This window comes from Euprymna scolopes, chromosome 38, assembly GCF_053919585.1.
Source record: "Euprymna scolopes isolate OS-2025 chromosome 38, ASM5391958v1, whole genome shotgun sequence".
NCBI lineage: Eukaryota > Metazoa > Mollusca > Cephalopoda > Sepiida > Sepiolidae > Euprymna > Euprymna scolopes.
In genome coordinates, this window is record NC_136519.1 from 13,456,308 (window position 1) to 13,528,396 (window position 72,089).

The window sequence follows — 72,089 nt, forward strand, 5'->3', positions numbered from 1 at the left end:
TGCGTAGAGTAGAGACACTCTCTTTTTATTATTAGCTTCGCGTTATTTGTGTTTATTAGTAACGAAATTATTTTGTTCTATTTGGAAATATTATTTAAAGTTGATTTGTTTCATTTATTTTCTATTTTACATATATATATATATATATATATATATATATATATATATTACATATATCTTATATATTTTATTTTAATCATTAAACTGACAACAGTTCCTTGAAAAAACGAAAGCAAGTTTTATAGATTTAAGCTACGAGATTTGTTTCCCATTTAATTATTTCTCGTTTGATTTTTTTAGAAATAAAGAGGAGTGGGTTTTATGGTTCCATTAATCTAATATGAAATCTTACTTCTATAAAATCGTGACAAGTTAAGAGAGTCAGTGTATCGTAAGTAGTATTTAGTTAAACCCTTTATTCGGTAATATGTTTCGACCTGGCAACGCTAGGTATAGGGGCGAGTATTTATTTTAGGTACGTGTAAAATGAATAGTCGATGTTCAAAATGTATAAGCATTTTGACTTCACCCTTTTCTTACATATTCACAAAAAAATCAGTAAAAAATAGCGAATATGAATGAAATTTTCAATATTTATCAAATAATGATCACGGAGTATAATGAACACAATATTTATTTGAATCTTAGTGGGAATGTATCGTTTTCTTTAAACAATAAACACCTTTACTAAAGTTATGGCTGTCAGTAGTAAAAAAAAAATGAATGAATTTATTTTTGTTCTTTTTTATAGAAACATTAAAAAATCCCCTATACATAGTTTTAAATACACCCCTCTATCTAAACAAACATAATATAAGGAATACCCGAAAAGACTGAAACGAAAAATCACAATACTAAAATCCAAGCATCCAAAAAATAAATATCAAAATAGAATGAAAGCACCCCTACCCTTATTTCAGAAGAGCTGGTCCCCCCTTCTCACACATGCACATTAGTAACGACCTTGGACCACAGTCACCTTCCTAGGGAAGCAAATAACCTCATAATACTATAAAACAGTACACACATTCTCAAACCAATAAAAGAAAATACACACACACGCACCCTACCCTAACGGAAAAGGAAAAAGAACACAAGCAGAAAGAGAGAGTGACAACAGCCGAGGTCAGCGGCCTCGACAAGCCCATTAAAAGAGTAATAAAAATTGAACATGCCAATGAATAATAGACACTTACACGCCTCCACCTCTTGGAAACACTTCAAATGAACTACGAATATTCCATTTTTTCATCTCCAACACATTTGAAAATTATTTCTGACGAGGACGCTCCACAGAACGTCTGAAACGCGTAAAAACGATTTCAATGATTTAAAAATATTATTACCATGATCCAAACATAATTCTCAATGAAAAATCAAGACATGGAATAATAAAATAATGTTAAAAAATACACATTGTTGGTGACTACACCCTTATTTAAATATATATCTTTCTTTCGTTGGAATTTCTTAACCCATTATATATATATATATATATATATATATATATATATATATATATATATATATATATAATCTGACTTCCATGGGTAGTCTTAAGGCGAGTAATGAATTAAAAACAAATCATTTAACAATATGCAATAACCCGATACCCAATGAACAATTGGAAAAAAAAACTTGTAACGCCGTGAGCGTTTCTACATGTTCTATAGGGGAATGTGTCTCCAAAAACTATTCACACATCGTCATGACTTTGACCAGTATTTCTCGTCGGTTTACATGTCACTTGTCTTCCCTTACAGCTTCATCTACGAACACCTACTAGCACATGACATCCCCGAAATTAATTTAGAAATATATTAATAAAAATACCGCAATTGTAGTTGTCTAATATTGTAACCTGCGCCTCCCAATCATAGAATCCCTACTCATTCGCATAAACAAGGAGATCATCATCTTTTACAGGGGAATATTCTCCGTTATACCGGTGTAACGTAAAATATTTTCCCCGTGAAAATTCTATTTATATATAAGAGAAGAAAGACTATTTCCAAGATCGTCAAGCCCAAATATCAGCTGACGTGATGTTGTAAACAAACATAGAAGGTATTTGATGAACGCTATTATTTTTATTTACTTATTTATTTATTTATTTTTTTAATTTTTTTTTTTTTTGCGAATTAGTCCAGCGGACAAATTATTCCTCGTCATATATTATAATCACGAGAGGGTTTATTCTGTAATAATTCATATACAATCTGTATAAATTAAAATATCATGTTTAAGCGTATTGTACGACCGGGCAACGCCTAACGTCCGTATATACATTCAATAACACAAAAAAATAGAGATTAAGAAAGGGGAAGAAATAATTATGAATTACACCAGAAATAATAATGTGAAATAATTATTTGATAGGCAGATTATGGAGAATTATCTACACTTGGAAACACAGTTTTTAGAATTGCACTAAAACAAAATACTAGAAACATGAAAGTCTAGTGGGATTTTGAACGTCACATACTTTAGCTCTCATTTCATTGGAATTATTTATCCCCGGCCATTAATACTTATGAATATCGATAAACCAAATTCAGTGAATACGGATACTTCTCTCGGTATATAATGAAGAATAGTGTATATTCCACAACATACTGGGGACACTTTAAGGACTCAACTAGTCTTCGAATGTTTAATACAGAGTTGCATCATTAAATTTAAAGTTTGTTTCGGTTCTAGCTTCGTATTCATGAACGCGGGAATTGGCAATTGCTTCTTTCCGCCACTTGCATATGTTTGTTTTATCGTACGGAAATCCGATTTCCGGTTGACTTTAAAGGGCCAATAAAAATGTAGCGGGACTCTTGATAGCGCGTCAGTAAAATGTAGATCCGTAACAGCGAAAGGTAAAAAAAAAATCAATACGCTAATCGATAAGCTTTACTTATTTTTCTTGCTGCACTGGAAGGACGTCTTTTCGATACGTTTCTTTAAGTCTTCCTGCAAATATCTAAATTACAGATTGCATTCCGACGCGAAATTGGATTGCTGAAGTGTGCCATTTATAGAAATGAGCATGCGAGTAGAAAAGGGGGTAATACCATCGGTAGGAATAGAAATAGAGACTTTAAAGGGGAAAGAAAGGAAGAAGTATTAGATCGAACGAAAATATATTAAAATAAAGAAATGTGGAAAAGAACGAAATAGGAAGTAATGGCAGGAATAATGAATAAGTAAAGCAAAATAAGAAAGGAAAAAATCAATAACATCAGAAAGAAGAAGAAAGAGTAATATATGTTAAAATAAATAGAGAAAGAATAAATATAAAACAAAGAGAAACACCCATCGAAAGAAATGATGAGATGAAATACTCCCACTCAAAAAGAATAAAACTTTAAAACAAAAAAAGAAGAAACAGGAAATAAGCAAAGCAAATAAAAACTAAACAAAAAAAAACTAAAAAAAGAAATCAAAAACAAAAAGAAAGAACTTATGTGTGATAGTTGAAATATGAAAAGGAGACAATAACAAAATGAACACTAATAACAGACAAAACAAAAACGAAAAAGAAAAGAAGTAATGAAATATTCAAATATGGAAAGAAGTGAAAATAAATAATGAATGAGAAAGAAGGAAATAAATTAGGAGTTATGAAAGTATAAGGAAAAAATTAACCATAATAAGGAAAGAAAAATAAAGTATACTAATATTAGGGGGGAAAAGAAAGATTAAATAAATAGATCAGGGGCAATTGAAAAAAATAAAGATAGAAATAAAAAGATGCAATATACTACAGGAACAAAAAAGAAGAAAAGGGTAAAACTTTTTAAAACGTATAAAAAAGAGAAATAGGACTAAGCGAATGAAAAGTTACAACAAAAGAAAAAAATTAACGTAAATACTTCTATAAGTTGGAATAAAGGAAGAATGTAAGTAATTGCAGAATTATTAAAATAAGAAAACAAAAAAGAAAAAAATACTTCTATAAGTTGGAATAAAGGAAGAATGTAAGTAATTGCAGAATTATTAAAATAAGAAAACAAAAAAGAAAAAAATACTTCTATAAGTTGAAATAAAGGAAGAATGTAAGTAATTGCAGAATTATTAAAATAAGAAAACAAAAAAGAAAAAAAACAAAAAAATAACCAAGAATTAAGATGATGAAATGGAGTGAATGTAAGAAATTTTCAAGAAAGAAAAAGATTTTAAAAAAAATGGCGAGTAACGAGGAGAGAGGGATAGTAATATAAGACGTGAGAAACTGAATACAGATAAAAGACTAATACATGTTCAAAGAAATATAGTAAGGATAGATGAAAAAAAAAACGGAGAACTCCCTCGGAATAAATAAAGAGATACAAAAAAACAAAAATAAAAAAATTAAAAAATAAAACTTTATAACAAGTAAAAAGAAAGAGAAAGCAGACAAATCCAATACAAAGCGAAAGAAAAAAGAAAGGGAAAAAAGAAAAAAGAAAAAAGAAAGAACGAACGCTTAATAAATTAAATACGAGAAGGAGAAGGTAAAAAAAAATTGCACAATAACAAGAAAAGAAACAAAAACGAAAAAGAAAAAGGAAGAAATAAGATGTTAAAATGAGAAATTTTCAAGAAGGATAAGAGATAAAGAACCAGTAACCAGCAGATAAAGAAGGAAGAAATAATACCTAAGAAACTGAAGACAAATAAACATGTAAAAGAGGAAAATGTAAAAACCTTGCATCAACATCAACCAATCTAGCACTCTGTAATAAAAGTGTGGGTAAAAATAAATAAAACTCATAGGTAATCCAAAGGTTTTTCATTTTACTTCATATATATATATATATATATATATATATATATATATATATATATATATATATATATATATATATATATATATATATATATAGTACAAAGATTGGATTCCTTCTTGACAGAAGGTTGCCATTTCTTTTATTAGATCCTATGCAGTTTTACGCGCGTAGGTATCTTCTTTAACTCAAATACAGTCTTACGTGGACGTTCACATATATGCCACAAAAAAGGGTGCTTGCACGTAAGCTTTTTCACACACACACACACAAATATATATATATATATATATATATTGAGTATAAGGATTAACAACTGTAAATTATGGATCAGTTTCAAAAGGATTAACAAACAAAATCAAATTAAGAGTACGATCGTTTCGGAAACGACATTCGTTTTATTAAAATTGACAATAAACATTTACAATAATTGACAGATTGCATGTTTTAATATAGTCTCCTCATCAGCAGAAATGTTTATTGTACTTTTAATAAAATGAGCATCGTTTCTGAAACGATCGTACACCCAATTTGATTGTATTTTTTTCATTTTTTTAAAACTGATTCATAATTTACAATTACTAACTCACTATTACTATAGCTCTAGGATAAATATATCCATATTGAGCTTATTATATATCTACAGTATTATCAGCACTGATTTTTTAAGTATTCATACATTAAAATCAAGTTTGCTCTTTAGACTCCAGGTCTGATCCCCTCTATAATATATATATATATATATATATATATATATATGTGTGTGTGTGTGTGTGTTTGTGTGTGTGTGTAATGAAATAAAAAAACTGTAGTGTTTACCTGATATACGCAATGGTAAACGTAAATATAATATAAATACCTGTATTTTAATGTAGATAATTTAATCCCAACCGAACAAAAAGCTCAATACACAATAGAGAGTAGAGCTTATTATAGGAGACAAAAAATAAAACTGTAAGATTACAGATGTTTTCACCGTTATTATTATTATTATTATTATTATTATTATTATTATTATTATTATTATTACTATCATTATTATTACGCATGATTATTGACGTCATCATTATTATTAATATTTTTATCTATATTATTAGGGATAACATTATAATAATAATAATAATAATAATAATAATAATAATTATTATTATTATTATTATTATTATTATTATTATTATTAACATTATTATTACTATTATCAGAATTAAATTACATGACTATTTGACAGCCTTATAATTACAAATAAGCTAAAATTTTGCTACGCTTAAAACTTTCTAATCCTTACTCCCTGCATTTTTTAATATTGACATCGAATTGTTACACTTTGCAGAAAGAATTGTTTCGGTCTTTCTAGACAATTTCCGGTTAAAGTAATACAAACTTGAACGTGCTGACGTTTTTTTTTTTTAATAGTCGGAAATCGCCTTTTCTAGTTAAACGAGCGATGGAAGATGATATCTTGTTTTTCTGTCCATTTTATTTCTCGAGTCCGCTCAGCTGCAGATCAACTTTTCTTTTGACTACTGCACTGCCCGAAAAAACAATTTCCATTATTTCAGCTGCTTTTAAAACTTTCCAACCGGACGATTTATATTGCACTGGATTTAATTTTGGATTCCATTCTCTCTAGAGAAGTATTTTGCCTTTTGGATTACCTTGAGAGAATCTTCGTGCAAGCTGAAACATTATGCGCGGTTTGATTGTTTTTTATTATTATTTACTTTTCCCACATTTTTTCACTTTAAAAGACATTAGCATCTTTGCAATTTATGAATGTAATAAATTGCGGTTTCACTGTATGCCATAACTAGCAAATTCTAGCATTGCTACAAATATAATTTTCTGATTTCTTATTGTCCTTTGATGAGAAGAATGGCAATAATATCATTCTTTGAAACTCCGCGGAATAAGGAATTTGTAAATTGATTTTTGGAGTATTCAATCCAACAATAAATTTGGATTGTAAATGTCAACTTACGGTTTAAATTTTCTTTCTCTTTATATATATATATATATATATATATATATATATATATATATATATATATATATATATGTATATGTATATATATATATATATAACTACTTCATTTACTCACATAAAATTAATATACGAAAGTGTAAATTTATGTGTAAACTTTAAGTATTTACTTCAAAAGTGCTCAATACGTAGGTACAGCTAGTTAGTAAGTTATAAAATATATATGGCGGTTAAGCTACACTGAATATTCCGCGTTTCATCCATTCTAGGACTCTATAGGCTTATGCGCGATTTTTGTGGTTGTCTTTTGTTTTTATATACTTCTATTGAGATTTTAATTAGCCAATCAGATTTCTAGTATCCACCGCGCCCTTCCTATCGGCTGAAACGCGGAATATTCAGTGTAGCTTAACCGCCATATATATATATATATATATATATATATATATATATATATATATATATATATATGTATATATAATGATTTTTTCATTTGAATTCAGTCGAATTTCTCCGAAATAAAGGAGCCTTTCTCCTTTTATATGAGACACATAGATATTCAAATATTTTCCTCTCACCAATTGACCATTTAAATATGGTATAGTATATTTTTATTGTGGTCCCTTTGTCTTACTGGATTCCAGGTCAAGACTTTTTCTAGTCTGTTGGAGTATCCAGCTTCCTGATGTTACTTGAAACAACATCAGTTAGAAAACGAGTCACGAAAAACACTCGTCTAGCTGAAACCACTGTCAATAATTTCCCCCACTTTTTATCTGTGTCTGAATCAAAACGTAGATTCCATGAATAAAGCTTATTTCTTAGAAGTGAACGCTTGTGGAACTCTCTTCCGTTTGCCTGTTTCCCACCTGACTACAACTTGGATGTCTTTAAGTCCAACATACACAAATTCCTGATAAACCATCCCCCTTAAATAAGACACTTTATCAAATCTCCATTACTAACGATTACTACGATATTATCCCATTGATTACTGTACACTCAAAAACCCTCATCTACGAGTAGCCACCGGGCCTTGATAAGTGGTGACTTCCATGTAAAAAAGTACCATTCTTAGTAAAAGCAAGTTTAATGTGACTCTCGCGAGATCTTATTTGTGCTGCGAATGCTATGTTGTTTTGATTGTTTGGTTTGATTGTGGTATCCTTGTGGTAGAGTGTCTTGACAAACGTGTGTTGTGTTTGTCAACGTCAAGTAAATATCTGACGAAGAGATCTTTCTCGAAATATTATATTACACGGACATACCACCAAACCGACTTTCCCAGGTAACCACTGTGCAAATATAAATATACTGCGTATATGAAATATGAATATGTACACATGTATTTATAAGTTGTATTAATAAATTTCTCACCTGCTTCAGCCTGTGTCTTTCCGTTACTTCTGCATTATACCGCCTTCTACAATTCTATTTAACTACATAATATACAATGTTTCAAGCAAACTACACCCACCTCTTAATAATACTAGTACGGCACAATCACGTTGACACACCGGTTATCGCCAGATCACCGAAGTTAAGCAACGTTGAGCCTGACAAGTACCAGATGAGTAACCATTTCGGAAGGCTAGGCGCTGTATGTGCCTTTTGGGAAGGTTGGGCGTGGGGCCAGCACCCTCACCCCCAAATAAGAACTCAGTCGTTACAAAAGCATCTACAAAGTTGTAGATGGCCTATGTCTCTCCAGGGGCGCAAGGCTATGGATGGATGGATGGATCATAATACAAACACCACACTAAACAAAACTAATGTAGTGTATGAATTTATTTGCCCCTTTCAAAGAATAGCTCCGAGCCCACTCTAAATGCCATATAACGCATATTTAGGCTACACCACCACAACACTCTCCCGACAACTAATCTATGATTTAGCTGACAATAACGCCATAAAATAACACCTTACATCCCATAATAAAAACATACGTTAGAAATATCTTAACTAACAACACTAAAATTCAATACCATAACAATTACACACGACAACTAAAATTACTATCAGCCAAACTATGGCCAATTTTTAACCGGGTTTCAAACACTGGGACAAATATACTAACCGTATTTAATAACTAACAAGAAACTAAATAAATAAAATATAAAATAAAAAAATAAAAATTAAAAATAAAAATAATTCGCACCCAAATTTATAACCAATTAACTATAAGTACACCAAACCTCAAAGAAAAAGAAAAAGAAAGCGATAACAACAACAATTGCTCATTACGAGGATCGGATGTACCGATTAGAAAAATATGCCTGAACAACGACTTTTGGACGCCATTATATACAGCATGCCAACTGGAATAAAAAAGATCGCTCGGCGAATTGAAAAGATATCCAGAAAAATCGGAAAAAAGCATAACTCTGTTGTGTTCAATCAGACGTGCTTGTATATATATATATATATATATATATATATATATATATATATATATATATATATATATATATATATATAAAGCCAAACCAGATCTATTCAATGAACTTCTCCTAAAAAACAAATTAAACACTGTTTAATGCATTATCGTAGACTCAGCAAAATTTAATTTATTTTATTTTATGAAGAAGCCGGTAAGTAAATAATGGAGGTCCCCACCAATGGAAAAAATTATTGAAAATCACGTTAGTTAAGGCTTTACAAATGTGCATAGCATAAAAAATGTGCATGATCTCTCCAATAAAGGAAAACACCTTTAAACTAGGAACCAAGTGCAACCTCTGTTCTTGTACTACGCTTCACTTTTTCTCTCCTTGACCAATGGAGGAGAAATCCTTCTAAACTGAGGCATTTTTTTTGTTCCTATCCAGCGTATTTATCTTGGAAGAACTGGATATTCCCTAGATTAAATACATATGTAGTGTCTAACTCTGCCCTGGTTTTTTTTACTGTAGGTAGAATTGATTCTTGCGCGCATATGAGCTTTATTCAGGTACATTACTGCTATTAATGAATCCACTGCAAAACGCATAATTTAAAAACATGTCACCGTTTCAGTAGCAATAGAATCCAATCTATTCCATGACACGTACACGTTTTACAGCTTGTAATAACGATTGTAGCCGTTACGTCTTAAAACAGTGAAAAACTGTTTAACACGGTGTCTCTTTGTCGTAGAATTGAATAGTCAGTGGCATTTCAATTATATATCTTTGCGCAAGATGTAGACTCTTACATTATGGCAACATTCCGAAGCGTATGGTTCGAAACGCAGAAGTTCACATATTACTTCGAGTTTCGTACGTGGCATCGACGATAAATTCATCTGATATAGTCATCCTTCATTATAGACCTCGAGTGATTCAATTATTATTCGATTATTGGGATGATGAGGAGGATGGATAGATGAGTCGGTTAGCTCCAAGGTATCTTACCAGGGGTGTATTATTTTATTCAGTGAGACTTAGGCAAGAATATTGCCTATTCTCCCTTAGGCTTCAGAATACATAAATCACCTGGCATTCACATAGGATCACCCATTTTTGTACTAAACAGGGTCTGCGTTGCTCTGGTGATCTAACCGGAACACGTGCGTCAACGTGATAAACCGTATATTATCGTGTATTACCAAGTCCTCAAAAAAGTTTTTCAATAGAAGATATAGGTTAGCCGATATATCTGGCACGAATGCACATAATAATGCCTATTTAGTTGAAAAAAAAACAGCAAGAATATGTCGCTTTGGAAAAAAAAAAGCTATTCAAAGATTGGACGGTTTAACATGATACAATAGAACCCCTGAATCCAGCATTATAAATTTGTAACAAAATACAATAGAGTATATAACACACATGTATATACTCTAATAACATTATAAATAACATAGTAAGGTGGGGTAAATACTGTAACGAGGTGCTGGAAAACATCTTTTTTGCACATCGTAATCTGAAAAACCGTATCCTAGGGTTGCCGTATTCCGGGGTTCTACAGTATATTACCTAGACTAATAATGTAAGAAACATTGTCGCGTGTCGAACTCGGGAGTCTGTACGGAATTTTTCTTAATCCATGGGAATAGTATGCTCTCTTTCCGTTAGCAATGACTTAGTAGAAATTTTAAGTAATTCCCAGTTGTATTTTTGGTGTTGCCCGCACATTTTACCGCCAGGAAGTGTAATTAACAACTGAATAAACCAAGTACTTTATCCACTATGCCACAAATTCTTGCGAACTTCATAGAGATTACCACAGTATACATTAGAGATGGTTCACATCGACAGAAATATATTGAAAATGATATTTAAGATGAGAACATAATCCGAATAATCCAAATAATAACTTGATAAAGTTTGTTTTGTTTTTTTACACAGTGATCACCACTTATCAAGACCCGGAAGCCACTCAGGGATAAGGGTTATTGCAAGTACATTACGTTAGTGTGGATATTTGATGAAGTGTTTACTTAAGGGGGCGGTTCATTAGGAATTTGTTAACGTTGGACTTGAACACATCCAAGTTGTAGTCCGGAGGGAAGCAGGCAGACGGAACAGAGTTCCACAGGCGTGCAGTTCTAATAAAGAAGCTTTGTTCATGGAATCCGCGTTTTGATTTAGGCACAGATATAGAGTGGGGGAAAGTTTTGTTAAAACAAAAAATTCGGTTTGAAAAACTTCAAATATAATAAAAAAAATAATTCAAATATAATATAAAAAATTTCATTTATAATATAAACAAATTCAAATATAATATCAAAAAATTCAAATGTAATATCAAAAATGTCAAACATAATATAAAAAAAATCAAATATATTATCAAATATTTCAAATATAATATCAAAAATGTCAAATATATTATCAAAAATGTCAAATATAATATCAAAAAATTACATATATTATACAATATTTCAAATATACTATAAAAAATGTCAAATATATTATCAAAAATTTCAAATATAACATCCAAAATTCAAATATATTATCAAATATTTCAAATATAATATCAAATATGTCTAATATATTATCAAAAATGTCAAATATAATATCCAAAAATTCAAATATATTATCAAATATTTCAAATATAATATCAAAAATGTCAAATATATTATCAAAAATTTCAAATATAATATCAAAGAATTTCTGAGAAAGAGGATAGATGAAGAAATATCGGAGAGAATTAGTCTTATGAAATACATTTTTACTGAAGTTTTTTATTGTCTCTGTTTTTCGATCCTTTTAACAAGAATGATTTTTTTCAGTTTTATTTTAGACATTTACATAGATGACCATTTATTGACGTTCTGTCGTTTGAAGCGATTAGACTTTTGGAACGCATTTTATTTTACTTTAAGAATCATTTATCTTGCTCAGATTTATTCTTTATTTTGTTGAGTTTTTATGTGTTTATCGTCAGTGTGCTTTTCAGCGTTGACTTTGCTTCAGTAAACAAAACCGGGTCGCATTTTTGAGCATTTTTTTTATGGAAATCGCTCGAGGCAAAATATGAAGCCAATTAATGTGAGACATAAATCCTAAATAATTCTCAATTTTGAGCGTCGCTCGTACTGAGGATTGAAACTTCCACCTTCAGAGGAGTATAACTCTAAAACTGAATTTTATCAAGTATTTTATCGAATGCTTAAACTAAAATTGTCCATTCCTTAGAATTTTAACCAGTCATGGCGACCCTTGTTGAGTAAATAAAAATCGTTGTTCAAAATTACGTGCATATTTCCGAGTTCAGATTGGAACGTGGTGAAAATAATACTCATGAGGATAAGCGTAGTCTGAGAAATCCAAATAATATAAATAATTTATTATGCTAAATTAATCATTTTTATATGTAATGGATACGTTACATATGCAGTTTATAGCTTTTAACGAAATAATACGAATTGCAGTATTATTCGAAGAAATATTTTGTATTATTTGAATTATTCGAGCTACTTTTTCCCATCTTGGATGTTATTGGCGCAACCATACAACCATACAAATTCAGGACGTTATAACTTACAGTGGATCGAAACCATTAACTTAAATTATATTTTCATGAAAATTCCTCCAAACAAAACATAAAGGTACCTTTTTTTACAAAGAAATCACCACTTATCAAGACCCAGAGGCTACTAGAAGATAAGGATTAAGGAGTGTACAATGGTCAAAAGGACAATATCATAGTAATCATTATAAGTGTAAATGTAGTAAATTTGATTACTTAAGGGTAACGGCTAATCAAGAACTTGTTTACATTGGACTTGAAGGCGGTCATATTGTAGTCAGGTGAAAGCAGTTAAACGAAAGCGAGTTCCACCGGTTTGCAGTTCTAAGAAAGAAGATTTGTTCATGGAATCTACGTTTAGGTTTAGGCACAGATAAAGAGTGGAGGAAATTATTGATAGTGTTTACAGCTAAACGAGTGTTTGGCGAGGGGGATCATAGATTGGAGCTCAGGCGACAACTTTCCATGAAAATAACGATAAAACAGAAACAGACTCACAATGTCTCTTCTGTGAGAAAAAGGTTGCAGGGAAAAGAAAAGGGTATCCTCCACTAGGCTACGAAGTCTATTCTGAACCCTATCAAGGCAGAATAAGATCTTCCTAGCAGTTCCTGCTCAGATGTGACAGCAATACCCAATCCTTAGATATACCTGGCTCTTTTATAGGTAGAGCATTGCATCAGCAGGTGGATATCTACTAGATCGAGAGAAGGGTCCTTTAATTTTTCCAGCGACCTTGGCAACAGATTTGATGTACGTGTTCCATTTTAGATCAAGTGTACGTATGTAAAAAGCTAACAAGAACGAAATATGATTATCGAAAAACTGAAGATGAATATACACTTCAGTCTTAAAAAGTAGGCTAGATGGAGAAGAAAAAGAGTACGATGTCTGCAAGTTTTGGGAAGAAGCTACTAGAATAGAAAGATGTATTAAAATAAGGAACAAAAACAGCAAACGGAGACAAATCACTAAACTTACGAATCAAACGAGCTGCAACAAAGGAAGCAGCAAATAGAGCATACTACTCTGAAGAACATACGATATTCCTTCAATACTTCCAGACTTCGATATAATTTCCTCGGGTTGCCATACACTTCTTGTACTGTTCCAACAACTTCTGGAAGGCTCCATGAATGCTCTGATGTATAGGCGTGCCAATGATCCTCGGCATAGCCTCTTTCATCTCCTAAGTTGTTTCATAACGACAACCTTTAAGGTTTTCCTTGAGCTTATGGAATAACCGAAAATTCACAGGGAGAAAGGTCTGGACTATAGGGCGGGTACCCATCTTGGTCAAATAGTCTGTGTCAAGGATGGAGCGCGCGCGGAACAAACCTTGCGCAAACCTTCCGTATCTTCAGTTCCTCGCGAATAATTGTGTGCACAGTTCCCACACTGACATCAAAGTGTGCACTTCTTAATTTACTTCATCAACTCTGGTGTTTTGACTTCCTTACTGCTTCCATATATCTCATCACCTCTCACAGACTCCCTATCTTCTTTGAATCTCTTATCTAATTAAACCCCCGATGCTCAGTTCATTCAAGAGAGTCTAAAAGAAGCATTCCATAGGTTTTGTGGTATATTTCCGAGGTTTCAAACAGAATGTTATTGCATACTGTTCTTCTTACGTGTCCGCACATACAGATTGCATTTTTGAAATTCACCAGCCGTTTCAATCAGGCTTTAATAATGTGTATTGCAATAGTTGCTGTAGTTGTTCATTTAAACCTGAACTCATAAAAATTGGGCAGTCATCGCATGAGATGGATAGCAATAACATATTGAATATTAAAGACTCTACTTCAATTTTAAATGCCTGTACAAAAAATGTTTGCAAACTTATTAAAGGCGCATTTTATGCCATAATAGTATTTATGGAAAAGACTAAGACGAGCAGCATAACATATGTGCAAGAGAAAGAGGGAGAGAGAGAGAGGGAAAGAGAGAGAGAGGGAGGTACAAATGAGAAATGGTCAAGCCAGTCAAATTACAGAACGATTTAATTCATTTCCTATGTTTATTTTCTTATTAGTTTCTTTTGTGTCTTCGTTTTTTCAACCTATTTTTATCTCCGATGTTACGCAATGACCAATTTGTTCTGCAACATAAATAAAAAAAAGAATCTTCTTTAGTTTGAGACAAACAATTTCGGTCCACAATTTCCACTATAGTGTAACTTGTTTTACTTTCAGCAATGTTGTAACTCTCGCTTCCATTACTTTCTCCTTTAGTCCTCCACATTCAATAAGCGATGTTTCTGACAAGGAGGGAAGAATTGCTGTTTTCTGTGTAAAGATCTGTCTATCTTACATATTCACATTATTTTTTTTTACCTTGAACTTGTAGTGTTTTTAGATCTTTTCTTTGAATCAAGTAGTTTCATGTCTTGTCAGGAGCGCCTTCTATAAAAAATACTTAACGTCAGTGTACGGAAATTTATCAAAGTTTGATATTTTTTTTATACGGTTTCGTTAATTATATTTCGTTAGGCTTATCACTCACAAAATGAAAATCATACGTTTCATAGAATAAGATTATCTCCCTTGAGTCCATTTGGTTAAACATCTCCGCATATACAATGGAAATCATTATTATATGATCGTCAATCTTGTAATCAGATAATCTGAATACAAAGAGATTATCATTTCAGTATTTTTAATCTATTCATATAAACTTATACGTATAAAAGGCACTTTGTCTGTGTATGTGTGTTAGTTCGTTCTCTGCGGACTCCGAAACGGCTGAGATGATTTTTATGAAATGTCACACAAATATACTTTGTGTGTCTGTGAGTAGTATTAGATTCTGTGCCGATCTTTATGACATTTCACAAAAGATATTCTTTATATATCTGGGGTGTTATTAGATTCTTTTATGCTTCTAATAAGTATTAAAAACTGAAAATCGATAATCGAAAAATCCGAATATAAAAGAACAGTCGGATTTGAAACAAAGTAACCACCTTATAAAGCCTAGCATCACGAGTGCATTTAAGAAGTTTATCACCGCACAAGCAGAAGGGTATGGCGTATAAAATCAACAAGAGCTATCTTTTATTAAGCTAAGGGGTGTTTGAAATGAATGTCTCTGTTTAAAACACAACTGAATTATGACACATAACGTTTGCATTTTAGACTTTACTTCAGTTGGTTCTTTGATAAGACAGGGGCGCGTTCGAAACGAATCTTTCTGTTTGGGAACAATTGAAATAATATACTTGACATTTGAATTTTAAACTTTAATCTCAGTCATTATATAAAACGAATTAAAAAACAACAACCGTAGGTTTTCGACAATAGAATGTAGACTAAAATGCATTATGGACGAAGTCATTGAAGAAATACATGCGAAGTGATATTCCCAGTGCACCACGGTGGGTCCCAAACTAGAGCAACCAATCAATCGATTTGATTTGAAAATGGGATATTTAACCGTTTACAATGACAATAAAAAGGAAAGGAAGTGTGAAAATTCTTTGATCCTCGTTTGATCCCGGGCAACGTCCGGTTTGCCTATATATATATATATATATATATATATATATATATATATATATATATATATATATATATATAGTAAGTTATAAAATGTATATGACGATTAAGCTACACTTAATCGTCATATACATTTTATTACTTACTAACTAGCTCTACTTACGTATTGATCACTTTTGAAATAAATACTTAAAGTTTACGCATAAATCTATACTTTCGTATATTAATTTTATGTGAGTAAATTAAGTAGTTATATATATATATATATATATATATATATATATATATATATATATATATATATAGGGTGGGGCAGAGCAATTTTCATTTTTGTTTTAAGGCAGTGAACTTAATAGTGAAAGAAAAACGAACTTTATTTTTTCTTCTGATTGTATTGCAAATTTAAACGTTACAGACTAACTAATTCTATTTAAAATGTGATGGAGTAAAATACAATATTCTCTACTTATATATATATATATATATATATATATATATATATATATATATATATATATATGTATATATATAATGTTTGGCCGTGTGTGTCTGTGTGTATGTGAATTTTCAAATCTCACAAAAATATATTTTATGTGTCTGAGAGGGTTCTTTGTATTTGAATGCATGCGATTAGTATCATAAATCGATAAATCGGATTTAAGAAGAAACAGTTCGACTTTGACCAAAGATAACACACTTATACAGCCTAACATCGCAAGTGAATTTAAGAAGTTTAACAACGCACTAGCAGAAAATAAAATCAATAGTAGATTCATTGATAAGACAAGGGCCTGTTCGAAATGAATGTTTCTTCGTATAATTGTGATTTTCAGGCTACTGTTCTCATTTAAATGTAATTTCTTCAACGTGTCGGTCGATATAATCTCCGAACTTTTTGGTGTATTTTTTTTAACAAAGAAATCTTTCTGTAGGACTTTGGAATCTGCATATTATTTTTTACAGCGAAATTTGTCCAAATACTCTAACCACTGCGATATAGGTATTTTCGGTGTTGACGAACGAAAATACTATTACAAATTACTCTATCTGGTTTACGAAACGACAGCGTGCTTCTTCTGTGGATTAAATAAAGAGTTCTATTCGAAAGTCTGTTCGGATTGTCGAGTTTGACAAGATATCAGTGAAAGAAGGCCGGATGTTACATCAACCGAAACGTTGTAAAAATGACTCAAGATGAGAACAGTAGTTAAAAAAATCAAAATAATAGGAACAATCGATCCTCATCGCAAAAATTCAAAACGAAATTAATGTTTCTATTTAGATCCCAATTGAACTATGATACTAATTATGCATTTTAAACTTTAACTCAAACACTTATCTAAGTATACGTTTATAAAATCAGCAGTAAGTTCTCTGCAATGCAATGTAGACTAAATTGTATTATAAATAGAATTACTACGGAAAGGCATGATGTGTCATTTCCTCTCGGTGCACTCCGGTGAATCCACGACTAGAACAATCAATTGATCAATTCGATTGAAAAATGAAGGATTTAGATCACGTTGATGAAAATAAACGTATTGGGAGAGTGAAACTTTGTTCATCATTCAATATCGGGCAACGTCGGGTCTCCCTACTTGTATATTATCGGCCATAGCAAAGAAAATGATATTAAAAACTTAGATATCAGAGACTGAAAGACTTTTTCAAACTTAAGCATAAAAGAATAAGAGAACATTCTATATAAAGCTTAAGCAAACTTAACCGACTTAACCACAGAGCATCCGATTCACATGGTTGGACACATCGAAAAAGATTTTTTTAAATGATTCAAAACAGAAAAGATGAAAGAACAAAATGGAGTTTATCGTAAATAAACTTAAAGGGCTGGAAAGGAAGTCGGAAAAAAAAAGAAAAATGATAAAGACAAAGAAAAAAAAAGAAAAAAAAGAAAAATGCGAAAGACAAAGAAAAAAATAACGATTTGCACACAAATGACAAGGAAAAGAAAAGAAATGTAAATATAAAAACGAAGAAAAATCAATATCGATATAAAAAAAAGGAAATAATTTCGAAAAATGAAAATGGCAACTAACCAAAAGGCGGGAAAACTAGATTGGTTATCTTTACGAGACATTTCTTAATGTAAAACTCTTCCTGGCTCATTTTCCGCCATTTCGTTTTTATTTTTTTTGTTTTATTTTTTTATTTTTATTTTTTTTTTTGGTTTTTCTTATTATTCGAGTTTTTGCTCCTAATGTCTGCTTCTAATAAAAGAAAGTTTGGTCATGCATAAAGGAACCTAGAAAGTTTTCAAACAAGTCAGTACAAGAACAAAAAAGGACAATAACTATAATAATAATAATAATAAAATAATAAAAAGAATAACAGCAACAACAAAAATAACAATAAGAATAATTATTACAATAACAAAAATATTTCTACTACTACTACTAATAATAATAATAATATTATTAATAAGAAGAAGAAGAAGAAGTAGAAGAAGAAAACATCAATAATAATAATAATAATAATAATAATAATAATAATAATAATAATAATAACAATACTACTACTAATAAAAACACTCTATCCAAATAATTCTATGAGGATTAGAAACAGTTCTGAACAAAAGAAACTTTACAAAAAAACTATGGGAAATTGTAACTAAATGGTAGGACGCTTCGAATTTTTTTAGATGTAGACATATAGTTATTCGTATTGTTTGTATTCTTCAAACTACTGTTCTCATCTTAACTGTAATTCTCTGAACGTTCCCGTCGATGTATGTAACCCCTGGCCTTTATCAGATGTATCTTGTCGCGCTCGATAATGTTTCTGTCAAGAATTAAGACACGAATTTCGAACAACATCTATTATTTACTTCACCAGGTTAGCGTCTGTCAATCACGACTGGATCTAAGTAATTCACAATAATAATTTTCAGTCGCCCTCGCCGAGAATTGAACCTTCAACTTTCAAAATGATATTGCTTTTACAATAATTTTTCCAAATACTCTAATCACTACGGTACAGGTCCTTGCTGATGAATTTTGGGATTCTTAAATCTAATTTATTTCCAGTTATAAATGTCACTATTTATAACTAATTATTATTATATATTGCTATATATATATAACTGTATACATATTACTGTTATTATTTACTTATTACTATTGTTTTATATTATTATATTATCTATTATTTATAATTAACTGTTCCCATATCGTGTTAGATTCTATACTATATCTACTTTGTAATTAATTGTCGCACACAATATGTGCTGCTTCTCCAAGTCGTCTTACTCTCCACAATTCTTTTATGTCTATAATTTTTACTTCGTTTCATCGTGGAAGATATCCGGCTTTTTCATCTCACCACGTATTACGGCTTTTCGATGTTCTTTGTATTAAGTTGGTGCAAAAATAATGTCGTATATATATCTTCTATAATATAAAGCTGAATGTCTGTGTGTGTATGTGTGTGTGTGTCTGGTCACGAATAGGCTCCTATATGGCTGACTATTTTAAAAAACTGATTACATATAATGATATAAGATGTATCAAGACACAAGTATGGGTATGTTTGACCTGGCAGAACGGTGGTTCATTAAAATTGTGGGGTGTGCGTTCGCGCCTGGTCCACAAAGTATGGAAATCAAAGATTTAAAAAAATTTAAAAAAAAAAACGTTTACAAGTATTTTTTATATAGATGTACGCAAGAATACTTTGATAAGTATGTGTTAACTTAAATAGGAATGGTATAATAAAATTGTGGGGTCTGCGTTCGCGCCTGGCCTCTATAGAATGGAAATAGGCACAAACTTTAATAAAAACTTTTTCATATCTATCTGCGTAAGTATACTTTGATAATTATGTTTCAGTTTGTAGAAATATGGTATAATAAAATTATGGAGTGTTCGTTCACGCCTGACCTTCATAGAATGGAAATATGTCACAAAGTTTAAAAAGGTGTTTTTATATAGATCCACAGAATATTGTGATAAGTGTTTCAGTGTGAACAGGTATGTTATAATAAATTATGGGGTTTATCTATTTCATTTTTACTTTCATCATATTTTGCTTTAGTTTTGATACCCCCAATTTCGAAGCTATCTCTTTACAACCCTTCCTTTTCATAACCTATCATACTTTAATAAATCAGAGTCCATTTTCTGTAGGCTGCTTTTGAACCCAGTCAACGATGGGTACTTTTGCTAGTATATATATATATAGTTGGGCGTCAAAAAAACGACATTATTTTTGCACCAAACTAATAATTTTTAGTAAACTGCCACTGACGTTTGGTTTGTCAAGGATCTGTATATTATATTGACAAATATAGAGTTAGTTCCCTTTGTTAGTTTTTATTTTATAGTTAATTAATGAGTGTTATATTCTGATTAAGAAAGATGGCGTCTATTTGTTGACTCAAATAATTTCTGTATGTAAATAGTAGTAACACTGTTAAAACGCAGACAAGAATACTAAATTAAAAAAAAAAAACAGATAAAAAAATAAAATGTATTACATTTGCTACATATAATGTGAGTCCATTTGCAGATATATATTAAATATTTACTGTATTATATAGATATATATTAAATATTTATTGTATTATATAGATATATATTAAATATTTATTGTATCATCAAACAGAAATTATTTGTGTCCTTTAAAAATGCTTATTCCCTGGAAAAAGATTAAAGAAATATAGAATGAATATTTTTTTAAAAAATGAAAAATATGTCAGCACAAAATAAATGAACGAAAAAATCGCAATACTCATGTCAGCAATTAACTAATACGGGTGTAAGATGCCACTGTAGATATTTTAACAACGTTCGATGTAATCTACGCACACACACACACACACATACACGTACTCATACACACACGTTTGTATGTGCACGTGTATGAAATGGTCTCTACTAAACTACTTTGTTGATTTTTTTTGTCTACACACATGAGACATGATAGAGAGTAATCGAACCCGTGGAACAAATTAAATTTGCCTTTTAGCAGGTAAAAATAGCTGCTAAGGGATCCAAATTAAAAAAATAGAACTTTAAAGGTGTTCCTCTACGCATGCGAAAATATGCATTCGTACGTTAAACTGTGTTATTTTTGGAACGTTTGGTGTTTATCTGTCCTTGGGTCATATGGTAGCGAATAATGTTAGAATACAAAATGTTTTGGCTTCGATTCTAGTTGATGGTACCAAGTCATATTTTTGTTTAACTTTCGAAACTACAACTATATATTGGGTACAAATAATAATCTATTGATGCTTGACTTTTTATTATAGAATAAATACGAAATCTGCATAATTATAAACATCATATTTAAGCGTATTTTATGACCGGGCAATGCCGGGCAGTCTGCTAGTCTTCCATAGAAGTGAAGAACATTCAACTAAGAACAAGATTGCCATTAGATTACTCAAATGTGTTTTTATTCCACGTCAAAGCAATTCATAAACATCCCGATATCAGATACGAACACGTTTGATCTCAACTAAAATATATATTGCATAAATGTTAACCGCTATATTAGTCATGACTATTAACTTCTCAGGCAGAGGCCAAAACCATAATGACAAAAAATCCACCAACCATATCTGACAACAACAAAGACTATAATTTAGTTAATCACAAACTTGATAATACACTTGATAAGCAAAGATGCAAAACAACCAACAGCTACTATCTTCGAATAAATCGAAATTCTAAAGTTTTCGCGTATATGAAGTAAACACAGCAAATATTTCACTAGTATAAAAAACTTTCGTATAAATGCATTCAAAATTTACCGACTTGATGCATTTGACGCAGTCAAATATTAAGTTTACACGTAATAAAATATTAACGAATTACACGTATTCAAATATTAACGTATTACACGTATTCAAATGCTAATATATTACACGTAATCATATATTAACGTATTAAACATATTAAAAGATTAACGTATTAAACGTATTCAAATATTAACGTATTACACGTATTCAAATATTAACGTATCACACGTATTCAAATGCTAATGTATTACATGTAATTATATATTAACGTATTAAACGTATTCAAATATTAACATATTACAAATAATCAAAGATTAACGTATTATACGTATTCAAAGATTAACGTATTACCCTTATTCAAAGATTAACGTATTATAAGTATTCAAATACTAACATATTACACACGTTAAGATATTAACATATCACACGTATTACAAAAGTAACGTAAGAAATATATTCAAATAGTAACGTATTACAAACATTCAGATAGTAACGTATTACATGGATACAAATATTAACATATTCCCCGTATTCAAATACTAACGTATTTCATGAATTAAGATATTTACGTATTACACGCATTCAGATTTAACGTGTTATACCTATTCAAATATCAACGTATTACACACATTAAAATATTGACTTATTAGACACACCCAAATATAAACGTATACACATTCAAATATTAACGTAATACATGTATCCAAAGATTAATATATTCGAATATTAACATATTACAGCTATTACAATATTAATTTATTACACACGTTCAAATATTAACCTATTGTACACATTCAAATATCAACGTATTACAAATATTTAAATATTAACGCATTAAACCTATTAAGGTATTAATGTATTACATGTATTCAAAGATTAATGTATTAACTGTATTTTGATATTAGTTTATTACATGTATTCAAATATTAACGTATTACACGCATTCAACTGTTTACATACTACACACATTCAACTATTAACATACTACACACATTTAACTCTCAACATACTACACACATTCAACATTAACATACTACACACATTCAACTATTAACCTACAAAAGTTTAACTGTTAACATACTACACACATTCAACTATTAACATGCTACACACATTTAACTATTAACATACTACAAACGTTTAACTATTAACATACTACACACATTCAACTATTGACATACTACACACATTTAAATATGATAATATTAGACACATTCAAATATTATCATGTTACACTTATTCGAATTTTAACGCATTTCACGCATTAAAATGTAGTCGCATTGAACTCATTTATTTATTTTGACGCAGTCACGCATTCAAATATACACGCACTACACATCTGCAATTATTAACACATTACATCCATTACATATTATCGCATGACACAAATTAAAAAATTAAGGCGTTACATGCATTAGTCAAAAGAAAATAATACTCGTATTATGTTATGTGAAAGATATTTGGGGGTATGGCCGAGTAATTAAATATAATGCTTTTTGTTTTGATAGTTTCGTAATTTGTAAAATGGATTTTATCGCATTATTGCATTCAGGCTTTTAACATGTTGTTACTTTTTAACGAGTGTAATGTAGTTATTTATCTGGTAGCTTGATTATTTGTACTTTAGCATTTCTTTGTGTGTATTTATCGTATAAATCAGGAAGACACATTGCATGTATTTTCAATTATTAACGTCTAGAAAATCTATGAGAAAATACAAGACGTTTAGTTCGACATCAAATCCAAATAGTCAAATACGTCCAAAAATTGGATACTGTTGCGACATCTGGGTAGGAGCTGCTCGACGCGTTGTATCTTGCCTTGATATCGTTCAAAATCTGCTTCGAAACATGATAGGCGATACCCTCCTTTATCCCTGCAACCCTTTCCCACTGAGGAGATGTTTCGAGCCAGTCTCTACTCTCTTGTAATTTTCATGTCAAGTGCTCGTTTTAGCTCCACTTTATGCCCCCCATGCAAAACTTTCACAAAAACACTCGACTAGCTACAACCACTATAAACGATTTCCCTCACTCTCTATCTGTGCCTAAATCTAAACACAGATTCCATGAACAAAGTTTATTTCCTAGAACTGCCCACGTGTGGAATACTGTTCTATTTGCCGGCTTCCCGGCTGATTATGATATGGTAGCATTCAAGTCCAATGTAAACAAGTTCTTGTTTAACCATCCATTTAAATAATCCAAATTCTACCCAATCTACACCATTAGCGATTACTAAACTACCACCTTACATTCATTGACCCTTATCTTCGAGTGACCTTCGGGCCTTGATAAGTGGTGACTAACGTATAAAAAATCTCACTTATGATAAGACAATGTATATTGTTTAAATTTATGTCGATCGCCTTTATCCTTTCATAAGCGAAGTAGGTTCCATCTTGTGGCAGGCTGAAAGCTCCCCCGGGTGTACTAGAGGAGATTTACTAGTAAACTTAATGGGTGTAACTGGTGTCTACCGAAGATAACAAGCGGTCTTGTTACTTCACTTTTGTTATTGTCCGGTCGGTAAATACGTTAGCCAGCGGGAAAGACGCTATTTATTGTCGGCATATCGTCATTCGGTCTTCAGGGACTGAATGTTTTCGTATTGTCTGCATACAGACAATCAACGATGGAGATATGAGTTGAATCGTCTTTGAACGTAGTCATTCCTCACTCCGATTGTCATACACCTTCATCACAGACACAATACTTAAACTTTATTAATAACTCAAATTTATTCTTCTGTTTGTAGATTTCCATTATTTATTCCTCCCTATCGTTCCCTCTATCACACACACACACACACACATCATACACAAACAAATATGTCGCATCGCTTATGCACGTAGCCACCCTATTATAATATAAAACTTCGCATTTTAATGTATATGTGTGTATTACTATTTGCATGTGTCTGTGTGTAACAGAACGCGTATAGGTGCGTGCAAAAATATCATATGGCATTGTAATGGAGGCGAGAGACATTTAAGCTGGTGCCGAGGCGAAAGGGTTTGTTAACCTCATGACAGAGGAAATGAGCAGGAAGAAAACAGGCATGATTTGTAAGGTAACGCTAGTAAAGTACTTTGTTAAAAAAAAGGAGCCGCGTCGGATTTTTGTTTCTTTCTTGTTTTTGTTTTTTGTTGGGTTTTTTTTTGCCTACGACGAGTACTACGTTACATGTGTGTGTGTGTGTGTGTGTGTGTGTGTCTGTGTTTGTGTGTGTGTGTGTGTGTGTGTGTGTGTGTGTGTGTGTGTGTGTGTGTGTGTGTGTGTGTGTGTAAGAGGAGCGTTTCAAAAGTAATGGTTCTTATTTTCATTCCGCCGTAATGGATCAGAGAGGGATTGCAAATTGCATTATTATAATTAATGAACTTATGCATTCAAGGTTTGAAAGTTTCACCTACATGTTGCAAATATTGACGGTGCTAAACTCAAAGGAAGCAACCTCTATCATGGACGTTAGTCAAAAGCGGAAGTGTATGATTGAATTCATGGCAAAATTCCTTTGAGAATGGCGCAACTAAGTAGAAGATAAATACTGGTGCACAAAAGCTTGCTCGTTTTTATAGTATGACTCTCGTCTTTGTAGCTCTTTTTTGAGTTTATAAAAATAGGGGCTTTATTTTTGGAACAACCATCCAGTGAAAAAGCGCAATTCGGACCCTTATGCACAGCTATTGTTCATCTGTGCCTTGAGAATGGTAGTGACTACGTAGAAAAAAATAAATTATGAATCATAAAAGATCGTTTGTTTTAATAGTACTACTTCCGTTTTCTTAGCTATTCAAATTTTTGTTAAAAAATAGGAGGCTTTTCTATTGTAACGACCCTCATATACATCTGTTATGACTACATGTTTTATTTGTATGCATATTTGATTAAACAACAGTGACAATTCCAATTTGGTTTGTTCTTTTATCTGTCCTTTTGAGTGTGAAGGTCAATGATTAAATATTCTGCTTAATGTGAACAGGGATATCTGCAATAGTTTTCCACTGTCAGAGTTTATTTCGGGCACATGGTTAGCTATAAAAATTAAAATCGGTAAATGTATTGAGGAAGTCCATTGAAGAAGATCCAAAGATGTTTAAAGATACCCTCTCTGCCTCCTTCGTCATGATGGATGACGTTTTCGCTTGAATGAGTAAAGTTTGATGATGATGGTGAGGTGCAGAAAGCAATTTGAGTCAGTGAAGATGACAGTGTTTTTGCTAATGTTTCTGAAATCATTTTGTCGGAGGTCATGCGCTATTTTATACATACATATATATATATATATATATATATATATATATATATATATTTATACTAGCATGGTTGCCCGGCGTTGCCCGGGTGTTTGGAGGTGTATGCTGAGCAAAAAAAAAAAAGGTCAATTATTTTAACTTTTGGCCCTTAACATTTATTGTTTTGGGCTCAAACCAAGTTATAAAGTAAGATCCATGTCCAAGGAACTTATATCTAAAATTTCAAGTGTTTAGACCCAAAATTATCGGAGGAGTTTGGTAGTGAGGTCAAATCGTTTAACTTTGACCCCTTAATCTGCAATTCTGGCCGAAAACCGATCACATCGATTTTCCAAAATCTCAGTACTCAGTATATCAAATTTCGAGCCTGTAGACTAAAAATTGACAGAGTTATTTCATAGGGAAATTTACACAGACAGACACACAGACAGACACACAGACACGTTCACTTTTATATATATATATATATATATATATATATATATATATATATATATATATATATATATGTATAAAACTCGATCGAATCGTCTTGCATGGGCGTTGAAACCTAGTTTCCAGTTCATCTTTATGATGCGCATGCGTAAAGAAATAAAAAAAACCATGACAAAATTTTTTAATCGACTTTTTTTAGTTTAAAATATGCAAATAAATAAAACTGGTAATCCCTTTTGCTTTTTTTACATCGGCATTTTACGAATTTTATTTGTATTTTCCATGGCATTTTCAAACAAAAATAAAACAAACATCCAATTGACAGTTTAAAGACGACAAAGTTACTCAAATCAGCTTGCCGAGCCGTTGAAACCGTGCTACTAAAAAGAAAATACTTAACTGTCAACACAAGTTAACATTCTGGAGCGAGGAATCACTTTCCATTATAAATTTAATGTAAAACAAGATCCACTTCTGGTTCACATAGCAGTAAAAGAGACATGTAATCATTAGTATTTGTCAAGTTTGGTAGCGGGGGACAAAAAGAGAACGGGGTGAGGGGTTCATAAGTTCGAAACATTTTAAGATACTCATTTTTATTATTAAACATACTAACATACACGCATACACACACACACATATATATATATACATAGGTACGTATGTGTATGTATGTATATATGTATCTAGGTAGGTATGTGTTACAGATCAGAAAAAGTTCGTCTGCTAAAAATCAAAACCAAGTGAACTGGTAATAAAACCCCTTTCAATCTTTATTTAGAAGAGAGTTCAGTAAAAGAGGACGATTATACTGCTCCTTGGATTTTATTTGAAACCGAGGGTACCGATATTGTTCCGATAGTCTTTGATACATACATAAATATATAGTAAGCTTTTAATTTTGAATTTCCTAAGTAATCAAATACTCTGATGAGATTCTCTCCCACCAAACTTATATATATATATATATATATATATATATATATATATATATATTAAATTTATTGTATTACTAAAATTTTAAATATATATATATATATATGTATATTAAGTTATAAAATATATATGCCGATTAAGCTACACTGAATATTCCGCGTTTCATCCATTCTAGGACTCTTCAGGCTTTTTTATAACTTACTAATTAGCTCTACCTACGTATTGAGCACTTTTGAAGTAAATACTTAAAGTTTACGCATAAAATTATACTTTTTTATATCAATTTTATGTGAGTAAATGAAGTATATATATATATATATATAAAATTTTAATAATTCAATGAATTTAAAATTTATGACGTAAAATGGTTAAATATATATATATATATATATATATATATATATATATATATAGTCCAAAATCAACGGTTTTATTCATCTTACTAAACGTTGTCTTCTAAATGACAACTATCCTTACATTTTACAGATCTGTTTCGTTCACGGGACACAATCAATATTTTTTATGTTAACATTAGATACTTTGTTCGGCAGGTTCGTCATGAAAGCAGAAAGTTATTTAAAGGAAAATACATAACTATCTAAAGATGAAAGATTGAGGATGAGGCTGAGAAAAATGACTACGCAGATATGCTTGTGGGCGGCCATATTTGTTTTATGACGAAAATCTCTCACATCGTATCCAGTTCAGTTATGTAAGTCTTTATGTTATTATTACAAAAATGATATATAATATAGCAATATATTGTTATCTATAATATGTTACTTGTAATTAAAGTTGGGTATGAAACTAATCTTATCTCCAGAATACACTTTTCGTAGTCTATAGACAGCGCAATATTATTTTTCTTTTATTTATTCATTTATTTATGTTTTTGAGTGAAACGTTTGGGAGTAAAAAAAAAATCATTTTGACCGTGTCGACTTAAGTTTTTCAGATTAGTTTTTGCTTTGAGTTTTTGGTTTAAGTTTACAATATATATACTTCATTTACTCACATAAAATTTATAGACGAAAGTATAAATTTTGTCGAAGAGGTGAAAGTCAGAGGGTGCAAGGTCAGGAGAGTAGGGAGGATGGAGAAGGATTTCATGACCATACGCCCGTGCTTCTGATCTAACAACATGCGAGTTGTGGACCGGAGCGTTGTCCTGCAGGAGGAGGATACCTTTGCTGATATTGCCCCGCCTCTTGATTTTCATAGCTTCCCTTAATTTCCTCAAATGTAAAGCATGATAGACTCCTGTAATTGTGGTAACCTTTGCCAAGAAATCTGTGATCACTACTCCATCCTGGTCCCAGAAGACTGCGAGCATAACCTTGCCAGCGGAGGGCTGCACCCTTGCCTTCTTTGGCGGTGGTGAGTCCAAGTGCTTCCACTGCATTGACTGGGCTTTGATCTCTGGATCATAGTGATGGGCCCAGGTTTGATCCTGTGCAATCAGTCTTTTGAAAAATTTTGACTCATCTTCTTGGCACATCTCCAAATTCATCCTCGAGTACTCGACTCGTTCTCACTTCTGGAATGGTGTGAGCAACCTGGGAATCCATCTGGCAGACACCTTATGCATATGCAAATGGTCATGAATGCTAGTTTCCACAGACCCTGTACTAATCTTGACATTTTGGGCTTTTTGGCGAATAGTAATGCGCCGATCTTCTAAAATGGCAGCCTAAACGTGACGGACAGATGCCTCATCAATGGTAGAAGGGTTAAGCTGTTTCCACAGACTTCTGGCCATGTTTTAATTCACGATGCCAGCGTTTTACAAGGTCATATGATGGGGCATTATCGCCATAAGTTCTTTCATTTCATCAAAAGTCTCCTGTGGTGTGCATCCTTTCAAATACAAAAACCGGATCACCGCTCGACATTCAACAGGCTCCATTTCACATCTGATTCAGTTCAAACACCTGTAAAACAGAAACCACAATTAGTTCAGAGCTGTAATTTGCCACATAATCCGTAAAGATATAAATCACTGCACAGACAAAACTTCAGCTGGATCACACAACTGGAAGTGGGTCAGGGGCAGTACTTATTGCACGCCCCTCTTATTTTTAATCATTCAAGAAGAATGACAAAAAAAGTATGTACAAAGTTTACGAAATCCACATGCAAATGTGTTAACTATTCACATATATGTATCTAAATGGGAAGTTAAAATGAAAATATGATTCAAATGACCTGGCAAAATTTCAGCAACCCGCCTGCCTGTACAACACCTTCCTTGACAATGTCAAGGTCATACAATTTAACATCATCTGGGATGCGGATGTATGCCAGAGTGTTGAAACATTTGTCACCACGAAATGCGGAACTCTCTGGCATCTGAAAAAAAAGAAGAAAAAGAATTTAAAAATGGAACAACAAATTGAAGCAACATTATCACCAACCATGATGTTTCAATAATCCACCGGACTACAACTTGGATGTCTTCAAGTACAATGTTAACAAATTCCTAATGAACCGCCCCCTTAAGTAAACACTTCATCAAATCTCCACACTAACGTAATGTACTTGCAATAACCCTTATCCCTGAGTGGCTTCCGGGCCTTGATAAGTGGTGATCACTGTGTAAAAAAAAAATAATAATAATACCTCATAATTGGGAGAATTATAAATTTTAAAAATATATGATACTCTGTAGTGTTTCTAGTATATCAGAAGGAGCTCACTTTTTCGGAAGCAGCTTTACCGTTAACAAAGCAATGGTGTTTTTTTTATTGAATCAATTTTAAAATAAGATTGGTAGTTTTGCGAGTAGTGTGCTATGTGTAATTATATAAGTATATAGATATAATAGCAAATCTCTTTTTTTAACATTGGTTTGCATTGAAACTTAAAAGAACAAGTGATTCCATTTGTAGAATTCCTATATTTATTCTGACAGAACAAATCAACAATATATTCGTTTAAAAAGACTCGTGATATTGCGTACATTATTTCCTATGCGTGTAAAGCTTTTCCTAAAAAAGTTAAATCCTGTAAATCTCTCTGCTTAAATACCTGTCTTCCTCAATTTTATCTGTTTTGCTTTTCAGAAAAAAATAAAAACGCCAAAAACTATTCTTTTTCTTTTTAAAATTTATCGCTAAAACGTTTTGTTAGCGTGAAACGTTTGAACATTAACTAGTGGCATAGCGGTCGTAAAACTGCAAAAGCTAAGTTAGATAAAATAAAAACTTGAAATGCCGAGCATTTTTACAGGTTTTTGTAGAATGAGTGTCCGTGATTAGTCTCTTAGTTAATTTTTATTTTCTATTTTTTGTTTCTGTATTTTTCCCGGTCGTTTGCCATTATGTATTAAAAAAGTATAAATCTTGGTAGCTGTTCCTCCTTTTAAGCGATTCACAGCGAGAACTCGTCTCTCTATCGCAACAAAAACGTATGTGTTTTCTTTATTTATTCATCTTTAGTGGATATTTCTATAGACACAGGTTCCTTGCAAGACTTCCCGATATACGTTACTGCTTGACTATTGCCCTGCTGAGTACAACTTAGAGGTTTTCAAATTCAATATCAATAAATTCTAGAAACATCCTTCACCAAGGTGTACTAGAATCTGAAAATAAGACTTATTGTAAAACAAATTTCAGAAAACGCCCATGATTATTACCACTAAGAAATAAATGGTACACGCCTGTGTCGATAAACTAAAGTGATTTGCAATCGTTCTCGAAAAAAAAAATAGTAAGAACTTAACTTTTTCAGCTCTTGGTTCAAACGTAAAGAATAAGTGATGGCTAGAATAAAATAAATCTTTGCACCCTAGAACCACAATAGTATCTAAAGATAACCTACTAAACAAAAGGCAGGAAAGTATCTAAAATTGTTTGCATAGAGCACATATGTAGTCTTCTGTCTAATGCTAGATTATAAATAGTCTGATATATATATATATATAATATATATATAAAAAAGAACATTTTTCTATGGTATATATATATTTATATATATATATATATATATATATATATATATATATATATATATACCATAGAAAAATGAGATAAGGTATAGGTGGTTCGAATCCTTAATAACGTATTTAAAAAGATATAACTTGACAGGTCTTAGAGCTTGTTTTATTACAGTTAAGAGTGGTAGAAATGTGAAAATATAGAATTAAATAACTGAATAAATAGAAAATAAAATATAAATAAATAAATATTGATAGAAACATGTTGTAGTCGATATTATTCAATTTTTAAAAAGGAAAATGTTATTTATAATAAAATGAACCATAGAAGAAATGTGTAAATATGTTATAAAATAATATGGATAATTAAAGCCAACCCCTTTAATAAAATGGGGATAATTAACTGAAAGTTTTAAACAAGGTTATTTTCCTTAGGTTGTGTATAATGATACAAGAACAATTGCTATTGATTGAATAAGATTTTTTCGCACTCGTACAAATTCGAGATGTCTCCCACAGGGTTAACTCCAATTAGCACAAAATATATAATGAGTATTAGTTTATATATATATATATATATATATATATATATATATATATATATATTTGTCTTTACATGGGCAGTAGTTTGTTGCTACACAGTCATGAGCATGTTTCGGTCTACCAGTATTTACCAACTAGAGACCTCATCAGGCAAAAACCCTTATTTCCGAAAACGGAATTAAAAAAAAAAAAAAAAGCTTTGAATCCCATTTTTGGAAATAAGGGTTGTTGTCTGATGAGGTCTCTAGTTATTAAATACTGGTAGACCGAAACATGCTCATGACTGTGTAGCAACAAACTACTGTTTATATCAAGACAAATGTAACTTGCTCTAATTCTGTATTGCGCACTCTCGTATGAACCTCGTTATATTTCACTGGTTAACCTACACTTGGAAAATAGCAACCTCAAATTATATATATATATATATATATATATATATACATATATATATATGTATATATATATATATATATAGAGAGAGAGAGAGTGATAGAGAGAAAAGAGAGAGAGAGTAAGTTGTAAAATATATATGGCGATTAAGCTTCTGAATATTCCGTGTTTTATCCACTCTAGGATTCTTCAGGCTTATGGATGACAATGCAGCTCTATTCAAAATTTCAAGATTTTATTCATCATAGTCTGACGTAGAAAGAATTAAAAATTGGATAGATCCCGTACCATCAGATAAGGGATGGCATGCAATTTATAACACTGGGAACCGCTTATACCCATAACCCTAACCCTAACATAGTCCTAAACTCCAACGACGCAATGCTGTATCCCTCTGGCTTTTTTGTCAAGTACTTAAATTGAATGTACTCGGAATAAGTTATAGTACGTGTGCTTTCACGATATACATACTCCAAAGTTACCTTACAAGCAGAAAAATCTCACCATATACTTCTGAGGTCACTAAATGCCGGAAATCCGTCTACTCTAATAATTTCTTTCCTCGGACAGCCAGACTATAGACTTTTCTCCTTGTTGTTAGCTTACCTGACTGTACTAACTCGCTGAGGTTTAAATATAACGTAGACAGACATCTCGCTGCTCAACTTAATCAATATCAATATAAAATGCGATCTCAATTATTAGCCCACTTGCGCTCCAAATAGCAATGTGACCCTTGTTTGGCTTGAAAAAGAGTAAATAAGAATCTTTGAAAGAAATATCATTTCTTTATTTATAAGATAAATGTCTTTCGATATATATTACAATAGAAAAATACAAAGAAAAGTAATATGGTTAAGCCTAAACATGGAAAAGTAAAGGACTAGTTGTAAAAATTGGAAAAGAAAAGGACAAGATATTCTAGCAAAAATATTATAAATTTATTAATTGCATATTTCAGCATTAAGAATTGATTATATAATGTTATAAATTGAATTTTTAAAAAGAAGTCTTATAACTGCAATATTTTAAATTATAAATTTCTCATATTTTTACTAGAATATCTTGTCCTTTTTTTTCAAGTTTCAGCTTAACCATATTACTTTTCATGCTTGCATTTTCTATTGTAATCCATGATATTTCCAGGTTTCCAGTAAATTCATTTGTTCTTTATTTAATTTCAAATTTATTTTTTGTCCTCATAAACATAACATACACATATGTAATAACAATTATTTGCTTTCAGTAAAATCCCGCAATTTCGTTTTTTTTTGTTTTTTGTTTTTTTTTGCTTTCATTCTTTCTTTTTTACATTTTAGTTCTCTTTTCGCGAGAGCGGTGAATTGGTGACAACAGTAGTCACTAAAGCGACGTGGTTGCTGTGGAAACAAGTCATAAAAAACGTCGCTCACCTCCTTGCGTTTCTTTACGATTTTTAACATCAGTAAATTCATCATAACTTTTGTTTTACAAGACAAAAATTAATTTTCTTTTCATAATATAGCTGAGAAGAGGATTTATAAACAGTAATAATTGTTTGAAATTTGATCGAATAAAGAGTGAGCGGTGAAACTTTAAAGCAGTTCTAAATGACAAAAACTGTCACTTAACCACATATTAAAGCACTTTCGTATATCGTTTTTAATTGACTTTCATTTTTTTATTAGAGGTTCATTTTATATTTGAGGTTCATTTTTTGGATCTAAGGTTAATATTTTTAGTTGGGGTGCATCTTTTTTTATTTGAGGTTCATTTTTTTTTATTTGGGCTCAGTTTTTTTATTTGAAGTCCATTTTTTGGATTTGAAGTTCATTGTTTTTTATTTGATGTTCATTTTTTTTATTTATGGTTTTATTTTTTATTTTGAGGTTCATTTGTATTTGTGTCAACTTTTTTTTTTTTTGGAGATTCATTTTTTTGTTGATTTGAGGTTCATTTTTTGTATTTGAGTTTCATTGTCTTATATTTGGGAATAAAACGGCGTATACTGGTTTATGTCACATCCGCTTGTGTTTCTTTTCCTCTATCAATATGTGATGATAAAACGATAACTTTTGTTATTACAGAAACATTTTGTAAGTTTGTTTGGTTATTTTAGTGTTACTTCTCACTTTGGCCATCAACGCCTAAGCTACCCACGTCCGTTTAATAAACTCAGTTTTATGTACTCTTTTTTATATCTTCTCTTGTCTTCATACTAACACTCTTTACCAGAAAGGAAAGGAAATAAACGTCCCGATATACGAATGTATGTTATTTTCTGCTTCGTTTCTTCTTTTTAATGCGACACCTTCAGGAACCAATAGACTCGACCAGATTAATCATATCCCCAAGCTTAAATTATTCATTTCAGAATTATTCACTAATTATACTTTTTATAAATCTGAGCACTATCATAGTGGCTTCTTCTGTATTAGTGGCAATATGTCTTGTTTTAAGCAGACAAAAGTCAGAAGAAATACGTGGACCGCGTTATAAATTTAGTTGGGCATATCTAAAATTACTTGATCCTCTTTAATATACGTGTGTAGCGATGCAAAGTCTATTTTAACATTAATTGTGACAAACACCGAAGTTCAGCAATATTGGGTCCGGGCAGTACTTAAATGTGTGACCATTTGGGAATTCCAGGTGCTGCATGTTCTCTGCGCTTACCTCGGATTTGTTTCCACGTGTCTAGTACTTTTTTGCCACTGGATTCAAGCAATGCCAATTCAGGAGAGGTGTAATTGTGAATTGCGCAACTCTTGCCTCACAATTACACACACATCTACCCTCAAAGAGGGTATCCATTGTCTATTGAGACTGAACGGAGGTACCGTGACAGATAGCTCGACATACAGAGTCTCTTTAATAAATATTTGGACATTGCGAAAATAAGGTACGTGCGTTAAATCTGTGGGCATTGCGACGTAAATTCTATTAAAAGTAAATTGTGACATACCAACTAACAATACAATGGTCACAATTTAGTGTGACAGACCGACGGAAATCCGATTATCAGACAAAGCATCGAAGATTTGTCGACAAAATTTAGCACTACAAGAACCGATTTTTGACATCCTGCAGATAATCCAGATTAAGCTTTCGGCATGTTGGAATCTGGTTCTGTAGATAATCAGCGGTAGAAATTCATTTCGTCCACTCCTCATCATCATCCTTCTCCTTCTTTTCCTTCTCCTTCCCCTCCTCCTTCTCTGTTTCTCTTTCTTTCGATGATGTTTTTTTTTGTTTATTTTTTAAATTAATTATGCAGAATAGAGACTGCGTAATCGTCGGAATATTCCAGGCAGTTCACGTAAACTATGGAAAAGTTTTCAAAATAGATAATCTATGAAAATTACAGCAGCCGGCAATAGAAATATTGTAGAAAATGTAATAAAGTTATGAAAACTGGTCAAAGTCGTCACTATGAATCTTGCAGAGTTGGTGCAGACGCTGTAGTCTACGAAAGTAAATAATAAATTTTTACAGAAATAGAAAATTAACCGCAAACAAAACACCCACCCCTAACTCTTACTTTTACCCAAACCCTAACCATAACCCTTACCCTAATTCCTAACCCCAACAGAAACATAATACAACCATAACAATTTTACCTAAGCTATATGAGATATGGTTAAAAAGGAGGAGGCAAAAGGCAAATAAATTAATACGTTACACACTGGAAGTTGCCAAAGAAACGTTGTCAAATGCATACAAAATAAAATGTAGAAAAGGGAGAGAAAGATAGAAAAAAATGAGAGAAACGGGCGAGTAGTCATGTTTTCGGATAGTTGCTCCCTCATCCTAATTAAATAAATAAGTACAGGGATGCCATTATTTGTTTGCTATGAATAAAATGAATACTTATTAATCAAACTAGCATCAGTCGTTTCCCTTTATTTATTGAGATTGTCGGACTGACTTCCTCATCTTGGTTGTTATAGTCACAACGTTTCGGCCGTTTTGCCCTCCGGCCTTCATCAGGTGTTTTGTATCAAACTGGAGAACTGTTTGTTAGGAGTCTCGAACCCAACCCTTTATTATTATTACGGGGGTACCGTGTTCGGACTCCAGCTAGGCTCTGGGACATAGTTGCTGATTCTCTGTTTTGAATGTTACTTTTCACTGCCTTCGTTCAGGATTGAACTCATCACCTTTGGGTAACTGTAAACTTGGATACAACGTCTAGGACCACTCGGCCATATGTCCTAGTGACATATGGCCGAATGGTCCTAGTTTTCTTTTACAGTAGGCATATATGCACAACCTATCCTCGACAGGATGAGAAGGCAGCTACCAAAGACATGACTGATCACCTCCCCTCCCTCCCTCTCTCTCTCTCTCCCTCTCTCTCTCTCTTTCTCTTCCTCTCTCTTTCTTTATCTCCTTGGCCACATCTCATTAGCAACATCCTGTATGTAACGTAACTGCATAGATACGTAAATATAACACGCTACATTTTCTCATTTTCTTATCAACCTCTATCCAAATATTCTACTAAAGCATCTGCGTGTTTAACGATAAAATTTATGCTTCAAATCAAAACTTGGCAGAATGATTAATCAACTGACTGACGTACCCGTCTTAGACTATACGACGACCTTTCTACATTACAACTTTACATATAATTAAGTATAGTCAATGGCTGTTAAATATTGCATAATGAGTGTTATGTCGTATGTACTGGTATTCCTTTCTACTAAAAAAATACGTTTTTTTTTGTGTGGCAGAATTCGCCGCCATTAAGGCACTCAAGACCAAAGAATACTTATCGACATTCTGTCACATTTTAAACTGACACAACCGAAGCAAATAAATTAATTCCTTTCCCTTTTCCTACTTAATAAAAAAATAACTCGATGATAAGGGTTTAATGCGATGGATCGATTTATAGTTGAAGGATGAAGAATACTATGGGAGTCACTATTTCTTTAAACCATGTTTCACTATTCTATGTCAATTCCAGAAAACAACTTTCTGTGCGCTACATCACTACGTGTTTCTCAATTATGTGACTCCCATTCGCTAACCTTTTTTTGCGTTTCTTACTTACTATCATGGTAAGAATAATTAGATCTTAGATAATTGTTGATTTTTGTATACTCACAATAGTGTAAAAAAAAATGCGCTTTATTATTGTTGTTATTTATTTATTTATTTATTTTTTTACTAACGTGTCACCATTTATCTAGGCTCATACACTCGAGGATAAAAGTTTATGATATGAACAGGGTGACACTTAAGAATAGAATTCTTCCCACTTTGTCAAAAACATTGTTCAAGATATGTGAGGCTAATTACTAGGTCAGTTGTTGCTTTACATGGTGATATAAGGAGATTTGAATGTTCTGGTTGTATTAAAAACTAGCGAGGGGTACCCGGCGTTGCCCGGGTGTTTGGAGGTGTGGGGAGGGGGTAAAAAAGTAAGTATAAGGATCGAACCCGAACCGTTGAGGCAAAGTTGTGAAAAAAAAACGTGCGACGTTAACAATTGCCCCACCGCGAGATGCTAACGGAAACACGTTTGAATTTATTTAATTACTTGGATTTAGCAGGTGCCCGTTTTAATGAGTTAATTAGGTCAAGTTTGACTACGGGGTGGTATTCATTTACTGCTGAACGCTTTTTCCCCACCCCCAAGATGTTATAGGAAAAAGACTAAACCACATGCGGCGAGCGACATATATTGAATATTTATCTTCCCGAAATCGAGCAAATTAAATAGATAGGCGAGCTTCGTTGTTAACTGTGAGATATTACGATTTATATGTGATATAAAAAGTTTTAAAAAGTTGTGAACCGACCGACCGCTTCTCTGAAAGAAGCCTTTTGTAGACACACAGAAAAAGCGAACACACATACATACATACATACATTATCGCTTTTATATTTATAGATTATGTAGCATTTCCTGGAATGTTCCGTGCTGTGCGTAGTAGCAGTTAACGTCTCCGGCGCATGGTGGTGGTGGTGGTGGTGGTGGTGGTTGTTGTTGTTGTTGTTGTTGTTGTTGTTGTTGTTGTTGTTGATGATGATGATGATGATGATGATGATGATGATGATGATGATGATGATGACGACGACGACGACAATGCCGACGACGACGACGACGACGACGACGATGGCGGCGGCGGCAACTTTCTTTTTCGTGAGACAATGGCGTGCTGCATCTGTTGTATTGCAACGTCTGCTTTGGCTATACAGCTGAAGCTGAAGTTGCCTCTCCAGATGCAGGCCTGGACGGGTGATAAGGAGGCCTACGTTCGCCTATTTATTAGGGTCCTAATCGGTGTAGCAAAAACGTCCGACGAAATTGCAAGCCAATCAAATTAAACCACCCTCTGTCACAAACAATCAGAAACCGAAATTACTCCAAAAATATATTGAATCTATTAAGAATTTCTACGCATAACTTTCCGTCTTCCCGCGATAAGGAACTCCGCTCTTCGTCTCAAAACTTCTTCGGATTGGCTGCCAAGCAGAAACTTTATTCTTCGTCTGCAATTTTGTACAATTCAAAGCTTCACTGGATTTATACTGCCATTACAACATTTCTATTCTCTTCTGAAACTAAAATGTCTTTCACTTCACAAGTGTAATTTATTTGTCACGATAAAAGCCGTTACATTTCTGCTGATTTCTATAATGACAATGGTGTCAAGAAAAAGTGTTCTATTATTACCGTACTTTGGGGTAATTGTACCAAGTAACGGGTAATTGCGCCAACTAGCTAAAAGTGCTCTTTTGGCAACCATACATATAAAGAGCACTTTTTTAGTTGGCGCAATTACGTCCGGATTTGGCGCAATTATCCCAAAGTACGGTATGTTTTATTTTACTAGCGCGGAGCGGTATTTTATTCTTTGCCTGGGTGTAAGATACGCTTAAATATATTTTAAATCGTCAAGATTGCAGTAATACATAGGGTCGTTATTTCCAAAGAAAAACAAAATTATTCGGGTGCCATCAGCTAGAATCGAAACCGAAAGAAAAACTGTAGCATTCAAAGCTGGTGACGTTACCTCTGTAGTAATGTTAACAACTTATGAACTGATTAAAAAGTAAAAATTAAAAATCAACTAAGATAAATATACAAAATGTACAATGATTTTGTTCAATTTTGACCCATTCTTGATCCATTAAAAACTATTAAATGCGTCTAAAGACCCACAAATGAACGGTCTGTAAAAAAATCCAATCATTTCAGGCCCTACCGCTGCTCTACGACTTTTAGTTTCGGGGGAGATAGAGTTTGAAAATATGGAGACAGACAGACAGATATGTAACCTTTTTATATATCAATTATTTTATTTTTTACTAGTGAATAATCTCTTTTCAAAGCTAAAACCTTCGATGATAAATTGTTAATGAGATGGATAGATTGTATGATGACAACTACTATGAGAGGACAAGAAATCGTTGTATACATCCAACCCAAAGCAAATGACGATTTAGAAAACAGCAACCTTTTCTCTTGTCAGAAATATCGCACATGAAATGGGAGACCTAAAGGACAAAATAGTTTTTTTGTTTGTTTTTTTACATAGGAATCACCATTTATTAAGGCCCGGAGGCCACTCGAGGATAATGGTTAATCAGTATACAAGGTCAATTGGATTATTACGTAGGAAACATAAGTAGTGGAAATTTTGTAAATTGGGCTACTTAGTGGGGCGGTTCATCAAGAACTTGTTTAGGTTGGACTTGAAGACAATCAGATTGTAGTCAGCTGGAAAGCAGGCAAACAGAAGAGAGTTCCACAGGCGTGCAGTTCTAAGAAAGAAGCTTTGTTCATGGAATCTACGTTTAGGTTTAGTCACAGATAAAGAGTGTGGGAAATTATTGATAGTGGTTGAGCTAGACGAGTGTTTTTCGTGAAAGTTTGACGAGAGGGCTGTCAAAAGTAGATCCAAACTATGTTTTCTAAACGTTGTATTCACCGTTTTTATACTAACAGGTCACCACTTATCAAGGCTAAAATACTCGAGGATAAAATCATAGAGATTATGAAGAATATGAGACGATTTTGTAATTTTATCTTCAAGTTTTTAAATAACAGTAAAGGAAAAAGCATTCTATTAAACCTCGATAACACGCATGGGAGAAGATATTGAATTAAGAAGTTTGAAAGGTTAAAATTTCAAAAAGAGCAAAACGTTTTCTATTATTTTCCGATAGAAGGTTCGGCTTGAAATTTCAAAGTTCCAGGAAGTTCAATGCGTTCTCTATAAAGGGTTAATCCGAATAAGTGTTAATCTTTTGGCGGGGATCTTTATTTTGGCAAACAAAAGACGTAAACATAAATCCTTGGCTTTGTTCGAGAGTGTCAAAATTTTGTCTAATCCCAAATCTGAAGTGTTTGCATTTGCGATGTTTCCACTGCTCGGCTTCGCTACAAATCACATTTCCGCACGAGTTAAGATCAAGCACATCCTTGCGATGAATAGTAAATTAGATTAAGTGTTCACCGGTTTTTACAAGTCACTAATTTTATTTCTTTGTGTGGAAATTGATCTAAGTTTGCTTCATAAGTCTAAGATATTTATCGCTTCTTCGCCACGGCTTAGTTTAGACTTCCTGTCTGTAACGTCATCTCCTGTCACTTTCTCCTATATTGATCTTTAATGGACTTTTTTTTTTAAAATGTCTTCCCTAATTTTAATCCTATAAAAAAAATCATACGAAGATGAAGCGAGCAAGATCGGGAAGCCATGCATTCTGCTTAAAATTTAATCGTATAATCACAGTTCTATACCCATCCGCAAATCTACTGAGCAGAAAAATTGAACTTCCACACTTATTTACCTGCCGTCTTTCTTTTGTTACTGAAAAAAAATATTTGCTGTCTAAGTATTCATAAAATACATCAAACTAGTGTTTAAGCGTAATATTTATTTATTGTAAAAGTGTTAATATTTCAGAAGGTAAATATTATCTTTATTAATGTAAAAATAATACTAATATATATATATATATATATATATATATATATATATATATATATTGTTAATATATATACTAGTATGGGTGTCCGGTGTTGCCCGACTGTTCGGAGGTGTGTGTTAAGCAAAAAAAAAAAAGTGGTAGTAGGAAAGCAGGCTCAAACCCGTACCGTGAATGACAAAAAAGAACGAGAAAAACGTGTCGTGTTTGCTGTTACGACCACTGTCAAACCGGAAGGAAGTAGGCTTAAATAAAGTCTAGACAATAGAAAAGAGTGGATGACTTTCGAAAATATCGGCGCCACTCCCTGTAGAAAAGTGCCCAGTAAAAGGTGAAGAAATTAATGTTTATAGCCAAATTTCCGGTATTTTTCGTCTGAAGGGCGAGCTTTAAACGATACTGATCTTGTGAAAATCCGTCGCGTCTGTCGAAAGCTTTAGACAGACATGCAAACATACATACATTTATATATTGGTAGCTCACATTTTCGACCTAAACCGATTAAAAAGCTTGCTCTATCTCTGAATACACCTTTTGTAAAATTTCAAATGTTTAGACTAGAAATTGTCCGAGTAATTTGGTAGAAACCGCAAAGGTCCACTTTTTTAAAACTTTGACCCCTATTATAACCCCTTAACATCTATTGTTTTGAGCTCAAATCAAGTTATTAAGTTAGATTCATTTCCAAGGAACCTATATCCAAAATTTCAATTGCTTATACCCAAAATTGACGGAGGAGTTTGATAGAGTTCGCAAATGTCAAATCGTTGAACTTTGACCCTTAACAGCCAAATGTCTGGCTTAAACCCGATTACAAAGATTTTCCCAAATCTCAGTACTCTGTATATCAAATTTCGAGTCTGTAGACTGAAAATCGACAGGATTATTGTGCAGGAAAATGTACATAGACAGACACATACACACAGATAGACACACAGATAGATAAATAGACTCTTTCACTTTTATGTATATATATACATATATATATATATAAGCATCCACAAAATTTACACACGAATCCGAGCAAGACAACTCCCTCGCTTTTCTAGATATACTCATCATCAGATCAGAAACCGATCTGAGTTTCAAAGTACATTGAAAGACCACAAACAAAAACGATTACTCTACTACTCGCACCACAATGATAAAATAAAGACCGCCATGATCATTGGTTTTTTTCCTGCGTGCCTTTAGAATATGCAGCCTCCAATATCTTAATGATGAAATTCAACACATTACGAAGTATCCGTCCTATTTGATTTCTTTCGCAAAGAAAAAAAGCTATGAAAATACACTATTATATAAACAAACAGAAAAATAAAGCAAATTACTTCTTACTAAACGGACATCTTTTCATTCCCACCCACACTAAAAATACAAAAATCTATGACACTCTTAACAGATTTGGTTATCACTTGATACAAACAACTTCCACAACAATAAAACAGACATTAAAAACTATCAAGCACTCTCCAAACCCCTCACATCCAACGCCGGTATATATTCCATCCCATGCAACGATTACCAACAAGCATACATAGGCGAGACAAAGCGTAAATTGAAACTAAGACTTTACGAACATAGAGGAGATGTAAGGAATGGTAATGCTCTTAATGCAGTCTTTTGCCATTGTGCGGAACACGACCATTAATTTAACTTAGATTATGCGAAAATTATAAAATTCGGGATAGATAGAGACAAAAGAAGACTTTTACAGTCAGCACTGATATTAAACACTAAGACTATTACGCAAAAGAAGGGCTTCTACCATTTAGCCCCTAGTATAGGGAAAATAATAATCAATGAACAAAATATAAAGACAGATCCTGTTTAATTCATATTATCTTCCCAACCCGTTTTTCCTTAAATAATTTAAACAAAATGGATAAGATTAGGGGAAAAAAACTTGTACATAAGTATTTAAATAACGGATTTTTAAAAGTGTATATATATAGAGACATTGAATAACACAACCTTCCCATACACACAAAGTTATAGTTTCCTTCCCGGTATGGATAGGATTCTAACACTGTTTCCGTTTCACTTAAGTATGGTCTATGATCGTTTTCTTCTGCATTTTTCCTTTTAATTGTATTTTTTTTACACTTTTGGAGTGAATTGCTGTACTAACAATATAAGAAACATGCATTTTCTCTTATTAGATTTTTCCATTACACCAAATTGGGCCACAGCAACGCGTGGCAAGGCACAGTTAGTATATATATATATATATATATATATATATATATATATATATATATATATATAGTTCATATATATTTTTTATAACAGTTATATTTTTATGTTTGATGTGAAAAAAACCCAATACCCCTGATGCTTGATAAAAAAGATATTTTTATTATAAAGGTTATAATTTTGTTATAAAATTTCAAATAAAGACTATCTGAATAAAACTTCTATTTTTATATTAGATTTTTTTTATTTTTAAAAACTACATTACACACACACACACAATAGGGACGAAACGTTGATTACCATTTTATAAATTCATTCGGTTTTTCTTTTTACAAAACAACATATATATATATATATGTGTGTGTGTGTGTGTGTGTGTGTGTGTGTGTGTGTGTGTGTGTGTGTGTGTGTGTGTGTATAAAATGCGAATGAGACATGTTTGAAAGCCAAATTATAACGCAATATGAAAAATAAGCAAATATTTATTTGTTTAAAATTAATATTTCGGAGTTTCCTCAGAATAGTATGCATTTTTTTCTTTCCCGCCATGATGTAAAGTTGAAGGAAAAAAGCACTAAGTAAAATGTCCGCGTTTTGTATGTCGGCGGTGTTATTTTTAAATGCCGAAAGAATGCGTTGGTTAACGCGATATTAAAGTCATGATTTTTAATTATGTAATAGAAACGATGAGTGGATTTTAAAATAAAATACGTATGAGATACGTTTCAAACTATCTCATACGTATTTTATTTTAAAATTAAATCAACGCAATTCAATTTGTTGTTACCTAACCTTCTGCCTCCTTTTGTTAAGAACGGCTGTCATAATTGACACCCCTAACCTCCCTATGTTTAAACAGCTTTCGAAATAGGCACCCCATCTGAGTGGGGTTGTAAAAAATTTTCCCGAAATGTAACTTTCATTAATCACTGTTAGGAACCCAAGGCGAAAATACTGTGAACCAACAAAAAAATCTGATGGTTGAAGTCTTGGTCGGCCCGTGCGTATTAATCTGGTGGGAAGGTTATGGTTTCGCATATGGTATGTTGTTGACAATACTGGAGTTTATGTGGCCAAATCCTATCGAACCATCTACCAATTAAAAGGAAATAAATTTCTATAATCACCTGTACGTTACCATGTAAACATATAAGTGGTATTTACAAAAGTGACATTTTGTAATAAATCTAAAGAAAAAACAATATGGAAACCTTTTTAATTTTAATTTTAGACAACAGAAACAGAATTTTTTCATAATTTGTAAATAAATTTGGATCGCAAACCTTTTTCAATATATATATATATATATATATATATATATATATAAAAGAAAGTAAAATTGAGGAAAATCAGGCAAAAATCAATTTATTTTTTGTGACCTATTTGCGTTTATAAATAAAGGTAAACATTTAATAACAGTTATTACTAAGGCGATCCCTAAGAAAGAAAATCATGAATCCCTCTAAAAATAATGAAAATAGAAGCGAGTACCCGTGCGAGCGCAAAAAAAATCCCAAAAAATTAGCCGCAGTAGTTAGGCTCGAACATGTAACGCTAAGATGAAAAGTTCGTGTAAAAAAACGAAATGCTTAAGTCAACTGACCCACCGTAAACTAACGACGTTACAAACCTTCGAAATAACGCCTATAAACGTACGTATTGCGAGGCATCTATTAAAAATTAAAAAAAAATAATTGGTTTATTTGTTTTGTGTTTTACTTTAGTACGGCTACAATGTTGACGAACCTCCCTCTTACTCTCTATTTATCTCTCTCTCACGCTCTATCTATCTCCCTATCTCTCTTTCTCTCTATCGCTATATCCGTGTATATTAGTTTCCATGGTGTCGCGGTTGCTTGTTCTTCTCAAAAATTTCTAATTTCATTTGTACATTTGAAGAAAGCATAAACATTAAATTAACTAAATGAAACATTGCATTCAGATAAATAAAAAATAAAAATAAACTATTGGTTTGTTGTGTTTACTTTAGCACGGTTATGATGGTGACGATGCTCTTCTCTCTCCCCCTATTTCTCTCTTTCTCTCTCTCTCTCTCTCTCTCTATCTCTATCTATCTCTATCTCTCTCTGATTTCTTCTCTTTTTCCTGTTTTTTACTCTTTCTCTCTTTCTGTCTCTCTCTCTCCCTATCTATCTCTCTATCTCTATCTTTCGGTCTCTTTCCCTCTCTCCATCTCTAACTCCCTATAGCTATGTCCGTGCATATTATTGTCCATACTGTCGCGCTCACTTGCTCTTGTAGTAAAAAGTAAAATAAGAAAAAAATTGGTTTGTTTTGGGCTATTACGTTTGTAGCGCATAGAAAGAGTGACCACGTTAAGGCCTTGCGTGTTCATTTATTTAACAAGAATATGTGATTCCGAATAAGCGATTTATGAGAATGGCCGAAACTTATAGAGGGAGAAATTATTATTTTCAAACCGTAGAAATGGAAAGGTAATGGTTTTCTACAAGTTCCTGATCCAGTTAGGAAGAAAGACAGGACAGTATAAGTATAATGTGTATTTTTATACCTGGTGTAGACTGGTGGCGATGAGAGGACTTTTAAATTAAATTTAAATTAGAGGGGAAAATATTAACTACTTCCTCTAAAGATGAGGTGATTGTGATTATAGTTCTCCTAGGATAAGAATATAGGCTTGTAATGTAACGATTAAATATGCCTAAAATGTCGTTTTAAAGTTAAATAAGGATTGGGCTAATAGCGTAGACATAATACATTTGTATGATGCATCTGCGGTTTCAAACAAACGGAACTTTTGTTCAGAGGGGAATTTCTGCAATCAAAATATTCTATATGGAGATAATTGTATTTATTCATATTTGACTTTTAATTTAAGTATCCTAGTGCTCACGTCAATTTAAAAAATTAATTTCAAATCGAGAAAGCAAAAAGAAACTCCGCGGCAACAAATGAGCTTAAAACCAGCTTAAAGGCAACAAAGCATCTACAATCGTAATTGTTGTTCCAGGTTATACAATTTAACATTTAGTCCATATGCCTCGATTTTCCTAGTAGTGATCGTCAGGAGCTTATCAATCTCAAACCTTTCTGGTTTATCCTATCGAGAAATCGGCCGCCGATTAATATATGATGAGAAAACGGTACGAATGACTGGGTCAAAGCATCAAAACACCGAGAGTGTGCCTAATGCTCCTAAATATGGTCGTCCTAGAGTTACTTCTTACGGAAAATACAATGCTATTAAGACCCGCAGCCTCAGAAACAGGTTTAAAACAGCCCCACAAATCCAACAATAGTGTAATCTTGTTAAAAAGTGCTCTGTTTCTAAAGTTAAAAACAGATTGAAGGAATTTAATTTGCGAGGCTATGTTTCAAGACGCTAGCCAACCATATTAGTAGAAAGTTATTTTAGCGACCAAAGCAAGTTCAATAGGCTAAGCAGCAGTGGTAGGCAGTACGTCCGTCGGGGAAGGGCGAAGAATTTAATACTAGAGTCTCAGTTGTAACGCTGCAAGGTAGTTGAGGTTCAGTTTTGGTGTGGGGCGTTATTACTGCCAAGTGTCCAAGGCTATAGTTCGCTTGCAAGGTTGTATCAATTTGACTAAGTACAATAGAATGTTAACTGCGAATTTTCTACTCTACTTTGGTCGGAATCTGGGTGATAAGACCATCTTCATGCAAGATAATGCTCCCATTAACACAGCTGGCAATATCAAGAGGTTTCTTAAAGAGCAAGATATTGCATGTTTGGATTGATCTCCACCCCTAATACTATCGGAAACGTATGCCATTACACTAAGCAACAGCTACAGAATGATAAAATTTCAAATCGGGAAGAATTAAAGAGAAGTAAGGTGTCATTCACTGGACTATTACTGTAGACTGATTCAAGAAATGCCCAAAAGATTGCTGGCTGTCAAATTGCAGAAGGGCTATGCTACTAAATAGTAATTTGTTCATTGTGTTCCTGTTGTATTTGTGTTGTATTTATGTTCGAATGTTACATTTAAATAAAAATTTTCCATTGACTTTCTTTTGCCTGCTCGATTTGAAGTTAATTTTTTTTTAAATTGGCGTAGACACTAGGCTATTTCAATTAAAAGTCAAATGTGAACAGGTAAAATTATAGAGGAATAAAAGGCGAATTAAAGAAGGTTGTTTAAACAGTTAGATTCAATTTAGCTTAAATTTGAGGTTACAGTTATTCGTCAAAGTCCCAGTTCCTTATATATAAAGTCTAAAATGTGTAGACCAAAAATTGTGTGATAAATTTTGTAGAAACCCTTCCGCACACACTGAGACATGGTCATTGTATACATATATATATATATATATATATATATATATATATATATATACATATATAAAGCCTCACTTATTTTTTCAACAACCGCAAATTTACGCTGCATTGTTCCCGTTTTCTGATTCATCTGTGGATACCTCAAACGGTAGCAACTTAGGCTGGAGCGATAAATATTTTGGGTTCGATTCTTACTGATGTCACCCAAGTATGTTTTATATATATTTTAAACTATTACCATATATTGGGTAAAATATAATAATTAATAGAGGATTCGCTCTATAAAGATAAATACAAAACCGGCATAAATTAAAATACATTTAAGCTTATATACTTATCCAGCGGCTTGCCAGATAGGTATATAGGATGAAAAATATTATATAGTCAAAGTTTGTTGTTGGTGTAAATCTGGCCGCTAGTTGAACCAGTGAAACTGAATGACGGGAGAGATCATAGGTTTCCAAGTGATATTTCCTGTGACTGTCTTCGTTTTAAATGTCAATAATGATGGTAAAGAGCACATTCACAGTCTACAGGTATCGGACGGCATTCCATTCTTGTGATGAAAAATTAGATTAAATGTTCCTCAGTTCTTTCAAATCACTGGTTTCCTTCTTTTGACTTGCAATCTTAGAGTCCATGAATAGTAGGTGAATATATGTGAAATATCAATCGATGATTCGACGAAATACTTGTTAACTAATGTCTGATTCGCGAGGATATTTTCTATATACACATTTGTAATCACTGTAAAACATAATTAACAAATAATGTCAAAGATAAAAAAAAATATTCTATAATAATATATAACAACAGCCCGTTATATCATAACCGATTGACTTACAATCAATGTTTATGTTAACTTAATGGTTGAATTTGGTTAAATCCACGCTCACTGTTATATTATATACTAGCGGGGGTACCCGGCGTTGCCCGAGTGTTTGTTTCCGGGACGGGGGGGGAGTTTTAAAAAATGTTATGGTAGGTAAGTAGGAAGGATCAAACCCGGAGTCATGAGTAAAAGTAGGAAAATAAAGTGTGAAAAAAAAATATATATATCTGCAACGTTAACAGTTCGGCCACCAAGAAAAGTCCATTCCAGTTGTTTAGGAAAAAAAAAAAAAAAAACGACTACGGTAGGTCGGCGCGAACGTGAAAATATAATGTGAATTGTTCAGCACGCTAACCACTACGCCACAGAGCACTGCAGCTTAGTTTAGTGATTTTAAATAACTTCACATGAAAGAACTACGAAGCAAAACTGGTGTTCTCTTCTCAACTGTTCCTTGTGAACGATCCCCAAACAGTGTTAAGTGGTGGCAGGGGGAGGAGGAATTTATTAGAGAGAAAATATTTTACCACTTCCATTGATCTTAACCGATTTTGGCCGTGACTTCTCAGCAGAAAAAGTATAGAAATCTTAGATTATCGAGGAATTTGAGAAATAATAAGCCTATAACACACCTCAGATATTGTTCTGCCGTTTGTGCATATTATATTTGCATGAAATATCTTGATTTTTAATCCTATTAAGGTCAAAATCCGACGCGAAAAATGAGTTCATTTTATTTATATAGAATAGAAAAAGAAGAGAAGAGATTATTTAATTTTTTGATCATATTAAACTGTAACAGTGCATAAATCAAATACCATAATATTTACTTCGCTTTACCGTATAAAAACAAAGGTTCATGTCAAATTTCAGCCAGATCGGATTGATAGTTTCCGAGAAAACCTCTAGAGTCAATGTGGTATTGTGGTGGCTAATACCTATTGATCCCTATTTATCGCTAGTTGTGCATAATACGCATACCATAGTACTTACTTCGCTGCACCTTGTTCTAACAAAGATTCATGCAGAATTTTAGCCAAATCGATCCAGTAGTTTCCCAGCAAACTTCTTAAGTAACTGTCTACTGTAGGTACTAATGTCTACTAACCCATTACCGTGCATCAAACGAATACCATAATATTTAGTTCCCTGCACCTTCTCATGTCCAGACAACATTTCTACTAGATCGAAGCATTAATTTCCGAAGAACTGGTGAACAAACAGAGTGATAGTCTGTTTTGTTTGGTTGTTTTGTTTTACGGCATATCAACCCGTTGCGTGTTATTTAATGCCGAATCCAGTTATTTTGGAAACAGTTTTACGCTTAGAGTTCTTTATATCTTCAAATATTTATTTGTAGAGTTTGGTTTGGTTTATTTACGGCATATGAACCTTTTTCGTGTTATTTAATGACGAATCCAGTTATTTTGAAAACAGTATTAATGTTACGTCCAGTAATTTGGTAGAAAGTGTTTATTCTTCAAGTACGGTGTATCTTCAACCACTCGTTTGTAGTGGTGTTTGGTTGTTTTATAGTGAATTTCATCGGGGGTTTTTCTACCTGTCGTGCATAATATGAATGGGTTTTCAATGGGAGAGAGAAAAGGGCTACAGTATTAATGTTTGGTACATTTTAAGTTAGGAAACCAGTCAGGACAGTGGGCGAGATAGAAAGAGAAAAGGGAAACCAGAGTAAGGAAAAGGGGGAAAATTGTGGTTGTTGCTTTTGTTTTTGCTTTTGCAGAACATGATTGAGTTTTGCGAACGGATGTAGAAAAACAGAAGGTATCAATGTTAAATGCACTTCATCTCAGGAAGCCAATATTTTCAAACAGTCTGATCTGTTACCACCAGGAGATAATCAGACGTAAATATAATATAGATTACTTATCCATGTTCTATATATGGTTGAGTATAAGATCAAATGTACCCGATTTAAATAGTGGAGTAGACCAAAAGTCAAGATATTTAAATTTGCTAATTTATGAGAGCTAATCAAAGGAATAAACATATGACAAATATTGACAGAAAGAGAACGAAATAAATCAATAACTTTCGGTGAAAATGCCCTTCTGTTGTTTATTTATTTTTTTTCTTTTTTTCAATATGAACACATGAAAGAGAAGACGGACTTTTCGCCTGAAGAGATCTTCGTTATTAATAACTACAGACCGAAACGTTGTCATGCCAATGTAGCTATGCCTGTTATATACACGTCAGTATAAATAAAGCTATAGCTTAGTTATTGAGTTGGTAAAAGAGTAGCTTACGTACGGCGTAATCACGTTGACATACCGGTTCCCGTTGGATGACCGAAGTTAAGCAACGTTGAACCTGGTCAGTACTAAATGAGTGACCATTTGGGACTTCCGGGTGCTGTATGTGCTTTCCGCTTATCTCGGCATTGTTTCCAGTCATCCTGAACTTCTCCTTGCCACTGGACTCAAATAGTTCCGATTCAGGGGAGGTGTGGTAGGTGATTGCGCAACCCTTGCCTCACAATTACACGCGTTACAGCCCCTAAGAGGTATCCTTTATATTTCAAGACTGAACGGAAGCATGGGAGAGATTGCGTACACAAATAAGATCGTCCTCAGCAGTTAATAGACATTATATAATATATATTCCATGAATGTAGGTTTCTTTGGAATACTTTAAAGAGTTTTAATGTTGGATTATATTAACCCGGCCTCTCATTTGAAAATTCAAGTATATTTTAGAACTGCAAATATTTGATCCACAGCCAGTCGATACGAATATCAAATCCTTGTTTTGCTGGTTAAAGCAAGTGAAAAATACAAGACGAAGGGCACCACCTGGCTAAAAAAGGCTAATTTGGTATTCAAGATTCCCTTAATTTTAATTCCCTCTTAAATCGATATATATTTAACCCATCAGTTACAGATATTTTCTAGAATTAAAATAATGTCATACATTTTAGTCAACCCTGTAATATACTTGTCATTATCATTATATTTCGATTTTAATCTGTATAAATAAAGCATAGATTATGCATTTTTGTATAACTGTATTTAACCGATAAACACTTAAACTACTGGTCTAATAGATCTGAAAAAAAAAACAGGAAATAGTAGCCATACACTAAGGATGGCTTTTAACAAATGAAATCTTTATTTGGATGGATGAATAACGCGTACAGAAATATGTCGGCGAGTTGAAATGCAAAATGTTCATTTCAATTTTTCGACATATTTCAATTACTTTTGCGCATGCGCAGATTCATTCATATCTTGAAGTGGTTTAATTTTACATATTTCTAATCTATTCATCGATAGCTGAAACGGTGGGAATGCGACTAAAGTGTTAAATGTTTTGGTTTCGATGGCACTCAAGTTATTTTTTAAACTTTTGAAATCAGTACTATATAATAAGTGTAATATAAAATTCGGCGCTTCTACAGAATTGGGACGAGATTTTCGGAAATCGTCATGCTGAATTTTACATAAAAACAATGGTATATACGTATTCCTCGTATTTTTAAGATGATTATCTCAAAAAATTACGAAAATTGATCAGGTAGAATTTTTTTATCAAAGAAAATAAAAATAGAATTTGATGAAAACGATCGTAAAACACAGGAGAGTTCAACAGGGCGGTAATTTCCCGTTCGAACTAAAAAAAGATGGCGACATTTTTTTCACATGCTAACACGATAAAAGATTGGGTATTTTTTAGGGGTTTTTTAATAATTCACTAATATGCAGGTAATTTCGACTGCATAATTTGAAAGCTACCTTTGTAGCTTATTAGAATTGACAAAAATAATCAGTTGAAACCATTGTTTTTATATGAAAACTCTATTATTCGACTAAAAAATATCGTCCCAATAATGTAGAAGCAACTAATATTCAATAGGGACTTGGCTGTGCAAATTAAATACGAAATTTGCATGAATTAAAATATACATTTAAGGTCATTTTACGACCCGAAAAGGCTCGCTAGTCTCAGAAAAAGAAACGCATTTTTCTATTGTAGAATTAATCTTACCTGATGTCGTTCTTTTACATTATTACAAGTAAGTGCATAGGTAGATTAAGCAAACACATAGACCTTTCTTGTAGAACCGGAAAATGCCAAGGCTGTCTGCCAAATTGATTAAGTCTCTGATTTATATTCAGTCGTTTTCTGACAGCTGAGTAATAATTCCATCGTTCCGTGACCTTTTCCCATCTCTGGCCCAATGGTGGACTGTACGCGAACAGTGTAAAACAAGTTGTAGGAATTATTATTTAGAAGTGTAAATCTGGCAGGCAGCACGGGAAACAAGGATTCTTAAAATAAAGTTGGAATGTTTACACAATTATTTGTCGGTTTGCCGGAAAGGCAGACGCACACACAAACACACACACACACACACACACACACAACACACACACACACACACACACACATATATATATATATATATATATATATATATATATGAGAGAGAGAGAGAGAGCGATTTAACCTTTTTACAAAAAGGTATCATGGCCAGGAGGCCACTCGAGGATAAAGGTTATTAAGTGTACTGTAGTAAATGGGATAATTTTTTACAAAAAGGTATCATGGCTCGGAGGCCACTCGAGGATAAAGGTTATTGAGTGTACTGTAGTAAATGGGATAATTTTTTAGTAATCATTAGTAGTAGAAATTTGGTAAATTGGATTATTTAATGAGACGGTGCATCAAGAATTTGTTTACGTTGGACTTGAAGACAGCCATATTGTAGTCAGCTGGAAAACAGACTAACGGAAGAAAGTTCCACGGACGTGCAGTTCTGAGAAAGAAGCTTCGTTCATGGAATAAAGAGTGTGGGAAATTATTGATAGTGGTTTTAGCTAGACGGGTGTCTTCGTGAAAGATTGGCTAGGAGGGGCATAGATTGGAGCTCAGATAGATTGTATAAATATTTATATAATAATCCAAACACGATGTAAAAGTTGAATAAATACAATAAAGAGAAAGTAATATAATATAATATATTCTAAAATAAAAAATCTTGATGTTGAAAAATTATTCAAATTAAAAAAAAAAACTTATAATCCTGTAACGAAGGTATCATTTTTTTTTTAATTATTGGACAAGGAATACAAATGAAATAAGAAAAATCTCATGAAGTGTCGAATAATTCCAATTTTGTATACTTTCCTTATAAGTTTATAAATTTTCTTTTTAAATTTGAATAAATTTTCAACCTCAGGATTTTTATTATATATATATATATATATATATATATATATATATATATATATATATATATATATATAATTATATGTATATTTATTATATATATATAATGGCAGTAGAGTTTAGTTTCCTAGAAGTACATCCAATGAAACAACATGTATCTACCAAAAAGTTCTCAATCAGTAAACAGAGCAGGTATATCAAATTTATTTATACAAGCATTGATGGCTACATATGTGCATACACGTTTCTGTAATCAGCCATTATTGGGGAGATTACGTCTTCAGGCCAAGAAGTTCAGTTTTCAAGGGTAATTCTTGGCCTGAGGACGTAATCTCCACAATAACAGAAACATGTATGCACATATGTAGCCATCAATATTTGTATAAATTAATTTCATATATATATATATATATATATATATATATATATATATATATATATATATATATATCAAAGGACTTTGCAAGGATGAGATATATGTAACATATTTTCGTTTGTTTTCTTTTCCTTATAAGGGAAATTGTTTCCATAATGTTTTATTGCAAAAGTATTTTATTTTTAAAGTGTTTCAATACGTCTGAAGAAATGCTGTTCTTGTGAAAATTTTCTAACGACATAATGTTTGAATTTGTCCGAATAGTCCTGAAACAATTATAACTAACGATGAAATACACTATTTGTTACTATCAGTATATTCTTTGATGTCTTGGTTTTTGTTAACACAATATATGAATGCTCAGTAATGAAATATGATAATTTTGTAGCTTACACTTTAAGTTATCTTTTTTGGCTTAAAATTTATTGGTAAAATTCGGAAGACTATAAATAAGACTATATATATATATATATATATATATATATATATATATATATGCATAAAATTTCCTATATTAATTTACAGTATTTACTATCTTACTAAAGCTAAGTATAATGTTTGGAAAATTTCTATAAAAAAATAAACTACACAGCATTTTATGTTTCACTCGCTTATAAATTCGTCAGGCTATGAGCACGCAGTAACATCAATTTCATACAAGATTTTGATAATTCTTCCCGAAGATGAAAAGTAAAAAATTTGTGTAACTTACTTTCCATAAATCTTTTCAAAATATGGGAAGTGATTTACAAATTACCATTGAAAATGCTTGCTTTCTTGCTACCCAATCAAACCATCTAATATAGTTAGTCTTACTTTCAATTATATTTGAAACTAAAATACAGTGACATTAGCTACGTCGCTATGACTATTACTGAATAGATACACAATGCTTTGTGGTTGACAAAACCGACTGCATTTAATTAATCCCGAGGCGCTATATACTAATTGTTTTTTGTTTTTTTTGTGTGTGTGTGTTTTTTCTCATTACGGTACAAGCACCCTTGCTGGATTGCTACGTATATCCAATATGTACTTTGCCTCCAAGACGACTGCCTATGTTTGATCTGCATGCTAAGCTCAAAAAAAAATTCTGTTTTTCTTCTCTTCTCAAACTAAACGTTACTTGGCACTCAAAATTCTTATAATTAATCCTAACTGTATTCTGTAAGTTAAATCCTCTCCTGAAAACTAACAATATGCTCTACTCCCCAAGCTGCCACTAACACGCATACAATACACCCGACTTAGATGGGGACATTTAGCTTTCAGCACTTAACCTTCGCATGCTGACCGATTGGAAGTCATGATCACTAAACATCTGTTACATTTCTACCCCTTAGGCATGCATTAGTTTATTCTTATCCAGATCGATACTCACTAACAACAGTCTGTATTGAGATATAAAACTATCTATATTACATAGCAACAGCTGCCCCCTTCCTTAGCTTAGCAATGTTAAATACAAAAACTGAACCGATACTCTAAAATGCAAAATACAACTTCCTGATTTTTAAACGAAAGCTGGAGATATCTTCATTAGAAATGGTAACCTACTTATAATCTCCATATAAAATTTCCGGGTAAAAACCTCTCGGTGCTGATGGACTCGTAGATCTTCCCAGGTCATCCGTCTAGGAGAAGGAAAACTCTGAAGCTTTTTTTTTACAAGGTGGTCACCACTTATCAAGGCCCGGAAGCCACTCAGGGATAAGGGTTATTGTAAGTAGAGTACGTTAGTGTGGAGATTTAAAGTGTCTACTTAAGGGGGCGGTTCATCAGGAATTTGTTTACGTTGGACTTGAAGACATCCAAGTTGTAGTCAGGAGGGAAGCAGGCAGACGGAACAGAGTTCCACAGGCGTGCAGTTCTAAGAAAGAAGCTTTATTCATGGAATGTACGTTTTGATTTAAGCATAGATAAAGAGTGGGGAAAGTTTTTGACAGTGGATTCAGCTAGACGAGTGTTTTTTGTAAAAGATTGGCGAGGAGGGACCAGAGATTGGAGTTCAAACGAGCACCTGCATATAAAATAACAATAAAACAAAGATAGGGTTGCAATGTCTCTTCTGTGGGAGAGAGGTTACAGGGAAGAGAAAAGGCCATCCCCCACTAAGCCACGAAGTCTATTTTGTACTCTGTCTAGGCAGGATAAGCTGCTTTTAGCAGCTCCTGTCCCGATATGGCAGCAGTATTCCATCCTTGGACGTACTTGGTTTTTATATAGATAGAGAATTACATTAGTAGTGAGATATCTTCTGGAGCGGTAGAAGGATCCCACCATCTTTCCAGCGACATTGACAACAAACTTGATGTACGTGTTTCATTTCAGATCAGGAGTGAAGGTCAAGCCCAGAAGTTTGTCAAAACATGGGGCTTCTCCTAGACGAGAGCCATTGATTCCAATTGATGCCAGATGGGGATCAGAGCGTTGATGATGTAAAGATAGGAGTTTGGTTTTAGATGCATTAAAGGTAACCATCCACATCTTCCCCCACTGAAGCACTCGTTCGAGATCAGAGGAGAGAGAATCAGAGAGAGCTTTGTCATTTACAGCCTTTGATGTGTTGCTGTAGATGGTCGTGTCATCAGCATAGATGTCAACGAATGATTTAAGTATGTGTTTAGGGAGATCATTGATGTAGATTACGAAGAGAGTTGAGGGACTCCAGCATACTTACTGCATGCCTCTGATTTTTGTCCATCAACCACTACTCTTATGAGCCTATCAGAGAGAAATGATTTAATGATTGAGAGAATATTTCCAGTTATACCGTAGCTGGAGATCTTATAAAGAATGTCTTTATGCCATACCTTGTCGAAGGCCTTTGATATGTCAAGAGCAATTGCACTGGACAGGAAGCCTTTGTCAAGAGATTCACTAATCCTATGAGATATAACCGTTAGCACATCTGCGGTAGATCTTGCAGAACGGAAACCATATTGCGTGTCACTAAGAAGGTGTCACTGCTGAGGTGGTTGACTATTTTTCTATTTAATATGCATTCCAGCAACTTAATCATGACACACAGTAGACGTATTGGTCTGTACTGAGAGGGAGATGACTTATCACCTGAGTTCTTAAATACAGGGCATACTGATGAGGTTTTACAGGGTGTTGGAAAACATTTCTCCTTAAGGCAACGTTTAAACAGTTTCGTAAGTATGGGAGCAAGTTCTGGTTGAAGCTTTTTTAACACTATAAGTGGGATGCCGTCAGGGCCAGTTGCTTTACTGGAATCAAAGTTCTTGATAAGCTTGGTGACCTCATGCACAGATATTTGTATGTTACCTAGCATGTTCTGTGTTATAGGAGGAAATATGGGGACTTAATGGCCTTCGTCGCATAAGGTAGAATTAGCTGCAAAGTTCCTGGCAAATAGTTTGGCCTTGTCTGAAGCTGAGGAGATGACCTCTGGTCCGTTTATAATGGTTGGGATAGAACGCACACTTCTATTCAGGATCTTATCTGTTATTTGCCAAAACTGGTGGGAACCAAGCCGCTGCTCAGCTACTTTGGATTTAGCAGAGTGGGCATATAGCTCTCTTGCATGTTTTATTAGTCTTTTACAGTGGTTGCTGGCGTTCCTGAAAACAGCTTAAGTCCCAGTGCATCTATTACGTTCGTAGCTATGGAAAAAGTGATTTTTGTGCGCGATGGCAGCATCACATTCTGGGGAGAACCATGGCATGGCTGTTGGAATTTTTTAGATGGTATGAATCGGTCTATGCCTAGAATTAACCATTCGGTCAGGTCTGATACTATAGAGGACACCTCCTTTTTAAACATGGAATGCAGAGGTAGATGAGATATAAATGTACGGAAGCTATCCCAGTCAGTCATGGAGTATCGGTATACAGTACGGTGGAGGGGTACGTCTGGGGACTTATTACATTTCATTTTTATCTCAACTGATACGACGGAGTTGTCAGAGGATCTTAAAGGAGATTGAACGGAACATGAACATAGCTCAGGGGAAGTTGAGAGAAAAAGGTCTAGGAGGCTACAGGTCAATAGACCTGTAGTATAGGCCACACGGGTGGGTTCGCGAACAATCTGAGTGAGGTCATAAGCAATGCCAAAATCATGACAGAACCTCCCCTCATCGTCCGTATTATTTGAGTGGGTCAGGCATTCCACGTTATGAACGTTGAAGTCACCACAGATGTTGATGTTAGCCGAGGAGGGTGCAGACAGGATGTGGTCTATTTTCTCAGATATGCTCTTTAAGATAGTAACTCCGCTGTTTTGGGGCCGATAGAGGGCAAATATAAATGCAGTGGTGTTAGCAAGTGCAACCCGGAAGCACATATAAGGTAAATTAGGATCTTCTCTAGAGATATCCTTGCCACATGGGAAGCAATCTTTAATGTAGGCACATATTCTATGCCCATGGCAATCTTGGGGGTCAGATTCAGATGTTAAGTTAGAGTATCCGTTAATTATGAACTCATCTAGGGAAGTGGTCGGCCCTATTCCAGTTTCGCTTAGAAAGAATATGTCTTGTGTCGAGGGGATCTCTGGCGAACGTCTGATGGACTGGCCACCTCAGAGCCCGGATTTGAATCCGATAGAGAACCTCTACGAAAATGGGCATAAATTCCATAGTAAAAAATATATTTGGGAGAGAATCAAGAAGGTATCTTCTGAAATCACATCTCAGCAAGTGCATACATTAACATCCTCTGTTGATAGGAGGCTGATTGATTTGATTAAAAATGGAGGAAAGCGAATAAAGGGTTAAATAGTTTCATAAATTCGTATTGTTCTGTTCATTGTTATTTGAGTAATAACTGTTGTTTTCTTGTAATATGTAATATATGGTACTATAATCATGATGACACACTTTTTCGAATTATATCAGGTTTAAAAATGATATTTATTGCGGATAAATGAGTGCTTGCAAACTCTTTTGGCCCATATCCCTTCCTGAAATCATTTAAAGATCCATACCCCCCAGAATGTGATTATTTGGTTTCCGTTTCTATGAATTTACTTCATATATTTGCATATCAAACAGTGACTAAAAAGGTTATTATATTGGAAAATATTGAAGCATAAATTTATCAATTTATACAATTTGCAAACACTTATGACCCCCACTGTGTATATATATTGCGTCTTTTCTTTTTCTTTTTTTCCTCTTAATATATTTACTAATGTACGAAGTGATGATAGTGGTAGGAAGGGTATGTGCAGAGAGCAACGTTGTACACTTTCTGACTATATATAAAATCCTATTCAAATTAAAAGCATTTTTATAACTGAATAACTCCGGTTTAATCTGAAATCACTTTTAGCATAGATATGTCAAATCAACATTCCCTGCTGATTGAACCTATACACACTAGTATGTTTAAGATTTAGAACAGCCATCACACACTCATACCGATACTATTTTTCTTGTCTTCTATTATCTCTATCTCAATCTGTGACTCCCATTCTTTCCTCTTCACTCCTATATCTCAACACAGACTAAAAATCCGCACCCCTATTCGGTCTTATTTACATACAATCAAATCTTATTTTTGACAACATTTCACAGAACATCCTAATATGTGCTTCCTGTGACGAAGAAGACCTAATATTTCCATTGCAAACTTTGCTTTCGTATAAGCTGTAACGCCTGAAGATTTCTCTAGTTGCCGGTAACTAGCTGGCCGCAACATGTTCATGATTGTGTAGCAACATATTACTGCTTTTGTGAAAACAAATAAAGAATATACCTTGCTTTTCATCGGTATTGAGCACTTGTGTCAACTACGCTCAACTTCATTTGTTACTTAACCTGTGGAAAATAATAACCTTTGATTATGAATATATATGTATGTATGTATATATGCATGTGTGTATGCATGTGTGTATGTATGTATGTGTGTATGTATATATGTACGTATGTGTGTATGTATATATGTATATATGTATATTTGCATGAATGTGTGTGTATGTATGTGTTTATGTATGTATGTGTATGTATGTGTATGCATTATGTGTGTGCTTGTGTGTGCATGTGTTTATGTGTGTGCATGTATGTGTGTATGCATGTGTGCATGTATATATGTATGTGTGTATGTATGTGTTTATGTATGTGTGTAGGTATTATGTGTGTATGTATGTGAGTATGTGTGTATGTACGTATGTGTGTATGTATGTGTGTATGTATGTGTGTATGTATCTGTGTATGTATATCTGTATGTATGTATGTATGTATGTACGTGTGTATGTATGTGTGTATATATGTGTGTATGTATGTATGTATGTGTGTATTTATGTGTGTATGTATATATGTAGGTGTGTATGTGTGTATGTTTGTATGTATGTATGTGTGGATGTATGTATGCATGTATATATGTATGTATGTGTGTATTTATGTATATGTGTATGTATGTGTGCATGTATGTTTCTATGTATGCATGTGTGTATGTATGTGTGTATGTATGTGTGTATGTATGTACGTATGTGTGCATGTATGTATATGTGTATGTATGTGTGTATGTATGTGTATATGTATGTGTGTATGTATGTTTGTATGTGTGTATGTATGTTTGTATGTGTGCGTGTATGTATGTGTTTGTGTGTGTATATGTGTATTGAGGTAGAGAGGGCTCCCGTAAGCCGTGGTGAAGGCAACCTTTCTAGGAGATCTCTGATTTAAAAAACCATAAAGCGGAAGACCAGTACCCGCATTAAGCTGGTCTGCAGTTTAATTTGTTGCTGGCTATCTTGCTCTTGCTTGTTGCTGGATCTCAACATCACCGCGGATTAAGGACTATCCATTATTTAGTGTTTTTCTCTCAAATTAAATATGTTTTTAACTCTTTTGCAAAGTGCTTTTTAACATGTTTTATTAACTATTTGCTCTCACAGATATATATATATATGTACATGTACATGTGTGTGTGTTTATTTTTTAGTACGGACAACTCGTGAGCACGAAGAATATCCGTAAAAACCTAACAACTATATGTCACATCAACATCTGAATATATTTCGTTGCAGACAGTTCAGAAATTTATAATTGGAAGGCTATCAGTGAGGCGATATTATATTAAATATTTATATCTAAGTGTTGCACTATTGACCTAGGATAAATAACATTTGTGTTGTTAATAATTATATTTGAATATAGAATTGAGAAATGATTCTATATATGTATATATATGTATATATATATATATATATATATATATATAGTATTTGAATAATACTAAGCGCAATGTCATTATTATTAATTGTTAAGGTATGTTGTTATAGTTTCAACATATATTATGAAAGAAATAAAATTGGTAAATTTACCAAATGAATGCATCAGCGATGATACGTACGACTTTTAGGAGACAAACCATTAAAAGATACATCTGCCTTACTTAAAAAATGCTAGGTTTATTTTTGTTGTCTTTAAAAGCATACCCAATATTTTGCTGATGAGGAGACTTTGTTTCAAAAAACCATACCAAAAAATTATTGTCCAAGACTCACTGTCTATCATAATAAAAACATCGTTTCCGAAACGATCGTACAATTTATTGATTTTGTTTATTCTTCCTTATGAAACAGATTTAAAATTTTTAATTTTAATAATAAATTATCAATCATCTTACTCAATATTAAAATACCTCTAGTATATATTTATGCTTATCGAGCTTATTATATATTACAGATTACAACGAGTACTGTTTTCTTTCCTTTTATTTTAATTGTATTAATGAATTTACTAAAACATTAAAACATAGTCTGCTCTTTAGACTCTTGTTATAATCCCCTATATATATATATATATATATATATATATATATATGTATATATATATATATATATATACTAGCAAAAGTACCCGTCGTTGACTGGATTCAAAAACAGCCTACAGAACATGAACTCTAATTTATGAAAGTATGATAGGTTATGAAAAGGAAGGGTTGTAAAGAGATAGCTTCGAATTTGGGGGTATCAAAACCGAAGCCAAATATGAGGAAAGTAAAAATAAAATAGATAGACCCCATAATTTATTATACCATACCTGTTCACGCTGAAGCACTTATCACAATATTCTGTGGATCTATATTAAAAAAACCTTGTTAAACTTTGTGACATATTTCGTAGACCCCACAATTTTATTATACCGCCCCTATTTAAGTTAAAACATACTTATCAAAGTATTCGTATGTACATCTATATCAAAAACACTTGTAAACGTTTTTTTAATTTTTATATTTTTTGTTTCTATACTATGTGGACCAGGCGCGAACGCAGACCCCATGATTTTAATGAACCAGCGATATATCTTCTATCATTATATGTGATCAGTTTTCTATAATAGTCAACTATACAGGAGCCTATTCGTGACCAGACACACACATACACACACACACGCGCGCGCACGCGCACGCGCACACACACACACATAGATATTCAGCTTTAGAAAAGAGGCTTGCCTTTTTTCTGTTGTGCTTGGCCGTCGGGTCGGGATCAAAGTGTAGCATCTGTCGGAACAGATACTGCAAGCAAAGACCATATGTGGGGTTCCCCCCACATATAAGACCTTGGTCAATGTAGGGGCCACCCTTCATACCAATTGTAACTATCCAGCTCACCATTTCCCCTTCACTCCTCACTTTAAAAATCGGCCTTTTGCCTAATTTGCTCAGTGGGGAGCAAATAAATACCTCAAAGTGTAGTATCTGTCGGAACAGATACTGCAACAAAAAACCAATATCTTATATGTGGGGTGTCCCCCAGATATAAGATATTGGTCAATGAAGGGGCAACCCTTCATACTAATTGTCACTATCCAGCTCCCCTACTCCCCGGGGAGTTGGTCCCCATTTCCCCTTCACTCCTCACATTAAAAATCGGCCTTGTGCCTAATTTGCTCAGTGGGGGAGCAAATAAATACCTCGAAGTGTAGTATCTGTTTTGCAGATTTTCTTTTTTTTTTTTTTTACATTTTCACCCCAAACAAGGCAAATTGCCACTTTGGTGTAGGGGGCTACTATCATGGGCAACAACTACTGGGGTACTATGTAAGGATTTGGGCAGCAAGATGTCGGTTCACGTTACACTTGAACTTCTGCACGTCGGTACTGTTGGGGAAGCAGGGACCTGGAATGGAATTCAAAAGTCTTGCGGTTCTGGTGAAGAAACTAGAGTAGAAAGTAGAAAGTAGAGAAACTGGAGTAGAAAGATCTTTTACATCTAGCGATCTCTACAGTGTGGGGGTGGGATTTAGCAGCTTGTCGGGTTTGTCGAGGGTGCTCACGTCGTGGGGCACAAGTGATTGCAGTTCGTCAGAGCATTCACCACTAAAATACTTGTAGAATAGGCAGAGGGATGCAACATTTCGTTGATGGGACAGAGGCTGAAGCGTAGATGCCAGTTCAGGGCCTATCAGGTTTGCTACTCTCTTTTGAACCTTGTCAAGGAGCGAGAGACTAGTAGCAGATGCACCAGCCCAAATGTGACAGCAGTACTCCATACATGGGTGAATGGTGGCCTTATAGAGGTACAGGATACTTTCGGGTGTTAGTAGTTGTCTACCACGGTAGAGAGAGCCAACTTTTCTAGCAGCGGCCCTGGCAATGCCTTCAATGTAATTGTTCCAACTCATGTTTTCTGTGAACGTTAGGACAAGGAGTTTTAAAGATGAACTGGACTTATGTCGGTTAAATCTGCGGTATGCATACTGCTTTTGAGCAATGAGAGTTGCGCAAGTCGAAGTAAACCATTGGGGAGAGTTGGGCTTACTATAAAATTTCCGCATGGGAACATGCGCTTCGATTGCAGTTTTGAACCAGACAGTGGTCTCGTTTGCATACTGTTCAGGGGGAGAGAAAAATTATTTCCCCATTGGGGCATCTCTGATTAGCTCCCTGATGGCTTCCCAGTCAGCCTTTTTATAATATCTCGTTGTTTTGAGCACCTGCTCTTCAGTTTTGGCTCTAGAGTTTAGGGTGATTTCAACCATTATCACTGCATGATCAGCGTTCCCGAGTAGGCTGTCGGACTTCGTTATGCAATCATCGGGAACTGTGGTCAGAAACAGATCTAGAAGTGATGCGTATTGCTCTTTCTGGTCAGGGAAACGGGTTGGAAACGTAACAATTTGTGATAGGGAGTGAGATATAGTGAAGCTATGAGTTGTGCTGCCTGCTGCATCTGTGTAAGTAGAGAATCCAAGCCAGTTTTTGTGGGTGACATTAAAGTCACCAAATACATGTATTTGTCCGCTAGTGTCGAGGGAGAGTGCTGTGTCTATGCTGTCAGAGACTTTGTTTATTATGGTGCAGACATGTGTCGAGGGAGAGCAGTAGAGAAAGTAAAAGTAGCTAATGTTGTGTTGCATGTTTAGTCTAAAGCATATAAAGGCTTGATCATCCGATTCTAGGTTTGGTTCTGTAGTCAAGGGAAGGGTATTACGAATGTAAACTCCAAGTCCATGCATGTGTCTGCTAGAGTCCTTACGGCAGAGTGGGAGACATCCAGGCATGTTAAAGTAGTTAGAGGGGATGAGGAGTGTAGGTTAGTCTCACTTAGTGCTAAGATATCCGGGGTATTTGTTAAGAGAAATGCTTCAACATCAGCTAAGTTAGTTCTAAGCCCACGGATATTTGTGAATGCAAGCCTCAAGGGAGGAAGCAAGTTGAATTTGTTTGTTCCTAAGCCTGGTTTAAGCTTATTTTTAGATTGTACTGTCGTCATATTTTTTAAAGTGTTTCGGTTAAGGTAAGGGGGGGGCTAAACAAGACGTTATGCAGAGCACCAGACATGCATCACAAGTAGACCATCAGCTGACCTTTCTCCAATTAGGATTGTGCACTTAAGATAATTTGTACCAGTCAATGGAGGGGAAACCCTCTATACCGGGACAGTTATTATTTTTGTTAACCAGAGTGCCCCCTTTTTGCCTACTTTTAGGGGAGCTGGTTTTTACCCCACATTAAAAACGGCCTTGTGCCTAATTTGCTTTTGTGGGGAAACAAATAAATACAATAAATATATATATATATATATATATATATATATATATATATATATATATATATATATATAGTATTTGAATAATACTTATTATTAAAGAAGAAAACGTGCGATGTCGAACAAAAACTAGATTTCCTTCTTCATAACTTGTTTGGGATATCCATTATTTATTTAATCTTTGTTAAAATATTGTTTAATTCATCTTCCAAAATAGTTGTGGGAGAGGAGATTAGCACGGGATTAAAGCCGTTTTATTACTGAAAAAGAGCACTCACTAAAATAATTCGGTGTAGAGAGATTTATTGTTGCTCGTTTTTTTTTAAATGTATCGATGTAGAGAATTTGTTGTTATTGACATCTTTTAACACATCTAGAAATGAGCATTATATTTATCTTGTGTAATTCAATAGGCTAATAAAGAACGAAGCTATTTTAGAAGTCTAATTGTAAGGTGTTAATATCGTTTTCAATTTTAGTATGTATTAAAATATCGTCAACATAGCATACGTAAGTTGGTGTTTTTATTAGGCTAAATATCTTATTTCATAATTTACACACACACACACAAACACACACACACACACATATATATATATATATATTTAGTAATGTGATAGAGAATTTAAAATACAAAGTAGAATTAAAAATAAAAAATCTGTTTCATAAGAAGGAACTTTTGTCTTTCAAATTTAAAGAATATAATATCACCGATATTAGTACAGTTTAACCCATTACGTCGTTATTTAAATAATTAATAATCAGAAAATTATAAAAATTCTGTTGAATATTTTTCTGTTTACCTCTTCGCGTGTTTAATCATATTTTACTATCAAATTGCTTTGTCATAGTTTTCAAACACAATTCTGTATACACTACGCACAATGCTTCATACACACTACAACATTCGCACGCTCTCTTCCCCCCCCCCTCTCTCTCTCTCTCTCTCTCTCTCTCTCTGTATATAGTCTTTGAAGTTTTTAACCTTTAAAACTATACAAAAAAAAAAAAATTATCATTCGTTAGAAAACCATCTAATCAGTAAGTCATTTAATCACCTGCAATCACTGCATCAACTCGCTCTCGAATTTACTATAATACCAATAATTTATTTTTCAAGGGATCATCAGTTATTTACCATGAAACACTGTTTCGATGATTTAAAAACAAAACAGTATATTACATCATGGCTCCCCAGCAGTGTTGATCAAACACCACCAACCTTAATTTAAGGAAGAAGACATGTTACAAACATTTGATCCAATTTCCTATTCTTAATTGCAATTACTAACCTTTTCATATTATAAAAATGAATTTCTTACCTGTGCGATTCATCAATTTCCACATTTAAAATGGATACATTTTTTAATTTTTTTAATTTATCAGTCTTGTATTTATAAGATTAGGATTAATCCATTTAACTACTTATCACCCCCACTATGATTAGTATTTATTATATTTACCTTATATGTATATATATATATATGTATATATATACATATATATATATATATATATATATATATATATATATATATATATATATTCCCAAATCATATTTAGGTAAAAATGCACTTCCGTAAATAACTGAATTCATTCAAAAACGTATCGCAAATAAAAAAAACAAATAACATCTAAATAAATCGCGCGATATATCCTAAACAATTGGCGAGATGGACCAGCGGATAAACAGATCAGGATCGTTACTAAGATCCCGATTTCGAATCTCGCTAGATTCAGCCACTCTGATGACTCGTCGACGAGGAAACATGTGTCAGTGGATAATTATATTTTAATAAACTATATATATATATAATTTTTTACCTATGGTTCACCACATATTAAGTTTAAATACCTTCGATGAGAACATTTAATTAGATTGTTAGCTAGAGAACAATTAATAAAAATGGTCAAAGTTTTAATAATTTGAAACGTATCTCGGACTACTGTTCTCATTCTGAATGTTATGTTCACAAATTTTCCGTCGATAAAACCTCAGATTTTCTTAAAATGTATCTTGCCAAACTCGGGAGTCTTTCTGTCAGACTTTGTAATCTGCACAGAACTTCGAACGGAATCATTTATTTAAATCCACGTGGATAGCATAGTCTCGTCTCAACAGGCCTAAGTAATTCGCAATTGTATCTTTGGCCACTCACACTAAAGATTTAACCTTCAATGGAATGCCCGTTTTACACCTGGAGTTTTTCAAATATTCTATCCACTGCGACATGGGTTCTTGTGGACAATTTTGATACGAACTTTAGGAGCCTTAAACTTAAACGTAATGATTTGTAAAAATGCCTGACATGGGGTTGTGTCGACTTAAAAACAACCATTGTTAATCTGGTCCGGAGCAGTTATTGGGTAATGAGTTTTAGATGTTTTTTTTTTAATTATTATTTTGGAAATAAAAACTCTGTTGCAATATTTTTTATTCATAATGTACAGAGTAACTACCTACCGGAAACTCTTCTGAAATTAAACATGGCTTCCAATTCAAGATTCTGTTTATGGAAATTTCGTTTGATTTTATGTACAAAAAGAAAGAAAATAAATGTATTTATTCTGAAAATATACGACGACTCATTGATCTAGGATAAGTATCGTTAATTTTAAATAATATAAGGCAACAATATCGTGGTGTCTTCGTCTCTGCATCACATCCATAACAAAAAATACATTTTTTATTAGATGGGCGCATATAATTATCTATATTCTGAAACTGACGCCTACATTTTTTTTTCATTTCTATTCTTTTACAAACCATTACGTATCGTTATCATTAATTTTCTTTTTTCTAATTTCTATGGTAACTCTTTTCTCCGGTCTCATTCATATTTTGATTTAGCCCTTTCTTATTTTTCTAGTAGAACTCACATAATGTCTCTCGGTTTTCGATGATATCTACTAATTTCTCCCGTATAGTGCTCGTGTTTTCTTCTGTGACTTTTTCAAACACACACACGCGCACACACACACACACACACACACACACACACACACACACATATATATATATATATATGTAACTATATATGTATATACATATATATAATTTAAAGGAGATTAGAACAATAGTCTAAAGAGCTGAGCGTATTTTAATGTAACAGTGAAATTACTAGTTTACTTAAAATACAGGAAAGAAACAGTGCTCGTTATAATTTAGATATATAATAAGCTCGATAGGTAAATATCCTAGAGCTAATTCAATATTAAGTAATGTAATTGATAATTTAAAATTTAAAAATCAAATCATAATTAAATTAAAAATCCATTTCATAAGAAGAAACAACAACAAAATCAATTATCTGTACGATCGTTTCGGAAAACAATGATTTTTATTGTGGTAGACATCAAGTTACGTACAATAATTATTACATATAGTTTTTTAATAAGCAAGGTCTCCTCGTCAGCAAATTCTGAAGGGCTTTTATTAAATTTAAAAGACACCATAAATAAACCTAGCATTAAAAGTAATTACTTTTAATGCTAGGTTTATTTATGGTGTCTTTTACATTTAATAAAAGCCCTTAACAATATTTGCTGACGAGGAAACCTTGTTTGTTAAAAAACTATATGTAATAATTATTATCCGTAACTTGATGTCTACCACAATAAAAACACTGTTTTCCGAAACGATCGTACAGATAATTGATTTTGTTGTTGTTCCTTCTTATGAAACGGATTTTTAATTTAATTATGATTTGATTTTTAAATTTTAAATTATCAATCACATTACTTAATATATATATATGTATATATATATATATATATATATATATATATATATATATATATAATAAATTCCACAGCCAAACAACGTCGCAGCCTACAAGAGCCATGACAGTCAAAGAACCGGAAGTCCAAGACTCGAGTTTCGCCCTCATTTGGGCTCGTCAGTTAGACACATCCGAACTCATATATATATATATATATATATATATATATATATATATATATATATATATTGCTTATATGTCTATATTCTTCCATATCTATTCCTTTATCTACTGGCAAATTATTTTTTATCTTCTTGATTCTTTTCCCTGTTGCCTATAATAGTGTGCTTTAAAACCCTTTTTTCTCACCCATCTCGTAGATCTCCTATTATTTGCCCCCTTTGCTCCCCATAAGCCTGAACGTCCTCCATTTAATAGCTCCATTACCTCCTTACTACATATTGTTTTATTTGTCATCTTTTAAATCCCTGCCTTTAACCCCTTTTCTACTTTATTTATCATTTCTATCATCATGTATCCTAAGCTAGATAGTTTATGTTTCTATATCTGTAACCTAGTTCTCTTCTCCTGATAAGAAGCATATTAGGCTTAGAAATGCAATAGTATAAATAGCTGCTGTAACTTTTATTTATCAATGATGTTTACTCCTTATTAAAGTGATAAATAAACTCATGTATTCCTATATTTATTTTATTTTGTTTTAAATTCATTAATATATTACGCTCCACCCTCAAGTGTTGAGCTACATATATCTTGATGAGTCCCTATATAAAATATCAACATTCTCTTGAAAGCAAGAACACTTAGTTTTTTCAAAGTTGAATGTTCTTATGAATAGAACTGTGGCTGGGATAATTACACCATAGATCGATGCCAATAAAGCGGTGCTGTATTTTTAACAGTGGCCTCAACACCAAATTCTTACTCATATTAAACTAGTTAGTTTACGCCTATACTTCAACTATATCTACATCCCCAATATGTTTAGCGTATACAAATTAGGTGCTATAACTGTTGAAGTCTCAGATTACAACATTTGGTTTCCCTGATAATTATGAGATTTCAAGTGGTTTCCGAGGTGGTTTGTAGACTGAAATAATGGTGACTGAAATGATGGTGACTGCTGTGATCTCAATCGTTCGATTTTCGATGTTATTTTCATTAAGATTTTAGTTTGTTTTGATGATTTTCTCACTTTTGGCAACCAGTGTGCTTTCATTTTTCTCCTATGGTTTTTTTTTTATGATGGCTATTCCAGCCGCATGAGGACGAAGATATTAAGGTCAACGACGAGTTTCTTCTAAGCATGGAATATCAGAGTTTTGCAACAAGTCTGTCTCTGGTGGTGAATAATTCTCAGTATTTCGAGATTAGATGTTTACGAAGTGCCTTCAATAAGGTTTCAGACTTTGTTGTACAAGAATTTAAAATTGTCGTGGATTCTTGAAGATTCAGTATGTTATAGCGATATCTTTGATGACTGACCAATTTCTTATGAGATCAGGCTTAAATGAACAGCTACAGCAGGGAGTGAAATACACCCTACTAAAGCCTCGTCGTCACAGCTGGTGAATTCCCAAAATACAATCTGGACGTGAAGACATTTTAGAAGAACGATATGCAATAAATTTCTGTTTTCAACTTAGGAAAAATGCTACGGAAACGTGTGAGATTCTTGAAACTGCTTTTGGACCATCTTGCATGAATCAGACATTAGTTTTTTGAGTGGTATAAGAGATTCAAGGAAAGCAAGGAGTTTGAGAGGGATGGTGACCAAATAAACACTTTCATGGATAAGGACCGTTTTGTTTCTATAGAGACAATAACTGTACAGTTTGATGTCAGCGTAGACACAATTATCAGCGATACAAGATGCGGAAGATTTGCGCGAATGAACCAGTCCACAACTCTATCCTTGTCAGAGACTGTTTGACCAAGATGAGCATCAAGACAGTTCCTCACTCGTCATATAGTCCATACCTTTCTCCTTGTGACTTTTGGTTTTTCCCTAAGCTTAAGGAAAATTTAAAGAATGTCGTTATGGGACAATTGAGCTGTGTCGACGAACATTGACACGCTTACACAAGAGGACTTGCATGAGGCCTTTCAGAAGTAGTTAAAGCGATACAAGTGCACTGCATGCGGAGGAGATTACTTCGATGGGTATTAGAGTTTTATGTGTGTACTATCAAGAAATTGTCTATACGAAAAATGTCTGGAAGCGTATTGAATGCATCTTGTAACTCTCGTGTTGGGCTCAAACGTCATTGTTTCTACATTCGAATCCTAATAAAATACTGAGTCATTGAAGTTCTCCACATTTTTACAACCTCTTCAAAATGTTTGATAGAATCACCAGGTAAGTATTTTTTAAAAATAAAATCGCTCCAGACAAGGCATTAAGCCACTCGATGAAGAAAGGAGCTAAAGCAGTACTTCAAGTTCAAAAACCTGTCAACGATAAGTGTTAGATTGAAATATTTTTTGATCCCGAAAACGAAAATTCCTTCTCCTTTGTAAGGAGCATCGCTCTTGGAATGTGAGGACCAAAGGACAAAAAAAAAGGAAACGAGAGTTACGCGGCTGTCGAAAGTCCCTAAATTATTACTTGGGGTCGAGTTAGTAAGAAAACCTTGTTGAAACTGGAACTAAGAATAAATATCCAGTCATATTTTCATCGTTTTTCTCACATGTAAGTTATTATAATTTCGAAACGAGTGGATTAGCGGAACGCATCTGTTTTTAAGTTGAAAAAAAAATGAAGGAATAGAAAATTAGGAAGATGGAACTTCCTAATTTTCCATTCCTTCTTCATTTTTTCAACTAAAAAACCGATAACTTCCTAATTTTCTTTCCTTCTTCATTTTTTCAACTAAAAAACCGATAACTTCCTAATTTTCTATTCCTTCTTCATTTTTTCAACTAAAAACCGATAACTTCCTAATTTTCCATTCCGTCTTCATTCTTTCAACTAAAAAACCGATAACTTCCTAATTTTCTATTTATTCTTCATTTTTTCAACTAAAAAACCGATAACTTCCTAATTTTCTATTCCTTCTTCACTTTTTCAACTAAAAAAACGATAACTTCCTAATTTTCCATTCCGTCTTCATTC